This window comes from Salvia miltiorrhiza, unplaced genomic scaffold (genome assembly GCF_028751815.1).
Source record: "Salvia miltiorrhiza cultivar Shanhuang (shh) unplaced genomic scaffold, IMPLAD_Smil_shh fragScaff_scaffold_132_2, whole genome shotgun sequence".
Classification (NCBI taxonomy): Eukaryota; Viridiplantae; Streptophyta; class Magnoliopsida; order Lamiales; family Lamiaceae; genus Salvia; species Salvia miltiorrhiza.
In genome coordinates, this window is record NW_026651413.1 from 55,655 (window position 1) to 112,009 (window position 56,355).

Sequence of the window (56,355 nt, forward strand, 5' to 3'; positions counted from 1 at the left end):
TCAAAATAAAAACTAATGGACGGAAACGGCCGTTTAAACCTTGGGTTTAATTATTTAAGTTTTTGGACTTCGGGGGCCTATTTGATCCAATGTCAATTATGGAGGGGTATACGCTCTAGGGGCCTCTACCCTACGGGTGCATATGCACCTTAACCCTATTTAAATTAATTAAATTCATACATGTTCGTTTAAATAAATTCATGTATCAATCAATTGATTTTCACTAATTAAATATTTTAAAATTGATGAATTTCCACCTGATTCAAATTAGGATGGAAGAAATTTATTAGTTTAAAGACTTTATTAATTTATTGAATACATGTTCACTTAAATAAATTCATGCATCAATCAATCCATTATAGCTAATTAAATATTTTAAAATTTATGAATTTTCACTTGATTCAAATCAGGATTGAAGAAATTTTATACTTTGTTAATTTATCAAATACATGTTCAATTAAATAAATTCATGTATTAATCAATTCATTCTATACAAATCAAACACTACTTAAATATTTTTATTTAATGAAGTTTTTTCACTTGATTCAAATCGGGTTCGATTTTTTTAAATTTTAGAGTTTATTAATTTATCGAAACATCTTCACCTCTCAACCAAATTTCGAAATTTCACTCGTTTCTTGACACTTTTCACCCTATCATACCCTATTCCAATCTTACTATGCATCGGCTTCATAGCCAAATTAGCATTATGCGCCTTCCTCAAAGCATTGATTATCACAGTCCTAACCCTCCTAGGAATCTCCCGGCCGCGGTCGACCACCCTGTCGGCCAGCTTGCACGCCTCTGCAACGCACCCCGCCTTGCATAGCACGTTGATCATAACTTCAAACGCGGTGTCTAGCACCACCCCCATCGGTTTTTCAAATGGATGTCAAGTCAGCCTTCTTGAATGGATATATAGACAAAGAAGTCTATGTCAAGCAGCCAATGGGCTACAAGGTGAAAGGGCAACAAGATAAAGTCTTGAAGTACTTAAAGAAGGCCATATACAGACTAAAGCAAGCACTAAGGACATTGAGTAGCAGGATCGATAAGTACTTGGAGGAGAATGGTTTCATCAAATGCCCACACGAGCATGCCATCTACATTAAAATCAATAGAGGAGATATCTTAACTGCGTTGTATGTAGATGATTTTATCTTCACAGGAAATAATCCAAAGATGATTGAGGAATTCAAGAAGGCCATGACAAAGGAGTTTGAGATAACCGATATTAGGCTGATAGCGTACTACCTCGGTGTGGAAGTCAACCAACTTAAAGATAGAATCTTCATCACACAAGAAGGTTATGCCAAGAAAATCCTCAAGAAGTTTAAGATGGAGGATTGCAAAACAATCAACACGCCAGTGGAGTGCGGGATAAAATTATCCAAGAACGATGGAGGAGAAAAGGTGGACCCAACATTATTCAAGAGCTTGATTGGAAGCCTACGATACTTAACTTGCACAAGACCGGATATACTTTATGCCACAAGGCTTGTAAGTCGCTATATGGAGGTTCCAACCATTATGCATATGAAGGCAGCAACGAGAATACTTTGATATCTCAAAGGTACGATCAACTATGGCCTGCTCTATTCAGGTACTAATCAATATATACTTGTCGGGTAAAATGATAGCGATTGGGCTGGAGATAATGATGACCGCAACAGTACAAGCGGGTTCGTGTTCTTCATAGGAGACACCACTTTCACTTGGATGTCAAAGAAGCAACTCACTGTCACATTGTCAACATGTGAAGTGAATATGTGGTTGTCACATCCAGTGTATGTCATGCAGTTTGGCTAAAAAGTTTATTGGAAGGGCTTTGATAGCCACAGGAAGAGCCAACTACTATCTACATGGATAACAAGTCGGTGATCGCGTTATCAAAGAATCCAGTATTCCATAATCGAAGCAAGCACTTAGACACCCGCTTCCACTATATCAGAGAATGCATTACAAAGTTCAATTGGAGTATGTGAAATCACAAGATCAAGTTGCCGACATTTTTACCAAGCCGCTCAAATTCGAGGACTTCGCCAAGTTCAGAGTCTTGCTCAGAATGACAAGTCAAGTTTAGGGGGGAGTGTTAGACTAAATTAATAAACTGGATTTGTATAGATATTTTGTAAAGAGTATTCTAGAATAGTTGAGAGCGAATTAGAAAAAGAAGTTAGCAAATTAAAAGAGTTCTCTCCTATAAAATCACGTCCATACACTGCACACTCACATATAAATATAATCCTCCAAATATTTGACTAAATTCTCCCATAGATATTCTCTTATATTCCAACACCTTTAACCAAGCTACCATATCCGGCATTGTCGCTTCAAACAATGCTGCCCAGGAGTTTCATCTCTAACCTCTCTCTCTTCCCAAGTGAACAGCAACGATTAATCGAGCCGTTACCGTCGTTCGCTACTCTCTCATTCGCTCAATTTTCCCCTCACCTCTCACCTTGATCCCCCCCTCTGTGGTACACACACACAACAATAATAATCGTACACTGAGACCTAGCCACTGGTGGATCCAGTTAAGAGCATGGGGGGGTGCAGCTGCATCCCCAAAAAAAAGATTTTTTTTAATAATATTAATATTTATATATAAATTATCTTAGATTTAGTTTCTGCACCCCCAATTAAAAGTAGGGTTAAGGTACAAATTCACCCCTAAACTAGACACCCTTAGAGCTAGGGACGGAGCCAGGAATTAAGTTCGGGGGGGGGGGGGCTGAACCACCCCGAGAAATTTTTTTTGGGCATTCTGAATATTTAAGGTATTTTTTTATTAAAATACGAGCATAATACTAATCATAACGAACAATATTTTCATAGATTATATAGTTTCAATATATCACAAAACTTTTTTTGGACATTCCGTATATTTAAGACATTTTTTATTAAAAGACAAGCGTAATAATAATAATAACAAACAACATGTTCATAGTCCATAGATTATATATTTTCTATATATTACAAATTAGTTTCACTACATTATAATTTTTTTTAGCATTTCATACATTTTAGGCATTTTTTTATTAAAAGACAAGTATAATAATAATAATAACAAACAATATTTCATAGATTATATAGTTTTAAATAACAGAATTATCCTTAAATTAAGTATATATGAGAGAATATAATAACCAAATACTCTTTTATAAAACAAAATTATTTTATAATAGGTATAAACATATATCTATATATATTTATTAAAAAAAAAATCCGTCCCTGCTGAGAGCATATACCCCTCATTCTCGACCGTCGTTAACTTGCTGGGTTTTAATGCACCCTTTTTATAGACTCTGGAGTATATTTGGGCCAAGGTCGAGAATGGGGGGAGAGGTATGGGTTTTAATGCACCATTTTTATAGACTCTGGAGTATATTTAGGCCAAGGTCAAGAATGGGGGTGGGAGGCGGTATACGTGCAAGTTAACTTTTTTTTTTTTAATTTCTAAGTGAGAAAGGGCAACTGCCCTGTTCCGTCGAATTGAAGAGGGCCTGCGGCGGCAACAGAGCTCTGCTGCTCGTCGGAGCCCGAGAAAGATAGGGGGATACAGAGGAATCCTCACTGGAGTCGCCCACTCAACGATGACTCGTGGACCTCCTGCTCGCCGGACGAAAAGAAAAATATAAACACAACTTAAAAATAAACCATAAACTTTAAAATTAAATAATATTTGGATATGTTTATTTTTATTATTAAATATTTTTTATATTTATAATAATGTAATTTTTTTTTTTGCACGGAGCAACGAGTCTAGCCACAACAACAACATGTATCTTCACTTATTTCTTCAATTTTATTACTCATATTTTGTTTTTATTTTTAGAATATATGATTATATTATGTGGAATTTTAATTTCCAACATAATTTGAGATTGATACATAAATCGGACCTAAAAATCATTGGATTGTTATAAACTAGAGAGAAGCGAGAGAATAGAGAAGAGAATATGAATGAAGTGTATTCAATATGGAGGCTAAAGGCCTCTATTTATACAAATAGGAAGCTAGGGTTTTAGGGAGATTTCTTGGTCAACACACATAAGATATATCTTATAGATATATTTACAACACTTCCCCTTGATTGACCAATCCCTAAAACAAAAAATGTTGCCTCATTAAAACCTTGCTAGGAAAACCCAATGGGACAAAACCTAGTCGAAGGAAAAAGAGTACAACTGCTTCCCATAAACTTGAGATCATAGAAGATCTTTGAGTCGACGTATGCCAATCTCATGTACCAACTTTCTGAATGTCGATGTTGGTAATGCCTTGGTGAATAAGTCCGCCAGATTATCACTTGAGCGAATTTGTTGAACGTCGATATCGCCATTCTTTTGAAGGTCGTGTGTGTAGAAGAGCTTGGGAGAAATATGCTTCGTCCGATCACCTTTGATGTATCCCTTCCTTGAGTTGCGCGATGCAAGCAACATTGTCTTCATATAAATAGTTGGTTTGGCCTTTGATGAAGTTAACACGCACGACTCTTGGATATGACTCGTCACATTTCTCAACCATACACATCCTCGACTTGCTTCGTGGATTGCAATGATTTCAAAATGATTTGAGGATGTTGCAGTCAAGGTTTGCTTCACAGATTTTCATGATATAGCAGTTCCACCACATGTGAAAACGTATCTAGTTTGTGACTTAACTTCATGTGGATCGGATAAAAATCTTGCATCCGAGTACCCCACTAGAGTATTATCAGATTTTTCTTGATAATATAATTCAAGGTCAATTGTACCCTTTAGATAATGTAGAATGTGCTTAACACCATTCCAATGTCTCAAAGTGGGTGCAGCTCTAAATCTTGCTAGAAGATTGACAGAAAAAACTATATCTGGTCTAGTATTATTAACCAGATAATTCAACGCTCCAATTGCACTTAGATATGGTACTTCAGGACCAAGTATTGTTTCACCCTCTTCAATTGGTCGAAATGGATATTTCTTAGTGTCAATAGATCTAACGACCATTGGTGATGCTAATGAATGTGCATTATCCATGTAAAAGCGTTTTAACATTTTTTCTGTATATGTGGATTGATGGATAAACGTTCATCCACTGATACGTTCCATTTGCAAACCAAGACAAAACTTTGTCTTTCCCAAATCTTTCATCTCAATTCTTTCTTCAAATATTTAGCAGTTTTATTGAGCTCTTCAGGAGTCCCAATTAAATTTAAATCATCAATATAGACTGCTATAATTGCAAATCCACTTTCGGTTTTCTTAATGAAAACACAAGGGCAGATATCTTTATTCTTGTATCCTTCTTTCAAAAGATACTCGTTCAGTCTATTGTACCACATACGACTAGACTGTTTCAACCCATACAATGATTTTTGCAGTTTAATTGAATACATGCTTTTAGGTTTTGACTGCAATCCTTCAGGCATTTTAAATCCTTAAGGAATTTTCATATATATATCATTATCTAATGACCCATATAAATAAGCAGTTACTACATCCATAAGGCGCATATCAAGCCTTTGTGACACAGCCAGACTAATCAAAATCTGAAAGTAATAGCGTTCATTACGGGAGAGTATATTTCCTCATAATCAATTCCTGGTTTTTGTGAGAAACCTTGTGCTACGAGTTTTGCTCTATATCTCGTAACTTCATTTTTCTCGGTTCTCTTTCTAACAAAGATCCACTTGTTTTCAACATGGATTTTAGATTCCGGAGGTAGGACTATATATCCAAATACTTTCCGGTTATCACAGGAATTTAATTCCCTTTCTATAGCTTCTTTTCACTTTGGCCAATCAAGTCTCTGTTTGCATTCTGCAACAGATTTTAGTTGAGGATCCTCATTTAAAACATGAAGAGCTATATGAAAGGCAAATATATCATCAACAATGATATTTTCTCTCTCTAGTATCTGATGTAAATAATTTATTGAGATCTCATGATTTTCAGATACTTATAATTCTTCAGGAATTACATCGTTTTCATTTGGTTGATTAGTCATTTTCGTCATTGTTTGGTTTCCATCTTGCCCCTTTCTTTTTCTAGGCATAGAATCTTTGGAACCAACTGGTCGACCACGTTTTTGACGAAGTTTAGACTCATTCGCTGTCAAATTTATTTGTCCTTCAAGGACATCAATTTTAGCTGGAGTATTTGCAGCATGTATGTGAGATTGTGTCACTTTTCTTGTATCTACAAAAGCATCAGGAATTTGATTTGCAATATTTTGCAAATGAATGATCTTTTCAATTTCTTGTTCACATTGATTTGTTCTATAATCAAAATGTGATAAGTTTTTCTCATTTCAAGAGAGTTCCTTGTGCTTTTCTAGATGTATATTTATTCCTCATCATGTTGGAAATGTCATTTCGTCAAAATGACAATCTGCAAAACGTGCAGTAAATAAATCACCTGTTAAAGGTTCTGTATACCTTATAACCGAGGGTGAATCAAATCCAACATATATCCCAAGTCTTTGTTGGGGACCCATTTTTGTTCGTTGTGGGTGGTGCAATTGGGACTTAAACCGCGCAACCAAAAGTTCGTAAGTGAGAAACATCAGGTTCTCAGCAAAAAATAATTTGCATTGGGAAGTATTCATGATTGGCTTATGTCGAACTAATGTTGCAGCATGTAATATGACATGATCCCAAACAATAGTTGGGAGTTTTGATTTCATAAGTAATGGTCTAGCAATAATTTGAAGACGTTTAATCAATGATTCTGCTAAACCATTTTGAGTATGGACCTGAGCGACTGAATATTCAATCTCAATTTCAATAGCCATACAATAGTTTTCAAATGCTTGAGACATAAACTCACTAGCATTATCAAGACGAATTCTTTTAATTGAATTGTCTGTGAATTGAGCTCTTAATTTTATTATTTGAGCAAGTAGTCTAGCAAATGTTGTATTTCTAGTAGAATGCAAGCATACATGTGACCATCTATAAAAAGTATCAATCAATACCATAAAGTATCGAAAAGGTCCACAAGGTGGATGTATAGGTCCATAAATGTCTCCTTTAAGTCTTTCTATGAAAGATGGAGATTCAGTATTATCCTTCGTATATGAAGGTCTAATGACTAACTTGCCTTGCGCACAAGCATCACATGAGAATTCATTTGTAGAAAGAACCTTTTGATTCTTATGTTGTGCCCATATGAATTATTGATTATTCAGCGCATTATAGTTGCTCTAGGATGTCCAAACCTATCATGCCAAAGCTTAAAGCTTTTGTGTCATTGAACTTCACGTTCATGACATGGTTTGTCTCAATTGCTTTTATGAATGTATAATACATTCCAGAAGGTAGTGATGCTAATTTTTCTTTTGTCAGCTTATAGCCTGAAACAAAAGAATTTATGCAAAGATATTCATTTCTACCTTTCACACAATTGTCTCGATGTGGTATTACTAATTTTTCTTTTGTCAGCTTATAGCCTGAAACAAAAGAATTTATGTAAATATATTCATTTCTACCTTTCACACAATTGTTTTGATGTGGTATCCATTATTACGGACATTATTGAAACTTAGTAAGTTACTTACTAAAGGGCAGGACATTTTCAATATCTAATTTAGTATCATTTGGCAAAATGATACAAGCTCTTCCGGAGCCTTCAATGATGTTTGATGCACCTGACATTGTGTTAACATTATTCTCATCTAATGTCAACTTAAGGAAATACTTCTTCTTTTGAAGAATAATATGTGTATTTATTTACCAAGACAAATATCACAAGATTTCATATGATATTAGTGTTTAGATGTTCATGCCTTGTTAAAAACCTCTCCGCAAAAACCTTATAGGAAAAATTCGGTAGAGAAAAAGAGTACAAGACATATATATTTACTCATCTATTACACTAGTTGCCTCGTTAAAAACCTTAACTAAGAAAACTTCGTAGGAAAAGAAAAACTTAGTAAGGAAAAAAGAGTACAACCATTTGGCCTTTAGGGCCATTTGACCTTCACGGTCTAATTTTCAAAAGCATGTAATATATGTTTCTATTCAAGAGCATGTAATATTCTTCAGGAATATTACTTGTGCTACTTTAATAGCATCAACTTAAGATCTTGAATGTAATATTATTCAGAACACTACTTGTGCTCAAGATCTAATTTTCGTGAGCATATAATATGAATTGCTCTTCAAAAGCATGTAATATTCTTTAAGGAATATTACTTATGCTACTTTAATAGCATCAATTTAAGATCTTGAATGTAATATTCTTCAGGAATACTACTTGTGCTATTTAAATAACATCAATTAATTTTCAAGATCATTTTGAAAAAAAAGAATGTATATATATAGTATATTTCAAAATATAACATGTCAAATCTTGAAATAAGAGCACAAAAATTACAAGTTTGGCATGGAAAATTATAACAATAAACTTCACGGTAAACAAATTGATTTGATTTATTTTAATGAATATCAATTTGTCATATTTATTAAACTGTGAGCATTAAATTGATAACATCAATAAATGCATATGAATGTAATATAGTTATGACAAACAATTAAAAATATGTTAAACAATTGAGCTTAATAATGCACAAAAAATGAGCAATTCATATGAAAGATCGGTACTAGAGTTATAAGGGGTCAATATATTGATGCAATATACATAATACAAATAAATTGTATAAATCACCCATTCAGATTAAATCAAAACATGAAATAATAATATTTCAATACAATTGATTAAACAATTGAGTGATTCCAACATAAAAATAATCGACTTATTAAAACAATCATAAAAATAATAACTAAATGCAATAATATAAGCAATTGATTTAGTTGGATTAGGTTAATTGTTTTGGTAGTTCTGACAAATAATTGGATTTGAGTATGCCATAGATTTAATAAAAAATTGATTCAATTGAATCAACCGAATCAAATAAATTAGAGTTAATCGAACAACAATTTGTAAAATAATACTATTATATAATTTGAAATTGTAGATCTAATAAATTGGAGTTAATCGAACAACAATTTGTAAAACCATATTATAGATTTGAAACTGTGTAGGTCTAATAAAAAAAATTGAAGCAATCAAATATATATAAAAAAAATTAATAAATTCGATTGCAAATATCAAGCGATATGACTCATAAAGCAATAATTTTCAAATCTAATACTACATATGAATTCATAGCTATTTTTATTTGTCTATCGTCAATTTTCACAATTTCAAAGTGACAAATCGAATATCGCACATATAATCAAACACGGATTACCTTGTCGAAAAGACATGATTCTTTTCTATGGCATACCTCCAATATTGACTCAATTGGAATCGAGAACTGAAACTTTCTACAATCGAGGGGATGAGAGAACTAGAACTATCGTGCAGGGGATGAGAGAACTAGAACTATCGTGCTGATAACGTGTTATAAACTAGAGAGAAGCGAGAGAATAGAGAAGAGAATATGAATGAAGTGTATTCAATATGGAGGCTAAAGGCCTCTATTTATACAAATAGGAAGCTAGGGTTTTAGGGAGATTTCTTGGTCAACACACATAAGATATATCTTATAGATATATTTACAACATGGATCTCAAAGTCCCTCACGAAAAACATGTTCAAAAGCATCCATTTCAGCCTTGTTCCTCGACAACCCAATCTCAAATCCACCCTCAAAATCCCTAGATTTGCCCAACGAAATCGATCTCTCCTCCCCATCAAGATGCACGAATTCCTGCTTCCTCGCCTTTCCCCACCCAAAATCAGCTTCGTAAACGTCAAATCTCGGTGATCCAGCCACTGATACCACACATTTTCCACTAAATCTCTTGAAATCCAGCGGCCAATCGGCGGTTTCGAGGACTCCCTCATCGCTATACAGATTTCTTCGAATCGCCTCTCGTATACTCTCCACAGCAATCAGAAATCCGCCCTTCTTCTTCATCGATCCGCGCCGAGATTCTGCAATCACGAAAACTAAGCAATTTCCGAAGTAAAATTCCGGCAGCGGTGGATCCAGACGTCCACGGCAATCTGCGGCGAAACCGAAGTAAGCGATCTCATCTTCGTCGGAAGAGGCCTCTGCTTTCAACATACAAATCCAAACGTAAGCAGCGATCACCGTGAAAGATGAAACGTAGCCCAAGTTAGGCATTTGAGCGTAAACACGGTTTTTGAGGTTTTGCACTTGATTTTTTGTTAGGAGAAAAGTTGTGCGAATTCTATTGGTGGAAAATTTCACCGAAGATGGTAGCTCAATTGGAAGATTCCGATTTTTGATGAACTCCAAGGCGATGGAATCTAATCTTTTTGGATCTTCAACCAAAGTTCGATCAAGAAGTGGGAAATGTGTAGCAAGTGTTTGATAAAATGGTTCAGTGTCTCCGAATCTGTTAGCACAACCCCACGACTTCACAAAATTAAAGGTGCTGCTCTCGTCGGCGACGGCATGATGATTGGTGATGTCAATACAAATTCCCTGTTGCATACAATCATAATATTTAATTATAGGATTAATGGCCCGTAAAATCATGACATCTAACAAAGATTCTGCCTATAAAACTACAGATTTAGGGTATATTTTGGTTTCAAGATCTAACAAAAATTTCTACTTGGAACATCACGAACTTTTAATTGTTTCTGATTTTAACTACGTGAATAGTATGTCGTCACATATATATATATGGCATTTTTTACAATCACGCAGATGGTACCCTAATTAAATCTACGTATGTGGTTGTATATTGTTTCCATAGTTAAAATTAGAAACAATTAAAAAAAATTAATTTTACAGACATAATCTTTAGTTAGAAGTTAAAACCATAATATGATCAAAGTTCGTGGTTTTACGGACAAAATCTTTTATTAAAGGTTAAGATCAGAATATGCCCAAAATTCGTGATTGTACATGCCATTAACCATTAATTATATCATCTATTTATTAGTAAAATTTATTTCAAGATTAGATAAATATTTAATACGTATACAAGGTTCGGTATGAATTAATAAAATAAATATAAATAAGTGGTTGGAGTTAATTAGAAGGATTAAGTGTGTGCTATGTAGTAGTTGCTTGGTAAATAAGTAGTTCTTGTTAGATTGAAATATATGAAAATAGTGTACGATGATGTTAAAAAGAGAAATACTTCTTCTTCCGTTCACGAAAATAAGACGCTTCTGTTATAAAAAACTAAAAACTATGACACTTCATTCTAAGACATGACTCCATTTTTTCTTAATTTTTATTCTTACAAAAAAAATCATTCTTAATTCTGTCTCAACTACTCATTTCAAATTTTGGTGAGCCCCTTTCTCCATTATATAAAATTACCATCATTTTTTTTTTTAACTCATGCCCACGAAAAATATCATACTTTAATAGACAGAAGGTGTATAATATACTAAAAAATAAAAGAAATATAATATACCATTTGCAGACATCAAATTAATAAGATAATTATTGTAATTATTCGGTGGATGGAGAAAATTATATATATTAAATTTATTGGTTAATTAATGAGAAAACCACATATCACATATGTCAAATGACATTATAGATTTGAATTCTATTCAAATGGCGCCACTTAAGTTCTAGGTGTCACATATAAGCTAATATTCGACGACGCTTTTGAGAAGAAGAATTAATAAGAAGAATGAATATTCAAATCGAACTATTAAGTGTCTAAGAAATAGGTTCAATCTTGGATTTTAGTCCACCCTGGTTAGATCTTTAAATTTTTTATTTAATATTATTAATTTATTATATAGTAAAAAAAATAGGGTATTGCGAAAGCATAAATAAGAAATGGAAAAAAAATTGAAGAGCTTAAGAAATTAGAAGAATTTCTCCAGCATTCAAATTATTTTTCAAATATTGAAGGTGGAAATCATCGCGTTCTTTGCCAGAATCAACAAATGCGATCCTTCACCATAATCATAATGGCGAAAACTCTCTGCATTAACGTTTCAAAACTCGAAGAATCTTCAAGACATGCTTCAGGAAATCAAATTGATCAACGTTCAATCCAAAAACAAGACTGAAGTCCTTTGAATTGACGTTATCAAATCCAAACATCTCAAAGAACATTCGAGAATCATTCAATAAGAAAATAGAAGAGAAGAATCAGAGGATAAAATAAATGTGACGACCTCAATTTTGTATTTGTACACATTTTTGTATTTCATTGATCAATTAAATACAAAAATTTGTGTTTTCACCTGTCCCGCAAACAACGTGATTTGGATAGCGGCGGCGGGGAAGACAGACGGAGTCGTCGGGGCGACGGGCTGCGGGCGGCAGCTCGGGGATTAACTCGTGGAAGTGTTTGGCAAGTCGTTGATGGTGCGACGCAAGATAGTGAAAAACCTGATCGGATTGAGCGGCGGTTAGGGAGACGGAGTCACCGGAGACGTAGCGGATGACAGGGCTGCCGGAGTTTGACGGGAGGACTACGTTTCCGGCGAGTGGGAGGAAGTGTGTGAGAGTGAGGGAGAGAGAGAGTTTGAGTGATGGAAGAATGTTTTCATGGAAATGGAGGTCTGAGCAGGGGAAATCGAAGAAGATGAGTCTTTGTGTGGGATCAAATTGTAGGAATGGAATGTCGAAATGCGTTAATGGGGTGCAGAATTCTTGATTGCTGCTTCTGAAAGAAGAAGAAGAAGAAGAAGAAGAAGAAGAAGGGTAAATTCGGAAGTTTTCAAGCTTGGTCGCCATTGGAGGTAAGTGATTTAAGCTTTATATATATTAGGTTTAATTAGTGAGGGATGGTGTTTAGTGGGTTGATAGAGTACTATAAATAGGAATTATAGAATGATAAATCCTTGTAATTTTGAGGAAAATAATTAGGCCACGTTTGGGATATAAAATCTCAAAAGCTCTTTTAAAATATTCAAGAACTACCTAACTTATTTATTGACTTTTTAATAATCTATCGTGTTTTGAATGGATATCAACATGTGTATTGGATGGAGACATTTTAATTCATGTGTAGCATAGAATCATTATAAATTTATAATACAGCAAAGTAGTAAAATCGAACGTACGTATATACGTGGTTGTCTAAAATCCAATTAAAATATTATTTTAATTGGGTTGATAAAATACTAAATGGAGTAGAAACTATAGAAATGATAGTCTATTCTAATTAGTGCACTGCACAGAGGCATTTTAATACGTGCATTGCACGGAAGCACTGTATTACAAATAAAATTGTGAAATTATCAAACGACATGAACTCCTGTCTCCATTTTTCTCTCTCCTCCAATTAAAAGAATATCTAAATTTAAATATTATTTTAATTAAATTGATAGAGTACTAAATAAATATTATATATAATGACATTTCATCCGTCCCTCAAATAACTTTTTATATTTTCTTTTTTGAACGTTTTCAAATAACTTTCTATCTATTTTGGGACATTATCCCACCACTAATAATAATTTATCTATTATTTTATTTTTTAACTTTTCACCAATTTCGATACTTATTAATATAACATACTCCCTCCATCCCCAAAATAAGTTCCTCTTTGGGGACGACACGGGTTTTAAGGAAAAGTGGTAAAGTGTATTGATAGTGGAAAAAAAATATGTAGTATTGGGATTGGTGAAAATGTGAAAAAGTGTTATAATTAGTATTGGAAGTGGTGAAAAAGTGAAAAGTAAGAATAAATAAAGTATTATTAGTGGTGGGGTAGTTGTCCAAAAATGGAAAGAAAGAAAGGGAGACTTATTTGAGGGACGTCCCAAAAAGGAAAAAGAGAAACTTATTTCAGGGACGGAGGGAGTATTTATTAATATAACATATTTTCATCACTTTCAATATTAATTATTATGAGTAATATTTTTTCTCCACTATCAATATATACTTAACAATATTTTTTTAAATTGATAATGTTCCATGCTAGAAAGTTATTTGGGGGACGGGAGGAGTATATGTTTGCCATTTGAGGAAAATAAATAGGCCACGTTTGAGATAATGCTCTTGAAATTTAATATTGACTTATTTATTAATTGACATATTTGTTATTAGTTAGTTTTTTATTAATTGACTTATTTATTTATTTATTATTAAACATTTATTATGTATTATATATAATACGTACACTGCTGATTTGGTTTGTGTACAGTTGAACAAAATCAACCGTGAAAATGTTGTGCACAATTGAATTATCTATATATACACACATGTGACAAATTATTTATTTATAAATTAAATACTCCCTTCATCCCATCATTAATGGCACGTATTCCTATTTGGGCCGTTGGAGCCTGAACCAAAAAAGTGACGACATAATAAGAAGTGTAGTATTTGTAAGAGTACATAACATATATAGAAAAAAAGATTTTTGATATGAATACCCGAATAGTAAATGATAGTTTATTCACAATTGTGTAAGCATTCAATATCAATTGTGTACCCTAGTTATGTACTCCTCAATTGTGTATTGTCGTTGTGTATTGTAGAATTAGTACTTTTGCCCAGTTTTAAAGTGTTTGGGCAATGAAAATGAAGAAATTTAACTTCTTTAGTTGATTTCAATGTTTGCCATATCTAATTGAATACTTATTTTTAGTTAAACACATGTCAATTACTAATATGCTTTTATGTGAAAGATGATTGTTTTTTTCTTTCTAAAGGCAGAATGACAAATATTGAGTTAATGAATTTCAGTTTTAAGAAGATATAAGAGATGATTGTTGTTTCTTTTTTAAGTCGCGTCCGATAGAATGAAAGATTGACAAGAATGAATTTCAGTGTTGACTTTTTGCTTATTAGGACTTAATTTTAAGATAATTATAAAAATGACCCCATCTTTTATTTTTGTTTTGAAATATGAGATTTTAATGTAATGATATTAAATTTCCTCACATAAGATATATAAATATAATAAAATTTGATTTTTATCACAAGTACTACTAAAAAAACTCGTCACAAATTTTATTTTACTTTTTAAAAATCTCATTCCTATCAAATCCACCAATAGCTTATTTCACAAATATACTTAAATCTGGGATAATAATTAAATATATATATATATATATATATATATATATATATATCTTTCAAAATACTAAAAGAAAGACCAATAAGCCATAAGAATTAACTTTGATAATCAATTAGTATTTTATGTTTTAAATTTCTGGCTCTAAAATATTTCCGAGCAAATAGACGACGAAGAGTAAATAGAGGATTAGTGCGTGAGTGTATTTTATTTTTATTTTTTATTTTTTCAAAAGAAAATCACGAGCAAATCTTACAATTATAAGTACAAAAAAAATTCGGACAATACCATTTTGGCAAGAAAATCAACACTCTTCTAATAAGTCAAACTAAATTTTAACCCAAAATTAACCTTTAAAATCATATCGGAGCGTCTGTTTGTAGCCGTTTCCCATCCAACGGCCACGATGGAGCGGCCTAATCAATGACGTTTATTTGAATTCCAACGGTCGAAAATCCCAAAATAAACATTCCAAAAAATAAATTCCGCCCAAATTCATACATTTCCTTCCTTCCCCTACTGATCATCGATTGCTCTCAAGAAAAAAACCTCACAAAAATTCAAGATTCCGGTCCCATTTTCTTCTCCGATCGAGAAATTCGAATCCCATTCGTGAAAAAAAATGAGTGTGGCGCAGTTCCCAGACGCCGCCATGGATTCCTCCGCAGATCTGCAGATATGGAACAACGCCGCCTTCGACAACGGAGAGATTTCCGAAGATTTGGCGGCGAGCAAGCAGTCTTGGGGCTCTCTGAAGTCGATTTTCGGCAACGCGAAGGCGTCTTTCGACTCCGTTTCCGGTAAAGAAAATCAGGGTTTCGCGTCGGAGAATCAGATCCCCTCTTTTCCGAAATCGGCCTCAACGACGCCGTTTAAGCCGCTCAACGCGGTCGAATCAGTTGAGAAATCGAAAATTAGGGAAATCGCGATGAACAAGAGTTTCGAGCAGAATCCGGTTTCGAAGATCGATGAGGAAATTGAAGAAATCGAGTCTCAAATTTTGCGATTGAATTCGCGATTGGAGTCTTTGAAGGTGGAGAAGGCGAGCGTGAGAGCTGCGGAGAGGAAAGGGAGATCCGTCGCCGCGAAATTCATGGAGCAGAAACAGAGCGTCAGTAAGAATGCGGAGATTCCGAATTCGAATTCGAATTTGAGCGCAAGAACAAAGGTTAGCAGAAGAGGGATTAGCTTAGGGCCAGCTGAGATCCTCTCCGCGGGGCGTAGAGGTATGAGTTTGGGGCCTTCCGAGATTTTTGGGGCGGCGAAATCGAGGCAGGTGATGATGAACACCCCACTGCAGAGTAGTAGGAGGAAATCTTGCTTGTTGAAGTTGCCGGAGATTGATGAGGAGAGGGTGAAGAGCAGCAGTTTGAGCCCGAAATCGAGGAAAGTTGCTGCTGGTAAACCTAGGCAGGCTGCGACAACAATTGGATCAAAAAAGGCTGTGAAGAAGGAGGATTCCGTGATGAGCTCTGTTCAGCCGAAGAAGCTCTTCAGAGATGGCGAGAAATCGGCCCCAAACAAGAAGGCGTTTAGGCCGGGGAGGGTGGTGGCGAGTAGGTACAACCAGAACAACGCGTCGTCGTCTCAAGCTTCAGCAATGAGGAAGAGATCTCTGCCGGATTATGATGGAGACGGGGGCAAAAGGGTAGAGAAGAAGAGGTCTTTATCCCCAGGGAAGACGAGGGCTAATGAAAGCGAGGTCCGTGTGAAGAAGAGGTGGGAGATTCCTAGTGAGATTGTGGTTCATGGCAGTGTGGAGGGGGAGGGGGAGAGGTCTCCGGCTGGATGTGTTGTGGCGGCGCCTTGCCTGCTTCCAAGGCTGAGGATTGCTCGTTGCAACGAGAGCCCGCGTGACTCTGGGCCCGCGAAGAAGGTAGCTGAATTGGTGGGGAGGAGGTCATACTTTGCTAGTGATGAGGGTGTAGAGGTGTGTCAAGCTCTGAGTTATGAAGAAGAAGAAGAGTGTTGAATGTGGTTGGATTGTGTTTTTGGTAAATAGAATAAGAAGTGGATTAAGCTTTGTTTTGGTTTCTTGTTTCAAGCATACTTGTGCTTTTTCAAAAGTAGATGGTGTTTTTGTTTACTAGAGTGGTGTTTGTCTAGTAATTTTCGTTTCATCAATACATGTCATGTGTATTAATGACGGCGTGACTAAAGGAATATGAGATGAAATCTTGTTATATTTGAGTACTATTCATTATCTAGAAGATTTTGTGTGTGTAGATTATACATATTTAAGATCAAATATTACTTGTTGTCACACCTTGTATTATATTGAAAGGACATATATATCTTAGATTTAATACTTCTTACTATGTCCATAAAAATTAGAGGGAAATCTTTTTATAGCCCCTTTTTTATGAAACATAAGTTATATAGCCCCTAGTTATGAAACATAAGTTAAACAACCTTTTTTTACTGAAAATACTATTATACCCTTATTTATTTTTTATTTTTTTCTCACAAAATAGACAAACAATTACACAATCATCTCTTCTCTCTCAATTGAATTTAAGTTTTTAAGAAAAAGAAGAAGAGGCGGCGACTATTTTCAAAGAAAAAGAAGAAGGCCAGCCGCCGCAGCCGCAACTCCGCCTTCGCCGTCGAAGCCCAGCCAAGCCCGCCGTCGTCGCCGTCGCCGTCGAAGCCCAGCCAAGCCCGTTGTCGTCGCCGTCGAAGCCCAGTCAAGCCCGCCGTCGTCGCCGTCGAAGCCCAGCCAAGCCCGCCGTCGTCGCCGCCGATTTCAATCGAGAACTAGGGCTCGAAGCTCGTCGTCGCGCGATTTCAGCGTGTCAGCCCGTCGTCGCGCGATTTCCACCCGTCGTCGCGCACCGGAACCGTCAGCCCGCCAACGAAGCCGTCGAAGCTGCCGAAGCCCAGCCGCCGATTTAATCGAGAACTAAGGCTCGAAGCTCAGCCGTCGAAGCTGCCATTTTTCACGAACTAGGGCTCGAAGCTGCACCGCCGCCGTTAACTTCGTTGAAATGAGCGAAACGGATTCCGACCATCCCCATGATGAGGAAACACAACCTCCATTACTTCCACCGGTACGAAAACTAGAAATTTGCTATTGAATTCATATTTTTATTTAGAAATATGTATATAATTAGAGTTTGTATGTTTTAGAATTTGATGTTTGTTTTTTGAACGACCATTGTTGTATGCTTGATTGTTGGTTTGAAATGAAGTATGTTTGATAATGTTGGAATTCATGACAACACGATGGTACGTTGAAATAGTGCACGATATCGGATCGAGTACTCGACCGAGTACTCCATCGAGTACTCGACCGAGTACTCGGTGGAGTATTCGATTCGATCGAGTACTCGGTGGAGTATTCGATCGAATACTCCGCCGTGTACACCATCAAGTAGTTGGCATTGGGTTTAATTTGATTTGAGGCTTTTGTTTAGGTTACTTGATCGAGTACTCGGTGGAGTACTCGATGATTGATCGAGTACTCGGACTTGATGGCATTGAGTTTAATTTGATTTGAGGCTTTTGTTTAGGGTACTCGATCGAGTACTCGACCGAGTACTCGACTGAGTACTCGACCGAGTACTCACCATATTATGATTTTTTTAATGTTTATTCTTCTGTATTTTTGGTTTATTGATGCTAAATGTTTTTAATTTGATTTGAGGCTTTTGTTTAGGTTACTCCATCGAGTACTCGACCGAGTACTCACCATATTATGATTTTTTTATGTTTATTCTTCTGTATTTTTGGTTTATTGATGCTAAATCTTTTTATTTTGATATTGCAGGCACCTTATAGGTGGAAGAGACCGTCTTTGATTTATGAAACTCGTGCTATTAATCTCTATGTACGGAACGCTATATTTGAAGAGATACGAACCACATTGAAGGCTGTTGGTGGCAAATCTACTATACAAACATTCAAAGGTGGAACAATTGGGCGTCTTAGTGATCACGAGAGATACGCTAGCGCCAACAATGTTCTGCATCACCTATTATCTCGACAGATTGAGGGAGGGGATATACCTCCTCATGAAGCATGGTTTGTTGTCGGTAGTCGTATCATTCGTTTTACAGCACCGGATTACGCACTAATTACCGGACTTCACTTTGGGTTTTGTGAGTTTGATCCCGACGCTGAGCACCAGATTCCGGCCAATAGTATCTTCTACAGATATTTTGGTGGTCGTCCCACAAAAGTTGGAACTCTTAAGACGAAATTCAAAGCAAAACAACTTGGGAATGATCCAGAAGATTATATTAAAGCGGGGAACTTGTTGATGTATTACTTGTTTCTCCTTTGTCGAGACGATGTGTATATTGAGGCATGGGCATGGACTTTGGTGGAGGACTTGGACGAGTGGAATTGGTTTCCATAGGGATCCTATACCTATCAGGTGTTACTTCATTATTTGAGCTTGGCCGGAACTCGGGATGACGTGTTGAAGAAACCAGCGTACCACTTCTTCGGCCCAGTCTGGGCTTTGCAGATTTGGTCATACGAGGTTATTCCCACATTGGGCTCTATTTGTGGCACACGAAACCCAGTCCCTAAATTTCCTCGTGCTTTGATGTGGACAACCAGAAAAGCTCCTGGCGATTTCACATATTTTTTCGACAAAGAGGTATGTGTCATTTTGATTTATTTTTCAATAAATATGTTTTATATACTAAATAGTGTTATATCTTTTTCTATATTGTGTAGCTTATTGTGCACGAGACGCTTCAGCCATCCCCTGAAGAGCTAGAGGAGGTGTACTACATGAGCCTAGACAATGGAGATATGCTCCATGTTAGATTCGTGCCTCCTCTACGTCTTGCATCGAAGAAGAAGACAACTCATGTTCCAAAGCGGCGTAGAATGAGATCTCCAACACTTGAGAGGGATAGTAGGCAGGTTTCTCCGGCTGTTCAGAGGGAAGGACCCCGTAGTTCACCTTTGAGGGAGGAACGTCATAGTTCTCCCGTTGTTGAGATGAGAGAACGCCATAGTTCTCCGAGAGTTGAGACGAGGGACTCACCGGTTATTGATAGTACACTTACTTGTTGTCACCATGGAGTTCCGTGCCGAGACTCGGGCAAGGATTGTCATGACTACATCGACCAGAGATTGACAAGGATGTTGCACGATGAGTCTGATGATGGATTTATTGCTCGAGTAGCTCGTAGAGTGCTCAGTGGAATGAAGGAGATGCTCGATTATACAGGTGACAAATCTATTCGTCTTAGTCCTAGGAGATCAGTGGGGCACGTATCTCCTGTTCGCTCCACTTCTCATGTACATCATTTTCATCACTCCACTTCTCGTGTAGAGCAGCCACTGCCACATCGATCCACTTCTCCTGTAGAGCACCCACATGGCTCTCCATCTCCAGTAGAGCAGCTTCATCAGTCCCTATCTCATGTACTGACTACTCCAGTGCAGCCGGTGCTTGAGAATCTATTTCAGGGTGATGAGCATGCTGACGAAGAGGAGGAGGAAGTTGGAGATACTTCAGATGAGCATGTAGATGATGTTGGTTTAGGTCAACGTGTGAGTAGACCCTCTGCTGCATTGAGGAGCCCATTCGCCCCCATTACTCCAAATGATATGAAGAGAATCAAAGCTGCCTATAGAAAATTCAAAGCTTCGGGTCCTGATTCTTCTGTGACAATCAAAGACCTTGGTCACATCCTTCCACAAGCATATTTCGACGATATAGAGAGCTTCAGTAAGGAGTTTGATTCTGAGGTAATAGTTAAATTTTTCATATTCGTTTAGTAAATTAAGGTCTATAAGCTTATATTATAATTTTGTTTCTCAGGTGATTGATCTCTTCATATTATTTATGAGACACAAGATCCAATCTCGTAGAGGTTTGAAAAGTGGTGTGAGTTCGGCTAAGACGATCTTATTGACTACCTATTTCTTTGTAAGTTTGTGATATATACACAAATATTACTAATTTTATTGTTAATTATTTTAATTTCAATTTGCTATTTCATTTTTTTGTCTTTTAGCATACTTTAGACGTTGAGTCCAAGAAATTGAACTCTGATGACTATCTTGATTGGGAAGTGCCGGAAAGCCTTAAAGATATTGTACTTGGCACAGATCCCAAATCATCGACTCCATGGACGAATGCCACTCATGTAAGTCTAATTTCGTGTGTTTCTGTTAGATTTGATTAAGTTTACTCGAGAATAATTTATGATCACTACACGATCACTACATGATCGAGTACTTGATCGTGTACTCCATCGAGTACTCGATCGAGTACTCCATCGAGTAGTGGTCATACAATATTCTTTTCTCCTTTTTCTTCACTAAATATGTGTTTTGTAATGTAATGTATAGGTCATTGCAATTTGCAATGTTGAGCATCACTGGGTAACTATATGCATTGACTTGAGTGCGTGGAAGGTTCATTTATATGACTCATTGATGGATAAGTATCGAAAGGGTTCAGTGCGGAACACACAAATGAAGTGTGTCACTCATCTTCTTCCTCGTCTATTGGACGCTGCAGGCTATTGGACACAGAGGCCGGATCTGATGAAGGGAACCGATCCACTGACACTAGTGAAAGTGGAAAGTAGGCACCAGTTCAAGCAATTGGACTCGACTAGTTGTGGTCCATACTCATGCATGTATGTGGATCGTCTCATTTGCAGCCTCAATGATCATAGGGGACTACCAATAGATGCAGCCTATATTATTAAGTATAAGTGGATTGTAGGATCCAGAATATTTCATTTGACATGTGATTAGATTACTCTTTTAGATGTTTTGTTTGAAAATTGAACTATTTTGATTTTAGTTTTAGTTGATTTGTGGTTGGCTATAATATTTGATGATTTCATAATTTAGTTGATTATTACATTTTATGATTTGTGGTTGGTTCACCATATTTAGCATAAACGCGTTAGTTAAGAGCGAGGGAACGCTTCGTATCATTAAAATTCACGAGAGAAATAACAAAATTGAAGATCGTTCTTCACTACTCGATGGAGTACTCGATGGCGTTCACCATCGAGTACTCGACCGAGTAGTGAAGAACGATGGTGATTTTTTTATCAATTATTGTGATTTCAACCCACATTCCTTGTTTATAACGTCAACGGGAGTGTATTTGGATATTATATAACATGGGGTGTGATAATCGATTAACACGTGGCATATATCCTAAGTTTGAACATAAAAGTCCACATTATGTCTTATGAAGTAGATATTCTACACTTCAATCATTTACTCTAGTGCAATAGTAAAATACACTTAATACTTATATTTTTCACCATATTTAGCATAAACGCATTAGTTAAGAGCGAGGGAACGCTTCGTATCATTAAAATTCACGAGAGAAATAGCAAAATTGAAGATCGTTCTTCACTACTCGATGGAGTACTCGATGGCGTTCACCATCGAGTACTCGACCGAGTAGTGAAGAACGATGGTGATTTTTTTATCAATTATTGTGATTTCAACCCACATTCCTTGTTTATAACGTCAACGGGAGTGTATTTGGATATTATATAACATGGGGTGTGATAATCGATGAACACGTGGCATATATCCTAAGTTTGAACATAAAAGTCCACATTATGTCTTATGAAGTAGATATTCTACACTTCAATCATTTACTCTAGTGCAATAGTAAAATACACTTAATACTTATATTTTTCACCATATTTAGCATAAACGCATTAGTTAAGAGCGAGGGAACGCTTCGTATCATTAAAATTCACGAGAGAAATAGCAAAATTGAAGATCGTTCTTCACTACTCGATGGAGTACTCGATGGCGTTCACCATCGAGTACTCGACCGAGTAGTGAAGAACGATGTTGATTTTTTTATCAATTATTGTGATTTCAACCCACATTCCTTGTTTATAACGTCAACGGGAGTGTATTTGGATATTATATAACATGGGGTGTGATCTGTTTACCATTAATGGAGTACTCGATGGAGTACACGATGGAGTACTCGATCGTCGATCGTGTTCTCCATCGTGTACTCCATCGAGTACTCCAACGAGTACTCGATCGAGTAGTTGACAGACATATAGCAAAATCCCACCAACAAATTTATAAAACCAATAATCATCAATCCAATATGCTAATCATACCCTACGAGGATAAAAAGAGTGACATAGTCTTATGAAGTAGGCCTCATGAATTGTCTTGGTCTGTGCGCTCCGGACATTTTGATTTGTTGTGATCTGAACTACGACAAACACTACATTTCTTGGCTCGTCGACGTCTTTCTTGCCCTTTTTGATTTGTGGTTGATTCTTCCGGAGGTTCATTTTCTTCTGGAGGTTCATTCTCTTCCGGAGGTTCATTTTCTTCCGGAGGTTCATTCTCTTCCGGAGGTTCATTCAAATTGACACCACTTATTGGGGTAGGGGTTGTGCAAACGCGCCTGTTGTGACCACTTTCCTTACACCTTCCACACACCTGTTTTCGTCTTCTTATCGACTCCTCCTCAAATGCAGTCCTAGAACGACTCATACTCGGACGCCCGGATTGACGGATGTGAGCCGGAGCTTGGACGACGATTGATGAGATCTCTGAGGGAACATTCCACTCATCGGGATGTGGGATACCTCTAATAGGAGCTTCATAAGTCTCGATTAAGTTGCTTGTTTTGAAATAGCCACTAACAAAATCATACACATTTAATCCGGCACGTCTGTAACAAAAATATTAATGTCACACAAAGGATAATAATATTAAATAAATAAAAACATGAAGAAATAGTGATAATTTACCTAATAGCGGCAACAGCATGACGACATGGAATCTTATCCTCATCAAACTCACGACATTCGCATGTACGACTCACAAGGTCAACTTGGTGAATTCTTTTTTCCTCTTCGACCTTATAAATATGTGTAGTGGTTTCATACACTCTTAGGTGATGACTGAGTTCGACTTGCACCGCCAGCTTGTTGTAAGCCGCCTCTGTCAACTCATGTTGTCTGGACATAGCACTGGCCCGTCTCTCATCAAACCATTTTTCCACAATAGTGCGAAAAGTCTCAAGCAATGAGGATACTGGAAGCCTTCTTGCCCACAGTAGACGAGAATTCAAGACCTCGGCAGCATTAGATGTCATGAAACTATACCTAGGTACTGGACTTCTCGACCTAGCCCACCTCTCAACCCCAATAAGGAAAAGTCTCGTATGAGCGTTATGGCTTTGCAACTCCAACTCCGAAAAGAATTTTTCAAAACCTTCAACTCGATAAGCATATGCCGCATTCTTGAAGTGGATTAATGCTTCCTTGCCAATTCGTGTCAAATTTTTATGCAAGTGGTGATAACACAATCCATGCGCTGCATTTGGATATACAGACCCAATAGCATTTTGGATACTCTTATGCTGGTCGGACACAATCATGAGACCTTCAGGAGGAGTGTAGCACCTACGCAGGTTAGAGAGAAACCATGTCCAAGATTCATCGTTCTCTATCGGACTCAAACCAATTGCAAGAGGAAAGATTTTTTCATTCCCGTCCTTCGTGACAGCAACAAATAATACGCCTCTATTTCTTCCCTTCAGATGGGTCCCATCTACTACAATAATCGGCCGTAGAGAGCTTTCAAATGCACGAATACACTGACCAAGGGCAACAAACATGTGGAGGAACACATCTTCATGAGTCGTTTGATAGTCATATATAGTCCCAGGGTTACGCTCCTTCAACAAGTACAGATACGACGGGATCCTCTGATATGACTTTTCGAAGTCGCCATATGTCATGTCTATAGCTAAGCTCCGAGTTCGCAAAGCAAGGCTATACATCATTTTAATCCCATGTAATCGAAGCATCTCATCGACCATCTCCTTCGGTCTCAAAACACACCCCTCTGCAACTAATCTGCGAGCAAAATAACTAGCTGCAACTTTTGCAGTCACCTGTCTTGCAACCCTTCGATCCAAGTCCGTATAGCAACTATGATCCAACGTCAGATTTGTAATCCTCCACATTGATTCACCCTTCCTGGCACGCATCTTAAATGAACAATCTTCGCTATGCTTGCATACGAATGCCAAACGTGTCTTGCTAGAACGTTGGGTGGCATATTCCACTCGATTTTCCATGTGATAGATTCCTACAACAACAATCAACTCATTCTTGGACCGAAATAAGGCACCATTTACAAGGTTTCCAATGTCTGGTGCAAGAACTTCTTCCCATCCTAATGTTGGCACACTATCAAGTTCTGGAACCGGAATAATCCAATTGCGTTGTATACGCTCTACACCGTCAGGATCCTCTCGATTAGCCTGATCATCAGACGAGAAGTTTTTATGTGGTGGCTGACGCATCCAAGCGTTATCTTCAGTTTGCATACTCTGAAGCAAATCAGCACGACAATTAGCTTCCTCATCTTCGTCTGAAGCATCGAACTCTTCGTCTGAAGTATCTGTGATTAAATTAGATAGAAAATACAACTATTTAGCATCAACGAATAAAAAAAATAAGAGAAACTGTTTCTAGTAACTACTCGATGGAGTATTCGATGGTGTACTCGATCGAGTACTCGCTGAAGTACTCGATCGAGTACACCATCGAGTAGTGGGCAGTCCACCAATGATTGGTGACTCCATCGAGACAGCAACAATTAAACATAACACAACAAAAAATCACATTGTCTCACCTGATTCAGTTTGTGGCGTTGTGTCATGTAGGGGCGCCGAGCTGCTGCCTGCCACGTTCACATTTACATTGGGTAAAGAATATTCATCTCTAATGGTGACGTAAACCATTGGATTGTCCTTTTGCTCATAAAGTAAGCGAAATAAATCTGTATCACTTTGCAAAGAAACCTTCAACCTTTCGCCGTCAGTGTTTCCTGTCAAGTAAAACACCAATAAATCTGCACTCGACGAACGACACATAGCATCCCTAATCTGATGCATAAGACGATCACGACTGATCTGATCCACTGCCATGAATACGGCAACAGTATCTCCATTTACATACTCCGTTCCATGCCAACGACCACTGTGTCGTATAATAATACGTTGCCACGACGACATCTGTAATTAAATTATATAGAAAATACAACTATTTAGCATCAACGAATAAAAAAAAAAGAGAAACAGTTTCTAGTAACTACTCGATGGAGTACTCGATCGTGTACACGATGGAGTACTCGATCGTCTACTCGATGGAGTACTCGATCGTCTACTCGATTGTGTACTCGAGTGGTGAACTCAATCGAGTCCATCGAGTAGTGACAGTCTACCAATGATTGATATTACAACACAAAATCAAATTAAACAAATTGTCATCAAGTAATCAAAAACTCGATCGTGTACACCACCGAGTAGTGAAGAGCAACACGAAAATTTTCCAATATGATCACAATAAACATTGTTTAAGTACTTATAATCATGCTTTTGTAAAGGTACTTTCATTTATGAAATACTAAAACCCTTTTTTATTAGCGAATCATGTATTCGTCACGTGGCTTCTATCGAGTAATGAAGAATCCCGATCGAGTACTCCATCGAGTACACGACCGAGTAGTGAAGAAAAACCCTATTTTTTTTCAATATTATCACGATAAACCTTTTTTAACTACTTTATAATCATAATTTTGGAAAGGTATTTGCATGTCATCAAATACTAAAACCTTTTTGTCATTAACAAATCATATATTCGTCATGTGACTCCTATCGAATAAAAGAACTCGATCGAGTACACGACCGAGTACACGACCGAGTACTGAAGAACAACCCTAGGTTTTTCAATATATCATCAAGAAAGAGATTTTTTACGTACCTTTGTAAATTCTTACGAGAATAGTGCACTAAGAGGGAGTATTTGCTTCTATTTTATACAAATTTGAACGATTTCTTGAGGAAAAACGAAAGAGCTTTTTTCATAGTTTTCTTTCTTCCTTCTTTGCATGAATTTGAAGTATGTCTCCAACAACTCTCTTCAACTACTCTCTTCCAAGAAATTAAGTAAAAGGTGGCTTCATTTATATTACATTCACTCAATCAAGTATGTATTTCAAAAGTAATTTGTTCCCTACAAAAGATATAGCTTCATATAGCTATTTTCGTACATGGACATTAATGGTGGTTCATGGGTTGGTGGAGAGAGAGAGAGAGAGAGAGAGAGAAAGAAGAGAGACCCGAGATAGAGAGAGATGTGGACGACGGCGATCGGTGGCGCGACTGCTGCTGCTGGCGACGACGCGGACGGCGGCGATCGGTGGCGCCGACTGCTGCTGCTGGCGGCGACGCGGACGGCCGTTCGATGGCTGCTGCTTCGCCGCGACTGCTGCGGCTGGCGGCTGGCGACGACGATGACTTGGCGGCAGGCGGACGTGAATTCCAAACGTGAATGAGAAGATGAAAATCCCAGCCCTATTAATATGTTGCAGCAACGTGAATGAGAAGATGAAAATTGTTGATTTTCTATTGTTTTATTTATATATAAAGTTTAAATAAAAATATAATATAAGTATGAAATAAAAGTATTGAAAAGTCAAAGGGCATTCTAGTCTTTTAAGTTAAAAAGGGTTGTTTAACTTATGTTTCATAAGGAGGGGATATATAACTTATGTTTTTATGAAAAATGACTAAAAGTGATAATTCCCACTAAAGATTATAATGAAAATTATAGTATGATTTGTGATACAAGTTTTAATAAATAGTTGGAATTTGTATATAAAGAAGAGAAATACCCATTAAAATTGAGTGGAGAAAATGATTCATCAAAGTTGATGTATTAAATGGGTATTTTCCAAATAAAAAATTACTTCAATTTTCATGAACAAAAGTAGTACTGAAATGAATTATAGAGCAAAATGTAGTAAACAATATAGAACTTCCATCATAAACATTGTGGTATAGTGTATGAAGGAAGAGAAGTTGGACTTCAATGAATATTTGATTCCAGAGTGATCTTTATTTGCAGCTTTGAATATCTCTGCAATCTTTTCTAGCATATGAAGCAGTTTCTTGAGACCTAAGATTCATCATCATAGTTATGTATATTAAAATCAAGGTTAATACACAAATTATGGCAAAAAAAATTGAATTTTAACCAAATAAAAAATCTTGGTCAAAAAGTACATGAATTATAGTAGTATAAGTTTGAGTAAAAATTTAAGGGTAAATATCATGAAAACCCGTGAACTATACCCATTTTATCAAAAATACCCTGAAACTTTTGAAATGTTCTCTAAACCCTCAAAGTATCAGGTTTTATCAAATATATCCTACATTTATTTTTCGGTTACCAAAAACGTGATGTGGCTCGCCAGATACCACAGTGTAATTTATATTCTATTTTTTTTAAATGACATGGAAAAAACGACTTCGTTTCATACCATATTCTACCGCGTTTATCCCTAATTCTAGGTTATTAGTATGAATATCAAACACAATAGGAGTCAATTTTAAATTTCAGAGTGAATTTTTTTTAAATAATATGGTACGAAATGACGTCGTTTTTGCCATTGCATTTTAAAAAAACTAAATATAAATTACATTGTGGCATTCGGCGAGCCACATCACGTCTTTGGTGATCGGAAAATAAATGCGGGATATATTTGATAAAAATCTGATAGTTTGAGGGTTTAGAGAACATTTTGAAAGTTTCAGGATATTTTTGATAAAGTGGGTATACTTCAGGGGTTTTTATGATATTTACCCAAAATTTAAAGTGCCCACTTCCTTATCTTTTTTTGTAAAAATGTCCTCTTTTATTATACAAAGCATTCTATGTCCTATTCTTTAAGTACCCTTTGATTTGATAGGTTTGCTTGGTTTTTTGTGAAAGTCTTACACATTTGACCGATTTGACAGCTATCAATCATAAAAGTCAACGATTTGACAGCTATCAGTCAAGAGTACATATGACCGATGGGTGACTAGATCATGTGTCCGCCCGGCGGACACATGATTTCACCGGCCGGACACATGATTTTATCGGTCGGACACATGTCTGACCGATAAAATCATGTGTCCGGCCGTTAAAATCATGTGTCCGGCCGGTGAAAACATGTGTCCGGCCGGGCGGACACATAATTTCACCGGCCGGACACATGATCCGACCGATAAAATTATGTGTCCGGCCGGTAAAATCATGTGTCCGACCGGCCGGACACATGATCTAGCCACACACCGATCATATGTACTTTTCACTGATAGCTGTCAAATCGTTGACTTTTATGACCGATGGCTATCAAATTGGTCAAATGTGTAAAACTTTCACAAAAAACCAAGCAAACCCATCAATATCAAAGGGTAAATTAGGCACTTCATATATTTAGGGCATAGAATGCTTTCTATGATAAGAGAGTGCATTTTTCAAAAAACACATAAGGGATGGGGCATTTTTACCCATTAACACTATAAGTTTTTGGAATATGATATTAGTTCAAAATTTGCTAACAATGACTCAATAATCCGCAGTCCGATTGGAGTTCAAATTTCTGCTAGAGAGCTTTTCTAATTATATGTGTTACTAGAACCCAGATTCCAACAAAGAAAAAGATACATAGTGTCAAAGCATAAACTTTTATTTTTGATAACTTACTGCCACTAAATTTCAACGATATAAGTATCATTAAAAAAATATGATCCAAAGTTTATTTTGGATTGAGGTTAAATTCCATCCATATCTTCGTATTGTAGTATGAAGCCATTCTTTAATTTATGATTGTGTTATAAATAAGGTGATGTAGTACATAAAACACCTTATTTTTAATGTGGCATCATTTTCATTTTTTATTTTATTTTTGGTAAGTAAAGAATTTTATTATTATTTGCGTGACAAAACAAGTAATATTACAATCATCAATCTCATTAACAACTACTCTAGAGCTCAACTTTGCAGCATCTCCTAAGTTTATCATTCCTATTATAACGAATAGCAATTTGAATTTGGCACATGTGTATCAATACCTCCTCCGCTCTTGCTGTTTGTTGGAATCTTCTTGCATTCCTTTCAAGCCAGATGTGATACACTATAGTAGCATAAGCAACACAATACATTAATTGTTTCCCTATCTTTGATCCACATTGTGTCTGCATGTACACTTTTTTATCTTCCCAACTTCTAATGCTTTCATTCAATCCACACCATGTCATGATCTGATCTGACTCCAAATTCAAGTAGAATAGCAACGTGTAAAGAATAGGTGTGACAGAGTTTCATCTTCCATTTGACAGAGATTATATTTTTTCATCATAAAAAAGATCAATCCTGATCAGATTATTTATTGTCGATAGCCTTCCCAACACAACTAACCATGTGATAAAGACACATTTTGGAAAATATATTCATTTTTCAAAAAAATAAAAATAATTAAGCATCATTCTCACGTGGGCGAGACATGTTAATTTATTAAAGAACGATAGGTTTTAAACAATATAAATTGAACAAAGAATAGGTTTTCGAAATTGAACAATATTTTAAATAAGTAATTATGAATATTAAACATAATAAAATATAAGCACATGCGAATTAAATTTAGAAAAAAATGTACTATGCCAATGTATTAATAAAGAACATGGATATCAAAACATATACATTTTCAACTTTATATTTTAAATAGTTAAAAACTAATTAATTCATTTTAATTGATGATATGAATAAATATATAAATTCAACAAAAATCAAAAGCAATTATAAATGATAATGACTATAAGTTATGTATCATAAAGATATTTTAAGATGTACATAATCATCTACATGCATTATGATTAATATAAATTTTTTTTTATTGTACATTCAAACCACAGTTATCTGATTATTTTATTTAAATATAAATTTTAAAAATAAAATTCATTTGAGACATCCAAGAAGTGAATCCCTCCACCTTATCTCAACTAAAAAAAAAATTATAAACAAAAATCCCAGAATGCAAAAGTAATACTCCATTCGTCAACAATATCGTTTCTATTTTGTGGACATCACAAGTTTGAAAAAAGTGGTGATTAGTAACTGATAAGGTCTCATTATTATATAGAGTTTGTAGACTCTACTGTTATAAATGAAAATGAAAATGATATCATAAACAGAGAAAGTATTTAGAAGTGTTATATTTGTTCTATCATTATGCAGCTTGAAATCTCTCAACTTTTACAAGAAACATGTAATGTAATGATAAAAGAATTTCATCATAGTATAAATTCTACTTAAATTATAGTATAAATTAATTAATGACAATTTATAATTTACTCATGTCAAATTTTTTATTTTTATCTTAAACTAAAAACCATAATTTACTTTCTTGGAATTATAAATAAAATGGGTAACTTTCACTTTTAATACAAAACTAAATATACAAAATTATTTCATCTCATAAATCTAAGGCCCCAACTTAAAACATAGCACAAAGGCCCAAATTAATTAACTTGATAACTTAATAAGCAAACATTTAAGGCCTACATTAGTGATATTTCTCCTTATGGTGATTTGCTTCCTCTTCATGTCATTTTGCAATCTTCTACTTCTGAATTTTTTTTAGAATCCATCGTTGCCTCAGATGAGAAGCAAATAGAGAGTAAGTTTATCAAAAAAGAAATCATAAATGGAAATTCTGACCCTTGAATGAGCAAACACCTTTATTTAAGGGGTAATTGCCCCTAAATACATTATTTTTCTCCATTTTCTGAAATTGCATATCACCCTTAAAATCTGCCTCATAATAATAACCTTTCTATTTTTTCTGGAATTGCACATGATCAGTCAACCACCAATCGGAAAAATAACGTGAATGCCGGAAACGCCACATATACACGCCGAAAAGAAAAAATTAATTGATGCGGCAGCCATGTAAGAAATTATAATTTATTTATTTATTTTGCTATTAAATTCGAATTTTCAGAAGATAGAATTGAGACATTAATTTTCCAAATTATAGATTTTCCCCTAAATTCCCTAGTTTTACAATTTCCCCCATTTTACAATTGCCCTAATGATCTGCTCCACACCCTAGCATCCAACGATCTGCTCCAAGAGAGGCTCCACAATTGCCCTAGCTCCAACGATTACACCAACACCAAGAGAGGCTCCAACTCCGACTCGACTTATTGGCATAAAAGGTGTTGATTGCCTATTCTTCCCATTTGAGTTTATTACAAAGACGTTGATTGCCTATTCTTCCCATTTGAAGTTATAGGCTGGACGAAGAGTTTATTGGCATAAAAGGTTCCTATACATAATACCATAATGTTTCTTTGCGTTTGCTCCTAGGGGTGAGCATCGGTTCGGTTCGGTGCACAACCGAACCAAAAACTCAAAACCGAAAATCGAACCGATGATTAAAATTGGAACCAAACCGCACCAATTGGGGGTCCGGAACCGAACCGAAATCGAACCGATAAAACCATCGGTTTCGATTCGGAACCGAACAATGCAATTTATTTTATTTTATTTTTTTCGAAAATACCAATTAAAAATTATAAAATAATGTAAAATACACAAATTTCAAATGTCAAATCCCCACAACATGAACATGATAAATAATTATATATTATAATTGTGAATTAGGGTTTTAGTTTTAGGTTAAAAGATTAGAAAAATAATTATATATAATAAAATATTAATATGTATCGGTTCGGTTCGGTTTAAAACGGAACCAAAAAATGGAAACCGACACCAAACCGAAAATTTTCGATTTTTACTTTTCAAAACCGAACCGAAAACCGAACCAATAGAATTGGAACCAAACCGCACCAATCCAGTTCGGTTCAATTTTCAGTGTCAGTTCGATTTCTGCTCGCCCCTATTTGCTCCTTATCAATGTCTAAATGCTGAACAATCAATATATATCCTCAATATTTTCTACACCTAGATGAAAACTCATGGCAGGAACTTTTTTTGAGAGCCTCTGTTGGTGTAGTCGTTGGAGCTAGGGCAATTGTGGAGCCTCTCTTTGAGAGGATCGCTGGACAATAGGGTGTGGAGTAGATCGCTAGGGCAATTGTATAATAGGGGGAAATTGTAAAACTAAAAAATCTATAATTTGGGAAATTAGTGCCTTAATTCTATCTTCTAGAAATTCAAATTTAATAGCAAAAAAAAATTATAATTTCCTACATGATTGCCACATCAATTAAGTTTTTTTTTCCAGCATGCATATGTGACATTTTCAGCGTCCACATCATTTTTCCAATTGGTGATTGCCTGATTATGTGCAATTCAAGATTAAAAAGAAAGATTATGTACTATGAGGCAAATTTTAAAAGTGATGTGCAATTTCAAAAAATAGAGAAAAATAATGCATTTAAGAGCAATTACCAATTCATTTAATTGTAAAATCATAATTTGAAAGACTAATATTTTATAACCTCAACTTTCAACTTTTTTCAAATAAAGTCCGCAATTTTCATGATTTTACAAAGATGAAAGTCAAATAAACATAAACACAGACGTGTTTAATCGTAAATTCAAGATTATAAACAACATAAACTCTCACTTCAATAACAATTTAATACCACACAATCACAAATATTTGATTAAGTCCACACTAATTTCTCCATCATTATATCTTTTTTATTAATTTCTCCTCAAAAACAAGCTCGAAATTGAAGATCGCAGAGGAAAGGCTTCTAGTGCACGAGTTCATAGAATATTGATTTCTCCACAGAAACAAGCTCGAAATTGTAGATCGGGAAAAAGGATGTTGGTCATTCATCAATGCGAGAACGAGAAGGAAGCCAAGTGAAGAATATTTTAATTATTTTGAGATCTCGTTACACTGCATAACAAAATTTTGAGAAAGTGTAATTATTCATCATCAACAGAGTTTATTTTTAAACAATTGCAGAAATGTAACACATAATTCATACAGATTTAAATAAAAACAATATTAAAACGTTAGAAAAAAAAAAGGGGGTAATATTGAACCTCTCAGACAAATGCCTCGAATTGTCATCAATATTTATAAGAATGGATATCAGACTCGTCATCTGTGTATATCATCAATGAGAACAATAAAACCCCATGGATATCAAAGGAGAGAATAATATAACAGAAAAAAAAGTCCATAAAAAACCCATGTGTGATAACAATACAATAGTTATTCAAATTTTACAATTTCAATTTTTTAGAAAAATATAAAAAAAAACGTTCTCAGTTAAAATCATCTCAGAAAAAAATATTGTAATGAAGCTATTAAAAACCTTAATAAAACATATAACTAGTAAAATTGAAAGCCTCTTCAGTTCAGGTCTCCATAAATCTTCCGCACGAAAATATTCTCAGAAGAACGAAAGTAATGTTTTAATCATCATCAGAAGCAATAAACCTTAGAAAAAGAATAAAAATAGAAAAACTTAAAAACAAAATTCAACATAACCAAATAAATTCAGCACATAAACTTTTCTCAAGAGTTAAAAAGTCTTTACTCAATTCCAAGAAAAAGAAATTCAATAATTCAATTCTTTATGTCAAGGGTATATTTGAATTTTACATAAAAATTGATAATTTTTAAAAATTAAAGAATAGGTAGAGTTATTAAAGAATCTAGTGCTGTTATTTAACTCCAGTCTCGTAGCAAATTCGAGAGAAGAAGCTGATGACAACACATTGATATATGAGTTTATCAGACCCTCAACCAATGAGGTTTTCAAACCAAGGCAAAGAGTATAGTAAAACTCAATATCAAATCATATTAAAATCAATCATAAATAAAAGAATACAAGAATTTAATCTTTGATTAACAAAAATTATTAGCCTCAGAATGTTAATTATAATCAATAGCAACGTAGATCCACCAAGAGGTTCCCCTGCAAAGCAGGACTCAGCTTCACTACACCTCATATACTATCCAACAACCATCACAGGCTACAATAATTTCATTTCAATTTTACAAATCTAGAAAAAAAATAGGGAATTTAATTAAAATCTCAGACATTTCCGAATTTTCATGGAAAGATGTAGCAACATCAAGGGGTTCTCCCTGTAAAACAGGGTCTCAATATCACTACACCTCAGAAATGGAAATTTCATCACTGAGTATAAAAATTAATAAAATTGATATAAAAAAAATGAATGGATAAAAACGGATTTCAAATAAAGTGAGGTTCAGATAATTATACAGCTCTATCGATCAAGAATTTTCTGAAGCAGAACTGGCGTTAAGCTGATTAAAGATCATCACAACCATAGAAAAAACTACTGAAACGAATAAATTGATACACTTTGGCTCATATTAAGAAATTCAACCATTATTATCGATTATGCGTCATTGATTGAAAATCTCAGAAGCGCGGATAATCGTTTAATCATAGCCAAAGCCAAACAAATTCGCCAAAAAAAGCTTGAAATTGGGGATCTTTTTTTGAAATATAGCGGACAGTTTTAGAGGTACAACAATGGAAAGTGTAAACCCCCACGTGAAAGCCGCATCAAATCTTTGCCTCTATGACTAGCTCTATTTTTCATTGAAAAAGTTATTTGAAAACAAGCTAAAGGTGTGGTGAGGCAATCAAATTTTTTTTTAAAAAAAAGAGATAAAACACATACATTGACACAGAGAGAAATTCAGATCGCAGAGAGGGAATGTTGCCGTTGTTTTGACACAAATAGGCCGTAAGAAAGGTACAGCGGCAAATCTGCAACACTAAACGGCGTCGTTCTAGCACGAGCTTTGGGACTTCTTTCTTCATGAGAGAATTTTCAGAGGAGCCCGGGTTGCTACATGCAAAAATTGAAGCTGCGGATACGCAGGGTTCGATCTGAATCGAATGAATTTTTAGGAAAAAACGAAGGGAATTTGGTTGAAATTCTCAAACTGAGATCTAGGGCGAAGGAATTACCACTGATGGATTGTAGATGAGTGAAGAAGAAGAGCGAAGTCTAGGATTTTATAGAGAAACCCTAATTTCAAATGGGCCGGTGGAGTTGGATTTACATGGTCGAATCCGAAATTCTAAGCGGGCCGAACCGTTTACCCTGTCAATATTGTGGAATTAGATTATGTTTATCAGCAACCATCCAATCATTCAATCATCTTCAATATTCTCCTTAAAAAAGTTATTTTTAATATTTAATTAATTCATCTCTTTTCCACATCATCAATATTTACCCCAATTGAATTACATCTATTTTTATTGATTTATCAATTATCACCCCAACCACTCAACCAAAGAATGTGTTGTGAAGTAGAGGACACGAATTTTAATAAAATGGTTTAAATATGTGATTTAATTAATGAAAGGGTTCCGCAAATGATAGAGTATTTAGGGGTTGGGCCCACCAAATTATAAAAGTAAGGGGATGAGTATTTTGTAAGTATTGAGTATGAATTGAATTTAAAATATAAGAGAGAGTTTGTGAAAAAAGGAAAACAAATACTCTTTGGTGGACGGACGAAAATAGTAATAAACACACACTTCTTGTGGACGGAGGGAGTATATAATCATTTTATTATTACTTTTAATAATCGTAATAATTTTAGTAATATTAAATATAAATTAAAATGGAAAAAATAACAAACTAATAAACATTCAAATTAAAACAAATTAAAAACATATTTCATCTGTTCCATTACAAATGTCTCATTATTTTTGGGCACGGAGATTAAAAAATGTGTAATTAGTAGATAAAGTTGATTGATTAAAATTATTTAATTATTAGGTATACAGAGAGAATATGTGACCAAAAAAGGAATGAGACATTTGTAATGACACGTCCCATTATGGAAAGTGAGACATTTGTAATGGGACAGAGAAAGTATATTACAACAATCCAAACTTGAAATTGAAAAAAAAATCATACTAAGCATTTAATAACCATCGCTAAACTTTTGCCATATATGCTCGATCAAGACATGTAATAGAGCGTCGTGAGCTTCTCTATTGCGAAGTTGAGACCTAGTTCTCATATAGCTCGCTAGGCTTGCAATTATATTCGTAGATTATATGAAATCATTATTTTTTCTCTCCATCTTCATTGCGACGAATATTCTGTCTTAGTCGATCTTCGATAAATTCTGTCGGATCATGAAGGTAAGTACTTCCTTCATCTTCCACTATCATATTATGCATGATGATGTAAGCAATCATTAATTTTTCCATATATAATATCATGATCCCAAATAAGACACAGACGCTTGATAAAAGCAAAACGAGCTTGTAAAACTCCAAATGCTCGCTTAACATCTTTTTGGGTAGCCTCTTGATATTGAACAAACAACTGGTGCTTTCAAAGTTGTGGAGCAGGAATAGATTTGACAAATGCTGCCCATTGAGGATATATGCCATCAGTGAGATAATATTCCATATTTCTTTCGCGACCATTAATGATATAATTGATCTTTGGTGCTCGGCCTTCCAAGATATCATCAAAAACATGAGATTGATCAAGTACATTGATATCATTTTTTGAACTTGGGGTTCCAAAAAATGCATGTAAGATCCACAGGTATTGTGATGCAACTGCTTCCAAAAAAGTACTAATAATAATTAATTAGTAATTAACAAAACAATAATAATTAAATTATATATACATGAATTTATAACCATGATTAAACGCTATAGAAACATAATTAGTGAAAATTGGAGGTTGTTGCCTATGAATTCTAGGTTGATGCAAGCGCAACAAGATCGTATCATGTAGGGGTGATGAACGGGTTGGGTACGGGATAATCGTACCCAAAGTTCGGGTACCCGTACCCAAAATTTAGCATTTATGTTACCCGTACTCAAACCCAAATGGTATTTGGTTGCTGGTTAAACGGGACGGTTATATGCATCGGTTAAACGGGTAACCAAAATGCCATAAAAAAAAAATAGATATGTTAGAGGGTAGCCATTATAGTAGAATTTATTTAATCAATTCATCTTCACAATTCCTCGTGTAATGATTCCATGAAAAAGTTAATGATTTCATTGAGTTGCGTTAATACTTTAATAGAGTTTAATAATTTATTATTGATTGTTCTATCATATTTGACTATTTATAAGTTTATTTAATTATTAATTTTTAAATTGATACATTTCCTTTCACGTAAAGTTGTAGTTATATTATAAATATCAAATTAAATATATTTATATTAATAAAATTATATTTTATAATTTTAAAATTAATTAAATCGGTTAATCGGGTATACCCGATAACAAAAAAATATCAATACGCATACCCATAACTGTACCATTTAGCCAAATATCGGGTATCGGTTATATCCGATAACCGACAGATTTCGGTTCAATTCGAATATAACCAATACCCAATACCCAATATCCAAATAAGCAGCCCTAGTATCATGGGTGGCAATCTCTAATTTTAACTAATTATGTCCTTAAATCGTTTATCCATAATTTAATTGAGTTCAACCCACAATAATTCATGCTCCAAATTAAAAGATACAATAAACAAAAAATATTCTATTAACTAATACAGTTATTAATTGACATCCAATAGTAATTAATTACTAATAATACATTTTTTTTGAAAATAATTACTAATAATACAATTAGTCAAATAATAAAAATCGAATTATTAAAACTAACACTCCCTTCGTCCCAATATTCAAGTCTCGTATTCCTTTTTGAGTTGTCTCATGTAACTAGGGCTGTAAATGAACAGAGCTACTCGCGAGCTATTCGAGATTCGGCTCGAAAAAAGCTCGTTCGAAGCTCGATTCGATAATAAACGAGCCGAGCTCGAAATTTTTATCGAGCCGAGCTCGAGCCTGACAGTGCTCGGCTCGTTGAGCTCGCGAACATGTTCGAATTCGATTGTTCGCGAGCCTGTTCACGAACCTTCAGTCGAGCCTTCAATCGAGTTAGTACACGAACCTTAAACGAGTCGAACTCGAACTCGAACTCGAACTCGAATAGCATATTAATTAAGAAGATTTTCTTAAATTTATAACAAATTCGAGCTTGAACATCATATATACGAACATCTAACGAGCCGAGCTCGAGCTCAAGCTCGAATTCGACATTATCGAGCATCACCCGAGCCGAACTCGAACCGAGCTCGAGCTTAGTATGTGGGTGACGAGCCGAGCTCGATCATCAAGATAAAAGCTCGAATCGAGCTCGAACCGAGCTCGAACACCCGAATATTTAAACGAGCCGAGCTCGAGCCTGCTTGTATTCGGCTCGGCTCGGCTCGTTTACAGCCCTACATGTAACTAGTCTCCTTTCCTTTTTTAGCATTAATTAGGATACAATTACTAAATTAATTAACACTTCTATATTTAAATCTATTTGTAACCCTAATTCGTATATTCCTAAATCTGTCACACTCTCTCTCTCTCGCCTTTTCTCTCTGAAACCCGCGTTGCTCTCCTAAAGGGGAAAACCATAAGTCCAGCCGTCGTCCTCCATTTTTTCACTTCGCCGCATTTCTCCATTCTTCACTCCGCCGTGATGAATCCTTCGTATGGTTGGAAGGAGTATCTGAACGACGAGGTGATTCTCGACACCAAAGATGATTGCTCGTTGTAGGGTGATCCGCTAGCGGTGTACTTCCCTTTCTCCATGTCGGAGACGTTGTCGGCGTCACCCGAGGAGTATGGTCTAGGTGCGTCAGAGAGCGAAGAGCTCGGAGAGTACGTGGCAGATCGGAGTTCGGCCCCTCCGTTCCGACCTCCGATCTATCGACGCCCTTGCCCCGCAAGGATGAAAACGTACGTTTGTTCCCCTTCACCTCTGTGTTTGACTAAATCCTCTCAAATCGAGAGAGATATTAACCTTCTCTATTATGAATCTTGGGGAAGTGATTTTTTGAGCAAGGAAAACCCTAGATTTGTGGCGAATCGAAGGAATTGAAGGCGAAATCAAAGGAACCAAACGAGTGGTGGCACACTGCATCCAAAGCCCACCTTCACCTACTCACCATTTTTTGTCCAATGATGTTTCGGGTGAGATCTTCCATGTTTTACTATGTTGTTTAAATTGAAATGACAAATGGTGTAATTGAGGATTTAGTGGCTGCATGCAAGAGTACTAGGGTTTGATGGTTAATTTTTGGCTCTGAGATGATATAAACATGCTCATGCTCACTCTGATTTTATATCTATGATTGTTATGAGGTGGAGATGTATGTAATTGTGTTGTTTGTGATTTGTGTGTTAGTATGCTTATATTGTGATGTGTGTAGTTGGCTGCCATCTTGGTGATTTGGGGTGTGTAGTTGGCTGCCATGTTGGTGTTTCATGGTTGTGTTCTGTCATTTTTGTTATGTTTGTGGCTCAGTGTGCTTGATTTGGGGTGTGTAGTTGGCTGCTATCTTGGTGTTTCATGGTTGTATGCTGCCATTTTTGTTATGATTGCTTCTTAGTGTGCTTGATTTGGGGTGTGTAGTAGGCTGTCATCTTCATTAATCATGGTAGTTGACTGCATATAGGCATTAAATGGAAAGACAAAAAATAAAAATTAAATTCAAAACACAATTTGCCATACATTTTCTATGCACAAAACATGCTTTCCTAAATAAATTTCATGAGCACTATAGCTTCGTGTAGGCATTTACAAAAAATAAAAAAACCTCCCAGTCTTTGCTTTAATCAAGCAACATTATGCCATTGAAAAGTTCTTCAAGGACATCCACATTTGCTTCATTAATGCCTAATCTGTCCATTATGTCTTCAAGTCCTTCAATTGCACCTTTCTCTTTCAAATATGCTATGCATTATGTGACAAGTTCAAGGGGACTTCCAAACTTAATGGAAGTAAATCTTGTGTCATCAATGACCCTTTCTTCATATGTGGTAATTTGTAACAATTCTTCCCTTTGACCTTCATGATCTCTAGCATGCATCCTTGTAAGCTTAAAAAAACACAATTCAAAGTCATTGGAGATAGTTCTTCATTAGAAGACAACACTGGATTTACTAAATCATCAACATCAAAACATGCAGTTTCTGTTTGTAACTTTTGGATGGCCCTAAACCACCCAAGGTCATTAATATTGGTGTCGGGTGAGTTTGGAGGTTGATTCACAATGTTGATATTGAAACCATCACTTGTGGCAGCCTCTCTAAACTCCAAGTCATCATTGTTGATGTGTGGTCTTGCATTATCTTGTTGAATATATACATCTTTGCTTGCGAAAGAGGGCCACTTGGCCTTAATTGCAAGGATAATATGCCACATTGCAATGCACAAGCATGAAAACTTTTGGAAAATACATAGCATAATCTGTCACTTGGTAGTTACCTATTCATACCTTATTGATGATGCAGTCTTTAATCACTTGTTTGGTGATGTTTTCTATTGACTTTTGCTCTAGAGTCCCAGCCACCCTGTTTTTACTTGATCTTTTGCTGCCACCATCTCTGTAAATAGGAAGATGCCTATCTTCCCATCAAATAATAACTGTCGTCTTCAGCAAACAATAGCCGGCACACTGCGCACATAAACATCACCTTTGTTATGAACTTCTTGTTCTTGCAAGTTCTTTGTGGTTCAGCCTCTGCTGAAGTTAAATAGAACCTGTGAGAACTTTTGGTTATATAGAACCATTTCTCATCAATGTATACAATGTTTTGCATGCTCTTGAACCTCAAATTCTTTAACAACATGTCATACTCTATTGCCTCTAAGCAAAAAACCTCAACCTTGAAAGCTTATTTGGGGCTGTAAGGTCAGGTTTTAGTGCACTCGTATGAGCTTTGATCAGACCTTGATCTATCCACCAACCTACGGTGCTCTTGCTGCAATTTATGTCACTAGCTAGTCTTCTTATGGTGGACCTCTTTGTTAACTCTAAACTTGCAATTAGATCTAGGTCTATGTGAACTCTTTTTCTCCTTGGTCTTGATATCTTCTTACTTGTTGAGCTTATAGACTGACCTTCTCTTTGTTGTTGTTTTGCCTCAGCCCAAATACGCGAAACAGTGCGCCGACAGACGTTGAACTTCTCATCCATATCTTTCATTTTCCCTCTTGGTGGTTTCCTATTTTTGCTTTCAAGAAGCAAGAATTGAAGGATAGAAGACCTCTCTTCCATAGACAAATCTTTTCTTCTCATGTTTCTTTTTTCTGCTTCTCTTTCAGTCACTGATTATGTAAGAATTTTGAGCAAACAATGGCTCCCTTTTAATAGCTCTAGTATGTACGAATTCTGCTGTGATTTTAAAATATTTGGAATGCAATGCAAATTTTGGATCATTTTAGTATCTGGCGCCTTGTCTCATTTCCTGTTCTACCGCCCAAAAATTTTGGGCAAAGTCTAAATATTTGGCTGAAATCTGCCGCCCAACCACCTTAAAAATGTAGGCAGCTTTTGTTTTTTATGTTAAAATGCATTTTATTAGTCAATTTAATTAAGAAATAAAATAACATTAACTAAAGCACTAATTATGTGGTCCCTACTATTTTTACATCTACTTTAACTCTCCTAAATACACGTACCCAAAAGAAATGAGACTTGAATATTGAGACGGAGGGAGTACATTCATTTCGTACCTCTTTATATAGCCTCAAACCTCCTTCAATTGAACTCAAAATGCTCTATTTTCTTTGGTGATCAAGCTCAATTGTGTATGAATGTCATTGTATTAATTTTGTGTCTATTTATCAAATTTGCATGTCATGCATTATTGTACTAAAATTACTGTAATAAATGTGACTACACATCCAAGTGAATTTTAAAGGTAAGAAAGTTGCAGTAATAAATGTACTGCGAAGTTATTGCCTCAATTTTGGGATATAATTTTTAGTCGAACCATGTATTTTGTTTAATTTTTTTCATAAAAAATGGGTTAATTCGAGATTTTACACTATATTAATAATTAAGTTAAAATAAAAGATCTCAAATTAAATACTACTTACTAGCAGTAAATAAATAAATAAAAATTATAATTACCATTCAACACTTTTCTAGTCATTACATAATAATTGACACCAATTTTTACACTTTTCTTATATAATTATACTTGTGTAAAAAGTTTTTTTACATAAAATCAATAACACTTTATCAACATCAAAGATTATATTAGGAAGTTCACTCGAATTTAAGCATGAGATTAAGTTTTTATAAAACATGGATATATTTAATTTTAATTTTTATTTAACAAAGAGGGCGTTCTAACGTATAATTAACGCAAATTTAAACCTGATCGCTGCGGCATGAGTAGTATTCATAACACATGTCATTTTAGAAGGTAAAAAAAATGGATATTTTGAGTTATTGTAGACAATTTCGTCAAAAAATAATCATATGATTTAAAAAATTTGAAAAAATAGAATATGCTCATAATTTTGTCGCTGTATTGGTCTCACCAATCATATTCATCCATCCCCCAGTCGTACCCCCCTCCAATTCAAACCCCTTCTCTCCTACCGCGATACGAAAACCGAATCTACATGAGCTTCGAATTCCGCCGATCGAAATCAACCAAATTCCCAATCGGAGTCAGCTGAAGACGAATTGATGCTGCTGAAAATCCTCAATTCAGGTTATTATCATCTCCTCAATCGGCTCGCCGGCGAATATACGACGCCCATATGGGCAGTTTTGATCGCCGGGACGTTCGTCGTCGTCACTCTCACCCTCTCCATCTACCTCATGTTCGAGCATTTGTCCGCCTACAAGAATCCCGAGGTTCCAATTCAGGCCTTGTTTACTGTTTCTCCACGAACTTTCTTCTGTTTGGGATTTTTTTTTTGTTTTGATTGCGATTTGGCGATTGCAGGAGCAAAAGTTTCTGATAGGAGTGATACTGATGGTGCCATGCTATGCTGTTGAATCAGTAAGCTTTTCGACATGTTTTGTTTTTTTTTTGTTTTTTGTTTGCTTGAGCTGATTGGAGGGATAGTTGTTATGATTGATCATGAGATGTTTTGTTGATTTTGTTTGGTGGTTGTGTTACACTAATGGAAATTTAGTATTCTGGAAGATGTTTCTGTTTTGTTGAGTTTGTGTTTAGCAGTATTTGTTGAATTTAAGAGGTAAGAGAAGTTATATGGTGAAAGATACGATGTTATTCAGTGTTTATCATGAATTCATTATTCATATTGGTTCCACTTCTATGGTTTTGAGAAGCTTTGGTATCCATATCATGGTTACTATATGATGAATCTCCTAAGAGTAGTAGATGATTCACATGTCGAAGCACTATGCTGCCACAAGCTATAATGTATTGGTAATTCTGCCAATAGTAGCGTTGGGAGTTTATCCACTGTTAAGTCAAAATGTGCATTTGTCCAGTTTCTGGTTTTTGGAAATCTTGTATCGTGGCATGCAACTTGATGGTTTCATTCTCTGTAGTGGAAGTGATATGGGAGCATGGGATCCTTTATTGATTTGCAGCACTTAAGTTACTCTTGTAAACTTCTTAAAATCCATATGTAAACTTACAAACTGTGGAACTTATTGGCTTAGGAAAGCCTACATCATGGATTCATGGTATTAAGTGTAATTTCAATATTCAGTAGATCTCCATAATGGTTGTCGTGCAATGCTTTATAATGTTAAACTTAAAATGTGTAGCTTATTTCTTCACTTGTTCGTGCTCAACTCCTTCCCATTCCGATTCTTCTTATGCAGGCTCTTTGTTTTTGCCTTTTTTTTGTGCGACTGATGCGGATTCTGTTAATTTACTTTTCCTATGACAAAATTTCCTGATGGATCACTTCTCACAGAGTCAGCTAGACAGATTAATGACTGATGATATCAATTAGTTTTATTGGATACTTCTATTATAGAGTACATTTTCCTGACTGATAGCTTGAATTGCTTCAAATTAGAAATCTTGTTGGCTTCATTCTTTACGTAAGTTTTTGTGTTGAAGGTTGCTTATGAAAAGTCTAGCTAAGATATTACTTCCTTCTCAAGCATGTCTTCTGTTTGCAGTTTGTCTCAATGGTACACCCAGCAATTAGTGTTGATGTCGGGATCGCTCGTGATTGCTACGAGTCCTTTGCCATGTATTGCTTTGGGAGGTATCTAATTGCTTGTTTAGGTATATTATCAAGCTTCCTTCTTATCATTGAAGTTCTTAAATTAATGCCTGTTATTGCACACTTTATCCTTTTCTTATATAAGTTAGCGGACCAATAAATGCTTATGAAGAACTTGTATAACATCATGCTAGTTGACATCGCCCCTGGTCATCAAATTTATTTGTAAACTAGAGTAACTGACTAGTTTGCTGGAACAAGCTCATCTTATTTTCGCATGGTGAATTAGGCGGAGAAGAGAGGGCAATTGAATTCATGAGGAGGGAAGGACGGGCAGGTATGAAAGCACCCCTACTAGATGATCATGGTCATGAAAGGGGAATTGTAAAGCATCCTTTTCCGATGAATTATATTTTGAAGCCTTGGAAACTTGGTCAGTGGGTTTATCAGGTTATCAAGTTTGGAATTGTTCAGTATGTAAGTTCCATCTTCATGTGAAGTCTTTCAATATGTTCTATCTTCAACTATTTCTTCTCTTTTATCTCGCCATGCTTGACAAGTTTGGTAAACTTCCATGGCAGATGATAATAAAAGCATTTACCGCTATTTCAGCAGTAATTCTTGAAGCTTTTGATGTGTATTGTGAAGGCGACTTCAAATGGAATTGTGGGTATGTTACATCCTTTGAATTTTTCTAATTGACTATGTATTGGAACTTGTTTTGGATTAGCTGTAACTCTTCAAAATTGTGATACACATGTAATGGGGATTTCAAAGAGAAAGGTGGGAAGCCTGAAACTATTTGGAACAAAGTAGGCAATCGTGTTTTCTCTTGGATATACTAGAGTGAGAAGTGTATGCTACTTTTCGATGCACCACTCATTGAAGTGAAATTATACTTATAAGCTAGTGTGATGATGTAACTTGTTTTAATGAATTTGTACTCCAATTTGTGTTAAATTCAATTTATAACCTGCATACACAATGTGCTGCTTCTGTTTAATCTCGATTCTTTTGGATTTTCTTCCTGTAAGATTTACTCAAAGTGAAACTTTTACTACTATTTGAGTAGCTTAAATGGATGTATGAGAAGCTTGATTAACAATTTCTTCCTTCTTTGTTTTATAGGTACCCGTATATGGCTGTGGTTTTAAATTTCAGTCAGTCATGGGCTTTGTATTGCTTGGTTCATTTTTATGCCATCACAAAAACTGAATTGGCACACATTAAACCACTGTACAAGTTTTTGACATTCAAGTCAATTGTGTTCTTAACTTGGTGGCAAGGTGTTGCAATAGCTCTTTTTTATGCTGTTGGCTTATTTAAAAGTCCGATAGCTGAGTCATTGCAATTTAAATCAAGTGTTCAGGACTTCATCATCTGCATAGAGGTAATTGTTTTAAGTTGCATTTTCTTGTCTGCTGCTCTTGAGCGATCTTCATTATTATTTGTTTTGCCAGCAAAGAAGAATCTTGATGGGGCTTCCATTGTTTATTACCGATCTTCGTTATTATTTTCTTGTCGATTTCTTCTTGTATTCTACGTTTTTACATGTTCTGTGCATATAATGTTTTATGTTATAAATGTTTGTGTGTTCATCCAGGACAGATGGGTCTTGCTTCTGTGGTTCACCTTTATGTTTTCCCGGCAAAGCCTTATGAGTTAATGGGAGATCGCTTTTCTGGAAGTGTTGCAGTCCTCGGAGATTATGCGTCTGTAGATTGTCCACTAGACCCTGATGAGGTTAGGGATAGCGAACGTCCCACAAAGCTACGCCTTCCTCAACCCGACTATGAAGCCAGAAGTGGAATGACCATTAGAGAGAGTGTTAAGGATGTATTTCTCGGCGGTGGCGAATATGTAAGTTATTCCCTCCTTCTGCAATATCGAAATTATTCGTAAACGTAATTTATCTAGTTGTACATATTTCATTTGATGATTGGTTTTATGTGAAATAATTGAAGACTAATATATATTGGTAAAATAACCCTATGCTTCCTTTCCTCCCAAGTTCTGTGTCAATGATATGACTTGATTTCATTTAAAAATGAGTTAATCATAGTTTATATCCCCAACTTTCAGCGTTCTCAAAAATTGTCCATGACTCACATTTTCGAACCCCCAACTTTTTGAAAAAAAAATTCAATTTATACCCCGCAATGCAAAATTCAACGACAAAATGATGAATCACTTTGCCGGATTCTTAGGTGGATTATATACGTGGACTTTTTTTCCACCTAAGCATCAAAACAATGTACTAATTTAACTAAGGATCCGGCGAGTTGATTCATCATTATTCAGTTGCCAGATTCCGCAATGTGTTGAATAAATCGAACTTTTTCGAAGTTGGGAGTTTTTAAAGTGACAACATGAGTAGGAGACAGTTTTCGGGAAATGCTGAAAGTTGGGGACACAAATTATGATTAGCCCTAAAAAAAACCGATTTCGTTACTTTCGCCTGTCATCTGATTCTGTTGGATGTACTAAAATAAGTTTTTCTGCACTTTGCTATGCAGATTGTGAATGATGTGAAGTTCACAGTCACTCAAGCAGTAGAGCCAGTAGAGAAAGGAATCACTAAGTTCAACCAAAAGCTGCATAAGATCTCCGAGAACATAAAGAAGGAAAGGAGAACCAAGGACGACAGTTGCATTTTGGCTGCACCGGTGATCCGAGGAATCGACGATCCCCTCCTAAACGGGAGCTTCAGCGACAGTAGTAGTAGTTCGAGGAGGAAGAAGCACCGGCGCAAATCCGGGTACACCAGCGCAGAGAGCGGCAACGAAAGCAGCATCGACACCGCGTTTGGCGGTTACCAGATTCACGGCCGCCGATGGCTAGTCAAAGATTAGTTCGACTCGTAGAGGACTGATCGAATTTCCGGCGAGCCGACAGACGTAACCGCCACCAGAAGGGTGGTTCCGATGGCTGAGACGATGCTATTATGTATCTGGTGCTTGAGGGATCAGAGGAAGGAATTCGAGCTATGCAAAGGCTGTAGATTTTCTCCTCTATTTGAAATTTATTGTATAGAGAAGAAAAAATGAAAAACCTCTACTATTTGTCACAACTCTACATAGAGAAACCGTTGTTTGGTGAAGCAGATTTTGATTTCTTTGTACAAGAAAAGTAGAATAAATAATTATGGGTGAAGTAATTAATAGGATTCTATTTTCTTGAGGAAATTCCGTTTTCCACTTGTAAATTTGATCGTATCACGCCATATAAAATGTGTATTCTAATCAACTCAATACGAATACGAATTACTAAGTTTTCTACTTTTCATACCTTGGAAAGTTACTTAATAGTGTCTTTACATTCCTTGATATACTCAAAAAACTAAGGGTAGCTGAAATATTTGTACATGTCGCTATTTTGATAATACACAAACTTATGTCAATATTATTTACATTTAGATTATAATTGATGTTATATTTATTAGTACTAATTTGGTATATTTGGTTGTGTTGGTTGTGTTTGGATCCGAGTATAAATACAACTAGTCTCGTAACCTGTCAAAATTTGACGTGTCGAAATTTGACGACAAGACGAGAATCAATTTTACGTTGCGATTTAAATTATTTTATTAAATTGTTTTTATATAATGAAATTATATGTATATGAATTATTTCTTTAATTACTTTACTTTGATGTGATAGAGTTACTCTCATCAATCAAATATTAATTTTTAATTGGAATAATAAAAGTATCATTTTATATTCATTTGATAAAATTTTATAAAAGGTCGATGCAGGATTGAAGATTTTAGAAAAAAAAAACAAAAAAACAAATCTACGTAAATTTAATGGATAAATTGTTGTGCCGCATTTTTTGTTAATCGTATATAGACAATATTTATTAATTTTGTATAATTATCACATTAACATATACTAATAATTACTTTACGACCGCATTCGTCATTTGAGCATCATCTCATCGAAACCCTACAAGATCTGATCATCATCAGGAGCTCGAAAGTCAACATCTGACTTTTAAATGTCGGACTTCTTATCATCATCTTATTTAGAGCTTGAAATATTATATATATCTAACTTTTAAGCACCATTATCTTGAGTTGACTCTGGAACATCATCTTATTTGGAGTTTGAAATATAAAAATTGACTTGTGAGTATTATATCATCTGAAGCTTGTAAGTTTGGAATTAACTTATAAACATCTTCTCGTGTGGAGCTTGAAACACCATATCTGACTTTTGAGCATCATCTCATTTGAAGTTTGGAAAATGGCAGAATTGACTTATGAGCATCATCTCATTTGGAGCTTGAAATATCATAATTAAGATCTAAACATTATCTTGAAACTTCAGAAAAATAATTATTTATTTGAAAATTTGAATAATTTGGCACTTAAAATTAATTATTAGTGCAAAAACTATAGTTACAAATATTTATTTAAATTATACAATTGATAAAATATTATTCAAAATAATGTGGGATTATTTGCCAAAATAATTAAAATGAAGGAGAGAGCTAGGGATTTTGAAGTGGTAAATTTTAGAATGTCACATAAGATTTGATTATTTTCCTATTATATTACTCACGAGTAACATGAAACTCCACTTTTATACTTACAATTAGTACGTTCACTCGTGATGCATAGCCTTTTTCGAAATTGAACGAAATGTTAAATAACTAAAATAATAATAATAATAGAGTAAAAAATATAAATAAATATTACAACTTATTTTTTAAAAATAAAGCAATCTACATCAATTAATGAATAAACAACCTGAATTTGAAAACACATAAATTTTTAACTTTGTATAAAATGTATATATTAAATTTAAATAACTGTATATATGGTAATATATATTTTAGAAAAAAAAAATGCTAACAAAGCCCAATTTTTTTTTTTTTTTTTTTTTTTTTTTTTTTTTTTTTAAGATTAGCTCATTACTTAACTACAATTTCTTATTAGTGAAGTTTGAATTCGGGCAGTAGAAAAGCAAATCACATTTTTACAATTTTTAAAATTACTAATAAAAAATTGAGTAATTATTTGATACTGAAAAAACAAACTCCAACAAAATGAGATATACTCCCTCCGTCCACGAAAGAACTTCCTATCTTTCTTTTTTGGGATGTCCATAAAAGAACTTCCTACCTATTTTTGGACTATATCCCAACACTTATAATCCTCTTACTTTTCACTTTTCACAACTTCCAATATTAATTATAATACATTTTCACCACTCGCAATACACTCAATTACCTTTTATTCACTCTCAATACACTCAATAATATTTTTTCTTAAAATCCGTGCCACTCCCTCCTAGGAAGTTCTTTCATGGACGGAGGGAGTATCATTTTACCTGAGTTACTAACTCAAACAAATTTATTTAAATACATATGCAATTTTAAAATCTCCCTAAAAATAGTACTCACTCTGTCCCACTATAAGTAGCTCATAACTTTTCGGCACGAGAATCAAGGAGATAGTGTAAATTTGTTAAAAGTGGTAGGGCCTTCACTTTTTCAAGGGTTAAATGTTTTCATTTTTGGAAATGAGTAATCCTAAGACCATCTCCAATGGTACACCAAATCCCATTTTGGTGTACCAAAACCTCTCCAATGGTACACCAAACCCAAACCCAAAATGGGTTTGGGGCCACCATTTGAATAGTGTTACACCAAATTTGGTGTTACACTATTCACTACACCAAAACACTTTAATTAATTTTAAGAACTACAAATTAACCCCTCTTCTTGCTAGATATTATTTTGTTAATTTAGTAGGTTTAAATGATTAGAATGAAAGTTAATTATTTTTTGTTAATTTCGTAGGTTTATAACAAAGGAATAATAATAATAATAATAATAATAATAATAATAATAATAATAATAATAATAATAATTTGGTTGAGAATAATTTAGTTGAAAATAGAGTTTTAATTTGCAACAATAAAATAGATTAATTTTTAATTACATGACATTGGGGCAAATTGTTAATTTCCGTATAATATTTAATTTGAAACAATAAAATAGATTAATATTAAATTGTCAATTTAATATAATAATAATAATAATAAATTAATTTCCGTATAATATTTATTTTAATATGAAATTGTTAATTAACAAATTGGGGCAAATGTATAATTTAAAAGAAATACATAGGTATGATTGAAGAAGTATAAAAAGTAAGTGGAAAGAGAATATTTAAAGAATATTCTTTTGGGTTTGAGTTTGGTGTAAATGGTTGGAGAAGAATTACTGTTGGATGTGACATATACTGTAAAATGGGTTTGAGTTTGGTGTAAATGGTTGGAGATGCTCTAAACAGGCTAAACAACCACATTGTGGCCACCCACAATTGACTTAAATAAAAAATAATTTAATTTATTTAAGTTATTTTTTAAAATAAAAATAATATTTAGTTATTTTATCATATTCTCTACATTGTAATTATTTTTTTATAATTTTTTGGTAATTTTTTTATTTCTATTAAAAATAAAAAAAATACAATTTTTTTTAAAAAAAGGTACAATGTAGAGAATATAGTAACATAACTAAATCCTATTTTATTTTGAAAAATAAATTAAATAAATCAAGATTTCCTTATTATACTAGTTTGTGGGTGGCCACAATGTGGCTGCATAGATTTATTGTTTGGAAATAGGCCACTTATAGTGGGACGGCCCAAAATGGAATATAGGCCACTTTTAGAGCATCTCCAATGCATTGGTGCTTAGGGGGTGTCTTAGAAGGTGGTCCCCACCTAAGACACACCCCTCTCCAATGCATTGTGTCTTAGATGGGTGCTTAGATCCTCATTTCCACAAAATTCATATTTCTACACTTTTATTTTTAAAATTCATATTTATTAAAATTAAAATTATACATTACAATAATTTAAAGATATAATTTAAATACAATAAAAAAATATAAAAAATTACAATAATTTCCTATGGCTTAATCGGACCAAAACGAGACCAAATGTGCTCCTTCAAGTCCAAAGTGAGGTGAGCATGCATCTCCTCGTCTCGCATGGATGCTTGTCGTGCAACAAATGCACGAAAATCTGACGAAGCACCGGCACAAGGTTGAGATGCGGCCCTACTCGAAGCTTCGTCGGCGTCTTCTTCCCACTATGTTGCGTGCTCGCCTTCATCTTCGATGATCATGTTGTGCAAAATGATGCACGTGAACATGATGTCGCTCATCTCCTCCTTGCTCCAAAGACGCGATGGGCCTTTGACGATTGCCCAACGAGCTTGAAGGACGCCGAAGGCTCGTTCAATATCCTTGCGAGCCGCTTCCTGCATCACTTTGAACCTCTTCCCCTTGGGATCCATCGGATGTGTAGGACTCTTCACGAATACAGGCCAATTGGGATAGATGCCGTTAGTCAAGTAGTACCCACTTGTGTAGTAGGTATTGTTGACTTGATATGTGACCGGCACCCCCATTCCTTGCAGCCAATCATTGAAAAACGTCGAGTTGTTGAGCACGTTGATGTCGTTGTTCGAACCAGGAGTCCCAAAAAAAGCATGCCAGATCCATAGATCTTGCGATGCGACGGTTTCGAGGATGATGATCGGTTATCCCTAATCGCCGCGAGTGTATGCGTCTTGCCATGCCGTTTGACAATTCTTCCACGGCCAATGCATGCAATCGAGGCTCCCTAGCATTCCCGGGAAGCCGTGCTTCGCCTCGTGCATTGCTAGAAGCTGTTGGCAATCGGCGGAAGTCGGCCTCCTCAAGTATTCTGCGCTGAAGAGATGAATAATGGCTCGACAGAATCTGCGTAAGCACTCCAACGAGGTGGACTCTGCAATCCGGAGATATTCGTCGTACTGGTCCGCTGCCCCACCATTAGCTAGCATACGAATAACAACCGTGCATTTTTGCAACGGCGTGAAGCCGGGTCTCCCAAGTGCATCCGTGCGTTGTTGGAAGTATGGATCGGATGCGACGACATTAACGATACACAAAAACAACGCACGACGCATGCGAAATCGGCGGCGGAAGACGTTGTCGAGGTAGACCGGATTTTCAGCAAAGTAATTCGTGTGCAAACGTAGAGCGCCGGCTTCACGATCCCGATGAATGTAGGCCTTCTTTGCCACTTTTCGTCGCCGCCGACGAGGATGCGCATCCGGATCACCAATAGCTTGAACAATTTGATTAAATTCTTGCACAAGATTGGAAAATTCATGAGCACGTCGCTCGTCCTCGTGGCTTGATGAAGAGGAAGACATTTCTTATAGAGAATGTTTGATGTGGAGATGATTTGTAGGTAATAAAATGATTGGAATTAGGTTGGGATATATATAGGTAAAGTGAAAAAAATATATATATAAAAATCTCAAACTACCGTTGGAAGCCAACGGTCGAATTTAAAAAAAAATCAAAACGGTAATATTTTAAAAAATTGAATTTCGATTTTTTTTTAAATGGGGCGCGCCAGCCATTTCGCTCCTTCGCCCCGGGTCTCCACTTCGACTTAGCTTCGAATCAGGGTGCCACTCCAGCGCGGCCACCACCTTGGCGACCCGGATGGCCCCCCGCGGTGGAGATGCTCTTAGTGGGACGGAGGAAGTACTCTCATTTTTCCACGAATCTTGAGTCACTTCTTTTCGGCAGAGAAATTAAGGAGTTGAAAATTAGTGTTTTAAGTGTGTAAGTAATAAAGTAGAAAATTGATTAGGTAAGTGTGTAGGTAATAAAGTAGAAAAGTGATAAAGTAGAAAAATACATATTTAGTAAGATAAGTTTAATTAGAACCTCTTATTTTTTTCCCTAATTCTTATTATATTGAGAATTGACTCAAGATTCGTGGGATGGAGAAAGTACTATAATGTAAAGTTTTATAAAAGTTGATTGGATATGCCTTTGCATCGGAAATTGTGTTTTATATTTATTTTTATATATATATATATATACATATATATATATATATATATATATATAGGGTGCGGTTATAGTGAGAACTACAATTATCGTGAGAACATAAGAACCAATAAAATTACTGCATCTGCTATACAAATTAATGCATCCGCAATTAAATTAAATGCATCCGAAAAAAATAATTTTTTTGCTCCCTTCAGGATTCGAACCCAGCACCTGCATCCATCCACCAAGATGATGCATCCACCGTAGATCTTGATGATCGAATGGCTTAAAATGGTTCTCCGTTCTTATTTTATTAGTGGTTCTTATTTGAACCTCTCCCTATATATATATATATAAATTTGATATAAATTTAATTATCATATTTATAAAAATAATGAGAACATATAATTTTAACTAAATATATTTTAGCTAAATATAGAAAAAAATAAAAATAATAGACAAATTCACAATAATAAAGTTTAATATTAAGAAAAGCCAAAAAAAATTAAAAATTAAAATTAAAAAATAGATTAATTAAAAAAATGAGAGATAATTTTGTTAAGTTATTAATCGAATTTCACAATTTTATAAAATAAAAAAAGAAGAAAAATAATATAATTTACAAATAAGGGTTAAGTACCAAATACCCTCCCAACGTTGGGGCCCCTATCGCGTATAGGACCCTATAGTCAGAGTAGGCGCTGTTTACTACCTCAACGTGGCTAAACCTAAGCAAATCCCCCCCTGCTTTTTAACATCGTTAAGTCACCGTTAAAAAAATTATTTTTTTAAAATTTTTAATTAAGATGGCCTCTCTCTCTCTCTCCCCCTCCCCCATCGAGCATCCTTTCCCGGCGAGAGAACATCGCCCCTCCGCCGTGGTCTCCACCTTCCTAGACGACGCAAACCCCGTGGAGCCCGCCGCAGCCGGTCCGGCCTCCCCAACAACACGTAGCCCCGCACCCTAACTGGGGCCAACTCTAGCGATCTCCACCACTCCATTTTTATCACTAACATGCGCCATCTCCACCACTCCATCACCGCCATGGCCCTTTCCTCCTCCCTCAGAAAAACCCCAATTCCAAAAACCCCCGCCCCCAACCACCCGAATTCCCCAAACTGCCCCTCCCTCTGCCGCCACTCGCCCTCCGCCACTCTCGACCTCCTCATCTTCATCCTCGTCCCCTTCTCTTGCGCCTTCCTCATCGTCTCCTGCTTCTCCTATCTCTTCCAGTCGCTCTCTCTCATCCTGCCCCATTTTTTCCACCGTAGCCGCGCATTTCCACCGCCATTTCGCCTCCAATCCTCAGTCGCAGCTGATCTTCTTCACACTGTTCGCGATCTCCTTCATCGGCTTTGTAATCTTCTTCGAGATCTGCTGCGGGCACAGATCGAGGAGGTGCGAGAGGAAAGGGTGTAGGGGGCTGAAGAAGGCGATGGAGTTCGATTTGCAGCTGCAGGGAGAGGAGCTGTTGCGCTCCGGCGACGGGAATAAGGCGGTGAGAGATGTGAATGAGCTGCCGTGGAAAGGAGGCGGCGGGCTCCACGGGGTTAGCGTCGTCTAGAAAGGTGGAGACCACGGCGGAGGGGCGATGTTCTCTCGCCGGGAAAGGATGCTCGATGGGGGAGGGGGAGAGAGAGAGAGAGGCCATCTTAATTAAAAATTTTAAAAAAATAATTTTTTTAACGGTGACTTAACGATGTTAAAAAGCAGGGGGGATTTGCTTAGGTTTAGCCACGTTGAGGTAGTAAACAGCGCCTACCCTGACTATAGGGTCCTATACGCGTAGGGGCCCCAACGTTGGGGGGGTATTTGGTACTTAACCCTACAAATAAATACTCCCTCTGTCCCGGCTTTTGGTATCCAGTTGAGAACGGCACGGGTTTTAATAAAGTAATTGATGTATTGTGAGTAGAATAAGGGTCCCACATTTTATGTGAGAGTTAAAATAATTAAAGTGGAGTAAGGGCCCCACCTGCTTTTACTAAAAATAGAAATGGATACCAAAATATGGGACGGCCAAAAAAGGAAAGTTGGATACTAAAAGCTGAGACGGAGGGAGTATTCAATTTTATTGTACTCATACAATTATAACTTAATTTAAAGGTGTGGATCATATTGAAACGGCAAACCACCTTTTCCTGCAATGCTTGAAGGTTGAAGAGGTGTGGAACGCACTGCAAAGCTGGCTCGAGATTAGCATTGTTAGACCATATTCGGTGGAATCTCACTTCTCCATGCTTGCGAACCCTGGGACAGGTAAGAGAAGTGGGAATCTTGTGAAGGCAATTTGGGTCTGCACTATTTGGACGATTTGGAAGAAACGAAATGAATGTAGATTCGAAGGAAAGACATGAGAGACAAATAGTATAGTTATGGAGATTAAGGTTCGGATGTGGTGTTGGAATAAAGCTTTTGATATCCTAAACAAGGAGATGTTATCTTCTTGGTGCCAAGGTGATTTGATCACCTTGTGATGTAATATGTACTTTGATGGTATCTTTGGTACCAATTTATGAATCTTTTTCTGATAAAAATTGCAATTTTCACCTGAACTTTCAAATTAGCCAAAATATACCTGAACTTATATTTTTTGTTGTAAATTTCACCTGAACTTGCAATGATTGAACTCCGTCGAGGTGAAATTTACAACAAAAAATATAAGTTCAGGTATATTTTGACCAATTTGAAAGTTCAGGTGAAAATTGCAACTTTTATCAAAGTTCGTGT

At 35.7% G+C, this 56,355-nt stretch overlaps 5 protein-coding genes, 1 long non-coding RNA gene, 7 other non-coding genes and 1 pseudogene across 14 annotated transcripts; 4 read left to right on the top strand and 10 right to left on the bottom strand.

Moving 5' to 3' along the window:
• Positions 1-9,555: 9,555 nt before the first annotated feature.
• On the bottom strand, positions 9,556-10,638 carry LOC131002411 (malonyl-coenzyme:anthocyanin 5-O-glucoside-6'''-O-malonyltransferase-like). Its single transcript, XM_057928913.1, has one exon. It carries the CDS (start codon positions 10,495-10,497, stop codon positions 9,559-9,561), a length of 939 nt encoding a protein of 312 aa, XP_057784896.1. The 5' UTR covers positions 10,498-10,638; the 3' UTR covers positions 9,556-9,558.
• Positions 10,639-15,436: 4,798 nt separating this feature from the next.
• Positions 15,437-17,153, top strand: LOC131002410 (uncharacterized). Its single transcript, XM_057928912.1, has one exon. The coding sequence runs from the start codon at positions 15,591-15,593 to the stop codon at positions 16,938-16,940; it is 1,350 nt and encodes a 449-aa protein (XP_057784895.1). The 5' UTR covers positions 15,437-15,590; the 3' UTR covers positions 16,941-17,153.
• A 683-nt stretch (positions 17,154-17,836) lies between these two features.
• On the top strand, positions 17,837-21,403 carry LOC131002395 (uncharacterized). Its single transcript, XM_057928896.1, has 5 exons — positions 17,837-18,018; positions 18,738-19,574; positions 19,655-20,680; positions 20,754-21,081; positions 21,287-21,403. The coding sequence occupies exons 2-4, from the start codon at positions 19,521-19,523 to the stop codon at positions 20,871-20,873; spliced, it is 1,200 nt and encodes a 399-aa protein (XP_057784879.1). The 5' UTR covers positions 17,837-18,018; positions 18,738-19,520; the 3' UTR covers positions 20,874-21,081; positions 21,287-21,403.
• An 11,830-nt stretch (positions 21,404-33,233) lies between these two features.
• Positions 33,234-35,898, bottom strand: LOC131002414 (uncharacterized). Its single transcript, XR_009094277.1, has 2 exons — positions 35,440-35,898; positions 33,234-34,219 (listed from the first exon to the last, which is right to left on the bottom strand). It is a non-coding gene; the product is annotated as an uncharacterized LOC131002414 (long non-coding RNA).
• LOC131002451 (small nucleolar RNA SNOR75) lies at positions 33,818-33,902 on the bottom strand. Its single transcript, XR_009094298.1, has one exon. It is a non-coding gene; the product is annotated as a small nucleolar RNA SNOR75 (small nucleolar RNA).
• On the bottom strand, positions 34,127-34,212 carry LOC131002453 (small nucleolar RNA Z159/U59). Its single transcript, XR_009094300.1, has one exon. It is a non-coding gene; the product is annotated as a small nucleolar RNA Z159/U59 (small nucleolar RNA).
• Positions 34,434-34,541, bottom strand: LOC131002455 (small nucleolar RNA snoR97). The gene has a single exon (XR_009094302.1). It is a non-coding gene; the product is annotated as a small nucleolar RNA snoR97 (small nucleolar RNA).
• LOC131002454 (small nucleolar RNA Z278) lies at positions 34,818-34,930 on the bottom strand. Its single transcript, XR_009094301.1, has one exon. It is a non-coding gene; the product is annotated as a small nucleolar RNA Z278 (small nucleolar RNA).
• Positions 34,992-35,082, bottom strand: LOC131002452 (small nucleolar RNA Z223). Its single transcript, XR_009094299.1, has one exon. It is a non-coding gene; the product is annotated as a small nucleolar RNA Z223 (small nucleolar RNA).
• LOC131002448 (small nucleolar RNA U36a) lies at positions 35,117-35,207 on the bottom strand. Its single transcript, XR_009094296.1, has one exon. It is a non-coding gene; the product is annotated as a small nucleolar RNA U36a (small nucleolar RNA).
• LOC131002449 (small nucleolar RNA snoR134) lies at positions 35,474-35,620 on the bottom strand. The gene has a single exon (XR_009094297.1). It is a non-coding gene; the product is annotated as a small nucleolar RNA snoR134 (small nucleolar RNA).
• A 7,199-nt stretch (positions 35,899-43,097) lies between the features above and the next one.
• On the top strand, positions 43,098-47,956 carry LOC131002408 (protein LAZ1). Of its 2 annotated transcripts, XM_057928910.1 has the most exons (8): positions 43,098-43,473; positions 43,565-43,621; positions 44,725-44,833; positions 45,061-45,248; positions 45,353-45,441; positions 45,900-46,161; positions 46,380-46,631; positions 47,288-47,956. In XM_057928910.1, the coding sequence occupies exons 1-8, from the start codon at positions 43,303-43,305 to the stop codon at positions 47,621-47,623; spliced, it is 1,464 nt and encodes a 487-aa protein (XP_057784893.1). In that variant the 5' UTR covers positions 43,098-43,302; the 3' UTR covers positions 47,624-47,956. The 2 variants fall into 2 exon arrangements, with proteins under 2 accessions (XP_057784893.1, XP_057784894.1); XM_057928911.1 differs by lacking the exon at positions 47,288-47,956 and having other exon boundaries at positions 43,142-43,473; positions 46,375-46,620.
• A 4,380-nt stretch (positions 47,957-52,336) lies between these two features.
• Positions 52,337-52,990, bottom strand: LOC131002396 (uncharacterized). The gene has a single exon (XM_057928897.1). The coding sequence runs from the start codon at positions 52,988-52,990 to the stop codon at positions 52,337-52,339; it is 654 nt and encodes a 217-aa protein (XP_057784880.1).
• A 1,648-nt stretch (positions 52,991-54,638) lies between these two features.
• LOC131002397 (uncharacterized protein At5g19025-like) lies at positions 54,639-55,189 on the top strand (annotated as a pseudogene).
• The last annotated feature ends 1,166 nt before the right edge of the window (positions 55,190-56,355 follow it).

Bases quoted from the DNA above. Each gene is read 5' to 3' on its own strand.
- LOC131002411 (XM_057928913.1), bottom strand. From the start codon at position 10,497: ATGATTTTACGGGCCATTAATCCTATAATTAAATATTATGATTGTATG.
- LOC131002410 (XM_057928912.1), top strand. From the start codon at position 15,591: ATGAGTGTGGCGCAGTTCCCAGACGCCGCCATGGATTCCTCCGCAGAT.
- LOC131002408 (XM_057928910.1), top strand. From the start codon at position 43,303: ATGCTGCTGAAAATCCTCAATTCAGGTTATTATCATCTCCTCAATCGG. The intron at 43,622-44,724 runs GTAAGCTTTTCG...TTCTGTTTGCAG, and splicing joins CATGCTATGCTGTTGAATCA to TTTGTCTCAATGGTACACCC. The intron at 46,632-47,287 runs GTAAGTTATTCC...TTTGCTATGCAG, and splicing joins TTCTCGGCGGTGGCGAATAT to ATTGTGAATGATGTGAAGTT.
- LOC131002396 (XM_057928897.1), bottom strand. From the start codon at position 52,990: ATGTCTTCCTCTTCATCAAGCCACGAGGACGAGCGACGTGCTCATGAA.
- LOC131002395 (XM_057928896.1), top strand. From the start codon at position 19,521: ATGTGGACAACCAGAAAAGCTCCTGGCGATTTCACATATTTTTTCGAC. The intron at 19,575-19,654 runs GTATGTGTCATT...TATATTGTGTAG, and splicing joins CATATTTTTTCGACAAAGAG to CTTATTGTGCACGAGACGCT. The intron at 20,681-20,753 runs GTAATAGTTAAA...TTTGTTTCTCAG, and splicing joins GTAAGGAGTTTGATTCTGAG to GTGATTGATCTCTTCATATT.